Source organism: Squalius cephalus (assembly GCF_949319135.1).
Source record: "Squalius cephalus genome assembly, chromosome: 13".
Classification (NCBI taxonomy): domain Eukaryota; kingdom Metazoa; phylum Chordata; class Actinopteri; order Cypriniformes; family Leuciscidae; genus Squalius; species Squalius cephalus.
This window is the reverse complement of record NC_137134.1, coordinates 8,863,270-8,926,959: the sequence shown is the minus strand read 5'-3', so window position 1 is coordinate 8,926,959 and position 63,690 is coordinate 8,863,270. Positions and strand designations below refer to the sequence as shown.

The following is a 63,690-nucleotide window of genomic DNA, read 5'->3' as shown; positions in this document are numbered from 1 at the left end:
ATGAATAATAAGCTGTCTCCTAATGTATGTGATTTTTACAAAAAAAAAAAAAAAAAAAAATGAAAAGAAAAAAACTGATTAGATTTTCTGTGGTCTAATTTAAAAACAAACAAAAAAAAGTTTTCTCTTACTTTTTATTTGCATTGACCGTTAAGCAAAATGCTGATTAGATCCGTCTTTGTGCATGTGTGGAGTTTTACTGGTTATATTTTACCCATTAGGAAAAAAATGCCATTTTTCAACACATTTTAATTGTAACATTGTGCAAGTTAGTATTCACTGGATGCTAGAACCTTCTTATGAAAACCACTATTCTTCTAATAAATTTTTGTTGTGAAAACGACGTGTGGAGATGTTTTATTGTGCAGTTGCATGCTTCTACTATTGTTGTTTTTTGATAAAACATATACATTTATAATCACATCATTTATAGTTTTATAGTTTAAGAAATCTTTCTTGGGTGACCAGCCCAACCCTCAATTTTAGTTACAAGGGTTTTTCAATGAATGATTCATGAACAAAACATTATTTCAACTCTGTCACAGAAAATAAGTTCATTTAATGTTTAATAGATTATGTGTCTTGTAATCAATCACAAATTTGATCTATAATTACATTACACTTCTCCTTTTGTACCAACCCTGTAGCATTCATTCAATTTTAGGGTTTAAGGTTGCAGAGTTGAAGATCAGAGCATATTGGTCAATATTTTTATAGTATAATCACTGCATTGTTTTCCATAACAGAGTTTAACTATACAGCCTGATGAGGCAAATATAAGCATACGATTATACTGTATACAGTCTTTCATTATGTCTGCCATAATACTGCCTACATAGTTCAACTCTGTTACGGGGAAATAAACGCATTTTTAAGCTCCATAACGGAGTTGAAATATCATCTACTGGAATATCATGGAACAATGCCACATTATTTGCAGTTGTTATTGTAGTACTTTGTGCCAAAAAAAGTACCCCCCCACCCCCCATAACAGAGTTGACCTACAGACATTGTGAATGTTGTCGTTATCTAAATCATTAATCTGAGATACTGTCAGTAAATGATGGAGTGCAGCAGGGATCTGTGTTAGGACCTCTGCTATTTTCAATATATATGCTGACACTTGGTAATATTATAAGAAAACATGATGGAATTAATTTCCACTGTTATGCCGATGATACTCAGTTATATATTTCATCACGACCAGATGAATTCTCTAAATTATAAGTTGACAGAGTGTGTTAAAGATATAAAATACTGGGTGACCTGTAATTTTCTTCTATTAAATTCAGCTAAGACTGAGGTATTACTTATTGGACCAAAAACCTGTACACAGAATCTCTTAGAATACAATTTGCATCTAGAAGAATGTACTGTAACTTCATCCTCTACAGTAAAAGACCTGGGTGTTATACTAGATCGCAACTTGTCTTTCGAAAATCATATTTCATATGTTACCAAAACAGCCTTCTTCCACCTCAGAAACATCTCTAAGCTCCGAAACATGCTATCTGTTTCTAATGCAGAAAAGTTGCATGTGTTCATGACCTCTAGAAAAGATTACTGTAATGCTTGACTAGCTGCTAATAATTGTCCAGCATCTTCAATAAACAAGCTACTTTTAGTCCAAAATGCTGCTGCTAAAGTTTTTACCATGTCAAGAAAATATAATCATATAACACCAATTTTATCATCTCTACACTGGTTATCTATTGAGTTCCTTATCAATTACAAAGTATTGCTACTGAAATATAAGGCCCTAAATGGTTTAGCTCCTGTATTTTTTAACTAATCTTCTATCGCATCTTACAATCCATCTTTAAAGTCTCAAAACTCTGGGCTTCTGATAGTTCCTAGAATATCTAAGTCCACTAAAGGAGGGAGAGCGCTTTCCCATTTGGCTCCTAAACTCTGGAATAGCCTTCCTGATAATGTTCAGGGCTCAGACTCACTCTCCCAGTTTAAATCTAGATTAAAGACGCATCTCTTTAGCCAAGCATTCACATAATGCATCTCATAACCTAATACTCAAGTTATATCAGATCAAATGCACATGATTATCTTTGCTTAATGTTATGAACAGCAGCTACGCTAATTATTTTCTATTTGCTTCTCTGTTTTATCTCGGGATGCCCATCCTGAGGAAACTAGAGAGTTTGTCGGCTCCAGTTTGGATCCAGCCTATTATGAAGAGTTCAGATGCCCAACACCTCAGAAGAGACGGTGCCAACCCTCGTGAAGACTTCAGATGAAGCAAACTCTGAATCAACATGCACCAATGCTACATTTTTCTAAATGTCATAATCATTTAATAACAAACAAGTATTCATTACTTAATGAGCTCATTGTTTCTGCCTTAAATTATTACATTGTTTAAATTTTTAAATGTTTAGCTAACTGTGATTTTGTATAATGTACATTTCTTAAATGCATAACTTAGACAGTTACCTCTGATAACAGATCACTCTAAATTGTAATGTGGACTCATGCATTTTCTGTAAAGCTGCTTTGAAATTATGTGTATTGTGAAAAGCGCTATACAAATAAATGTGAATTGAATTATACTGTCTTAAAGGGGTGGTATAACACCCTTTTCACAAGATGTAAAATAAATCTCTGATGTCCCCAGAGTGTTTATGTGAAGTTTTAGCTCAAAATACCCCACAGATATTTTTATATAGCATGTTAAAGTTGTCAGTTCTTGAGAGTGAGCAAAAACGCCTTGTTTTGTGTCTGTCCCTTTAAATGCAAATGAGCTGCTGCTCCCGGCACAGGGGGCGGAGCTACAACAGCTTGCACTCACACAAACATGCACTGAAAATTAAAAAAACTATTAGCCTTTTATGTTCAAACTGGAGAGACTCAAGAAGAAGTGACAACATGTAGACAACATTTCTGAATGGTTAGTAGGTGAATTTATATATCTTATGTGTACTTATCTTCTAGTCATTGATTAGCATATTCTGTCTTGATAATCTATAAATCGTGTTCAGGGGGCGGGGTTTATGTAAATTTTAGGGTTGGTGATGTCACTAACCCGGGAGGAATGTCGTGTAGTCCCAACCAGCCGTTTGTTGTAGTCCTTAAAAAGCTTTGAACTCTACCCTTGCTTTGAACTTTGAGTGTCGTAACTTTGCAGATGTTGTTTATGCTCAAACAGCAACTTTACACACTAACTAAAGTTAGAAAAGTGAAATCATAATCAACCACCCCTTTAATCTATATTATATATGCTTATACTGGCCACATCAATCTCAATAGGTCAACTGTTGCGGAAACAACTCATCACTGTTATTTTTTCCTGCATTACAGTTGAACTTCTACTGAAATATAATTGCACTTCAACACATTTATTATTGTACATTGTGATAAAAAATGCTGTGACTGTTATCGTTATCGTCTTAATCACTATTATATATGCTGATCCTGGCCATGTCAATCTCAATAGTTCAACTCTGTTATTCTAAATAAATAATAGTTCTTTGCCCATAACAGAGCTGAACTATTGAGCTTGATGAACTATTAAGTGCTCCATTAAACACTGTGGTTTGAACCATCAAAATGGTGATGGTAAAAGACAGGTATGTGAATGTGTTCTCCAAATTATTTGCCCTTATTTTCCAAAATCATGTGCATGTCACTTTATGTCAGAGATCGAGGGTATATGCCTAATAATAACTTTTAATTTTGGCTGCTCTCTTTCCTTTTAGATTTCCAATTATGTTAATGTGCCATTTAGGTAATACCCAGTCAGCAACACCAAGATATATTAAATGGCTACACCATTTGAGATTAATCACGGAGTTGTGTACTGTGCACGGTGACCTTAAACACATTACATCAGTGAAATCATTTCACATCACCCATTTTTGATTGGACCATATTTTAACAATCCTACCACACTACACTTAGCCACTAAGGGTCTGCATTGTTTTAAATTGACACGTGTCAGTGAGTGGAAAGGTCAGGTCCATAATAAAAGAGCCTTTCCTACTGTGCACAGTTGCAAGCGCTCAGCAAGTGTCCCCATTACTGAATAACAACCGCAGAAAATGGATTCAATTAAGAAACTAAGTACAATTCACAAAGAATGTCTTTAGTCATAAAGATCATCACACTCTCACAGGCACGTTCAAGAAATAAATCTATTTCTGTCTTATTTAGTTTATATCCAAAATGGCGTTAAAAAGATTGAATGTAAGATAGATCTTGAAAGGTATTTGTTTTTAAATTTGATATATTAAGATGTATAAATGCATTCCCAAGCACTGTAATAGTCCATGTTTTTGTTAAAGCACGTACATGAATTGTTTAAAAATTGTGAAAAGTTTCTTTTCCAGATGGATGAACTTATATTTTAAGGAAGCATGCACTTATATGTGTTTTTTTTATCAGAATTTAAAATTGGATAAACGTTAGCGCAGACTTGGAAAGTGATTCTAGCATACTAGTCTCTCGCTAACATGTGTAACGCTTAATTCTCTCATCTTTGGAGACAACATTGGAGCTATTTGACTTACATTGTATGGATTAAAAAAAATGACTCTAAAAAATTTCGTCTTTTGTTCCACAGAAGCAAAAAGCTTCAGTCTTTGAATTTCCAACATACAAAGATGTTCGCCTCCCCCAGTTGTATATAAAGTCAAGGTTATTAAACTATGCTCATAGTAACATAAATTAGACCAACAGGTCTGTAATCATTAAGACAGCTTGGATTAGAGGACTGTAGTGCAGAGGTTAGCGTGGCTAATTTGAAGCATTGTGAGTAGTTGAGGCTTGTTAAAAATAGCGGTGTACAGTGTTGGTGTGGAGTTCATATGGTGCACGGACAGGGATTCAAGCTTCTTGTTTTAATTCATTTATTGATGCACAAATAAATGCTTTTATATTGTAGGTTTTTGTTGTTTATACTGTTCGGAAAGTGTGTGTATATAATGGTGAGGCAAACATCAGTATTACTATTATATACTCTTATATAATAGTATAAGTGTATTATATAAGAGTATATGATAAAAGGCTTGTGATTTGAATAAACCCCTAAAAGTATTAAAGTTGGGTGTGAAACCCATACTATTTTTTTGGTTACGTATATTCAAAGAGACCATTACAACTACAGTAGTTGCCAAAAGTGATTAAGAAAATTTATATCTTCACACTTTATTTAAATATTATCACAAATGTGTTTTGTACGCATATTGCATAGTTGCTTGGAGTCAATTGTTTTATTTGTGATAATGCAATAAAACAAGTCAAATTGTGATGACATAATTTTTGGATAGGCTGAATATAGGCAAAATAGGCAAAATATGAAATGTGCTGTGATTGGTCAGCTGATCCAGTGTGCTGCGATTGGTCAGCTGGTCCAGAGTGCTGCGATTGGTCAGCTGGTCCAGTGTGCTGCGATTGGTCAGCTGATCCAGTGTGCTGCGATTGGTCAGCTGGTCCAGAGTGCTTCGATTGGTCAGCTGGTCCAGAGTGCTGCGATTGGTCAGCTGGTCCAGTGTGCTGCGATTGGTCAGCTGGTCCAGTGTGCTGCGATTGGTCAGCTGGTCCAGTGTGCTGCGATTGGTCAGCTGGTCCAGTGTGCTGCGATTGGTCAGCTGGTCCAGTGTGCTGCGATTGGTCAGCTGGTCCAGTGTGCTGCGATTGGCACCACATAGCGCATGTTCGGGAAATGTCCCGAAACAAGTTTCATCTGCTCATGTGTAAATATTAAGGGTGCCGTCAATTTCAAACCAATTCAAGCCTATTTCAGACTTGACAAACAAGAAGATCGTCCAGAACGGATTTCATGCATGGACTTTGCAAGCACAGATTTTACAGGACATTTCAGACTGATTTTTTGTTGTTGTTTGTAATTTTCTCATACATTTTAGATGCGATGTTATACACCATTTAATTGTGATATTTGTCTGAAAACTATGGTAATACAAACAGTAATCGATCACAAAACCAATTACAAATAAGGGGTGGTGAACAGCCTCACAAAAGCTATACAGTAAACACTATATCAATACTAATGTTGGCTAGCAGGCGAGCGGAGGCAAAGCTTTGCTCTTTGTTTACAACATAGCAAAAACATAAAACTTATAATTGGAATTGTTAATAGAAAACGCAACTAGACTTAAAAAAAACATACTTACAATTTGTGATCCACAAACGAGATTGTCCCGACAAAGTGGAAACTGCTCCATTGCAGGAGAAGCTTATGTGCCTAGCCTGCATCGTACTCTGGAAGCAGTTCGAAATGTGGAGCACATATAACCGTTGTGGTTATAATGTTCAGGAACAGTTTAAAATAACTTTTAACCACTCTAAGTTCATCAGCCTTAGGAAGGTCAAACAAATGAGTTTTGGAAACGGGGTGGAAAAAACAGCATCTCTTTGACATAGCAGCAGCTCAACCAGGCCTCACACCGTTTTTGCATATTCCATGGGCGGGGATTATTTAAATGAGTAATATTATGACTTCACAAAGCCCGGAAAAAACATGTTGTAGTCCAAACGAGTCGTTCATTGTAGTTCTTGGAAAGTGAATTCTGTTAAATAAAATATCTCCCTTTGGAGTGTGAGCTTTGTAACCTTGCAGATCTTTTTTGTGCTCAAACAGCAACACTACAGACTAACTAAAGTTGAAAAAGTGAAGAAAAAAACATAATAGGACCCTTTTAAGACATTCTGGTGACATTCATGTGCATTCAACTCATAAATATGATCTCTCCAACATGGCTTGATTGCAACATTCCACATGGCTAGTGTTGCAATAGTCTTTTCTTCCCTATTGCACACAGATAAATCATTAATAATAAATACCACAATATTCCATAAATAAAAAAATAAGAAGAAATGTCCATTTTGATTTCATGGCGACTTTAAATAAATCTTTTTTTTTTTTTTTTTCAGAACTTCACATTAATATTAATTCAAACATTATTGTTAAAACATACCTATAACACAAATCAGTATTCATGACGCAATCCATGCATGGTACAGTTTGTGTGCTGATCCTGTTAAAGAAATTAAACTTCTTTAGAATGTCATAGTTTTCACATTTAAGTGTAATTATTGAACAATTATTGCAAAAAAAAAAAAAAAAATGCGAGTGACACATGAAAGTGTAGATCTCAAATGGTTTTCTCAAGTCTATGAAGCTTGCTTAAAGCTACCTTACTCACCTGTCATTTCATTAATCACCTGTGTGTTCAGGTCCATTAGGGTTTGGTGACAGATTTCCTGTAGTTGTTCAGTAAAGAGTCGCCCTGCTGAGCCTTCTGTCATCTTCTCAGTTTTATTTTTAAATCGCCATATTTCTCTTCTCTGCACTATAGAGTCCACACTTTGTTCCATTCGACCGTAAGTCGCCTTCAAAGTGGACTTCACAGGATACTCCATTTTAAGCGAGATTCCAATCCGAAGGAAGCGAACATTCAGCTCAAAGCGGACTACAAACGACACAGGGAATATAAAAGTGTATATCAATACATATCACTTCACGTGACGTGGAGAGGGAAATTTACACACCGATCGTTAGGCATCGCTACCACAAATAAGTCTGAATAAAATTAACGCGATGAAACCGTGTTGACGCACGTTTTGAATGCGTGTGTTTTGAATGCGATTGTTCGCGGGTAGAAAAGGGCGCGAAATTCGACAGAACACAATGCGAATGGAACTATCATGATTACGTGGGTTATTTTTATATTAAACATCCCAACATGGGATCCAAACATGAGAAATTATTTTCATTAAACCATATTCTATAAATTACCGTTTTATTAGTGTATTAGTTGTGGCCATTTACAGTAGGCTAGTATGCCATCACACCACAACTCAGGTTCTGCCTTTGTGATGATGATGTTGTAGACTAGACATATATAATAGACATATAAACTAGCCAATTATTTAAAACATAACCCAGTGCATTATTCCTAATATTAACATTTTTGAATGAAACACTCTAAATAAAAATTCATGCCTAATATTGAGTGATGAAATCACTTCCAACAGTCCTAAGAAACAAAAAGGCTTGGTTTTACTTGACAGTGTGTTTTAAAGAGGTTCAAAACTCTTTAATGAAATAAATAGAAAAACTTGCACACAAAAACACTGCATTAAATGAAAAGAAAAAGCAGCCTCAACTACGTTATCAAACAATTGTGGGTAGAAAAACAGACTAAAAGGTAAAAAATTGTACATCACCAATGTTGGTGTTCAACATACAAAAATACTATATGGAAATTAAAAACCGTATATATTACAATCAAAATGAATGTTAAACAAATATTTTACAATTATATTAAATACTATAAATCCTGTATAACATGCTGTTTGTTAAACTGTATTCTTAATCCAAGTGTTAGATTTTTACTTTCAATAATTCTGACAGCACAACTCAGAAGAAAATACCCATAATTCATCATTCACATGCAAGAGTTATATTTTCTTAAACAGATGTTATGCTCCATGGTACACAGAGACAAATGAACGCTATTTTTCCCCCCCAACGTCTTCCGTCTGTCTCTAATCTTTAATGATTACACACACTTTCCACAGCTGCATTCGACTGTCTTTTCCACATCCTGTGAGAAGGAACTGCCATCGTCGCACTGGAAGCTGTAGCGTCTGCGTCGTACCCTGGATTCGCTACAGCAGAAGCCCGTATCCGACCCGCACCCGCCGCCACACTCCACCCAGGACAGCGGCTGCGTGCTCCGGCACTGGACCCCGCCGCGCTGAACCCGATGGAAGTCCCGCACGGACTCGCCTTGGCAAGGAGCCACTGGAAGCAAAGGGTATATTCAAATAATGTCATTATCAGTGTTGGGGGTAACTCATCATTACAAGTAACTTGAGTTACGTAATCAGATTACTTTTTCAAGTAACTAGTGAAGTAACGCATTACTTTTAAAATTTACAACAACATTTCTGAGTTACTTTTTCAAATAAGTAACCCGAGTTACTTTGTTTTCCCATTTATTGACTGACAGCTCTCCTGTCCACAAATCGAAGTGCCGAGGCGTTGTGTGTAAACATGATGGGTATTGTAGTTCTAGACTAAATGTGAGCATTTACTCATCTCACTTGCACGAAAAAAAAGATTCAATATTCCTCAAAATGAATAAAATCAGTGAAATGCATAATCAGAATACTATGCAAACCTCTAATAACGATATTATGTTAAATGAAACATACATTTTTATGCATTTAATCTCACTTTATTGACCAATGTACTTGCTTCTAACCTTCGATGATTCAGTAAAACCATAAGCAAAAATGACGCTTTTGATTTTTTGACTTTTTCTTGATTTTTTTTGTTTTTATTGGCAAACTAAATGTTAAACTTTCTTCTCCTGCATCCTATTCTTCTGTTATCCAGAACTGCAGCACTTGAGTTGCGCCCTCTACTGTACACGCGTGAATTTGCATTTCCTTCAGCCTGAAGCTTATTATTGGACTTTTTGTGTGAAAGGGTCTTTACATTTGCATCAAAATATAACTTTTTTGTTATAAAAAAACAAGCCCAGCCCAGGTGAAAAGTAGTAACGCAAAAAATTACTTTTCTAAAAAAGTAACTAAACGCAATTAGTTACTTTTCAAAGTAACTTTCCCCAACACTGATTATGATAATGGTTTGTTGCGTAAATGAGCAGCGTAATTTACCCATGTCACACAACTGGCCGCTGTAACCGCTGTCGCAAACGCACTGCGCCTGTCCCGCCTGTGACACCTCGCAGAAGCCGTGCTGGCATGAGAGCGCGGCACAAGCGTGCTGTTGACTGCACAGCGGGCCGAGGAAACCGTCCACACACTCGCAGCGATACGACTGCAGGTCCACCGGGACACAGGTGCCGTGAACACACCTAACAGGAGGGGAGAGAGGGAGTTAGGTTACACACTGCATACGAGGGAAAGTGGTACTACGGTGATTAATGTCATATTAATGGATTATTTTACCAAAGGTATTTGTTTACATTTCTGTAGCTCAAACAGTTTGAAAACGCATCTTTTTCTCTCCATTTTGGCCGTCCATCCACAGCGCTTTGGTCAATGAAAACTAAGCTTTTTGAAAACGCTCTCCGAAGTGGATAGCTATATAGATATCTATTTGATGCACGTGTTTACATCTGGAAGACGTTTTTTTTTTTAGAGTGTTTGCTCATCTGCAATACGTCTATAGGACGTGTCCTGTCAGATGTCAAATAGACGTTTAGAAAATGTCTTTTAGATGTTTATGATTTAGAATGTATGCAAAACTGACGTCTATCAGATGTTAGTAAACAGCAGATGCTTTCCAGATGAAGTGATCTTCAACAGACATCTTGCAGACGGACGTGTTCTATTTGAAGACGCATTTATCGCGTTGTAGTGTGGACTGAAAATGGAGGCTTTCGAGAGTGTTGCTAAGTCGGTGGTTTTCCCGCAGAATTGGGGTTGATTTGTTGATTTTTACCCCTGTACATATGATTTCAGTGCTCCAACAACCTCAAAACACCCCCCAGACATACAAATTCAATGGAAAAGCATAATATTTAAAATAAAAAATATAGATTTACATATTTTATATAAAATATATAACATTTTTATTTTATCTATAAAATATTTGTACCTAAATTTTCATTAAACATGTTTGATATTATATATTATCACTTTAAATATATTATATTATATTATATTATATTATATTATATTATATTATATTATATTATATTATATTATTATATTTAGTGCTGAGCAACAATTAATCGCATCCAAAATAAAAGTTTCTATATAAAATATTTATATATAATACAAATTATATATGTGTATATATATATATATACATATACATACATATACACACAATATATACGTACATGCATGTGTGTGTATTTATATATACACAATAATTATACACAGTAAAGGCATATATATTATGTAAACACAAACTTTTATTTTGGATGCAATTAATCGTTGCCCAGCACTTTTTATATTATATTATATTAGCATATTTAAAGAATATATTTCTAGGCTAATAATATATAATTTTAATTGAATATATAATATTAGGCGAATATATAATTTAGGCTTTAACCTTGACTGCTAATTTGAAATTATTGTATAACATGATTTCCTCTGTTTAATGAGAATATATTTTATGTTAGGCTTTCACATTAAATTACCTTGACCGCTAATTAAAAATGATTGTATAACATGATTAATGTGAGACGTGCACATGAAGGCACGAGTACTGACTTGTTCTTCTGGCAGGGGTTGGTGGCGGCCGCCAGCAGGGGCTGATCGCAGTGCGGGCCGCCCCATCCCGGCTGACAGTGGCACACGGGCCCGACGCTAGAGTCCGGCTCACACACGCCGTTCCCGCAGCGCAGATCCTGACAGGCCGCGCACCCCGGCACCACTCCGGGCTTCATCTGGGTGTGTGTGAAGTCCTGCAGCTCGTTGTTAATGTACAGGTTACGAATGCAGCCTTGAAAACTGGATCCGTTGAGAGGCGGCCACTGGTTAAAAGACAGCGACTGCGCGTTTTCAGGCATACCTGATGGGAAAAAAACATGCATTTAGAGATGATAGAGGGGAATATGACCAGCATGCATAGGTATGGGTGAAGATCTTACCTCCTACGTATAGTGGGGCATCTCTGGTGAGGGGTTGGACGTGTCCCAAGCTGTCCAGAGTAGTAGGAAGCCCTCCATCAACTGAAAGGTTGACCATCTGGTCATAAGTGACCAATTCAACGGTATGAAACTGTCCGTCATTCACTATTTCAGAGCTGTGGAAACAGGTCAATGAGGCAGTGAGTTACAACAGAGATGTTTTTATACTAAAACATGAGCTTGGTCTTTATTGCACCTGTAAATGGTGCTGCCCGACTGACTTCCAGCATCATAGGTGACTTTGACATGTCCCTCATGTAACTGTACAGCGATGTGATCATTGACGCCGTTGTAGAGAAGAATGCCGTTGTCCTCAGCTGTGGAGACCTGAGAGAGAGAGAGAGTTTTATGAGTGTCGGCGCAATAAACACCAACGTTTGACACCAAATGCACCATTTTTGTTTCAAATATTCTAAGTACACTACTATTTAAAAGCTTACAGTTTCATATGTTTTTAACAGACTGCATTTATTTGAAATGCAGTAAAAACAATAATATTGTGAAATATTATTACAATTAAAATGTCTATGTGAATATTTAGTAAAGTGTAATTTTTTCCTGTGATCAAAGCTGTATTTTCAGCATCATTACTGCAATCTTCAGTGTCACATGATCCTTCAGAAATCATTCTAATATGATTTTCTATTTACATTATTTATTAATTGAATCTATTTGAAATATTTATTTATTTACATGTTGTTTATGTATTTGCAATGTTTATTCATTTACATATTGATTTGCATATTTATTTATTTGCATCTATTTTAAATATTTATTTATTTATTTACATGTTTATTTATTGCATATATTAGCAATATTTATTTATTTACATATTTATTTGCCATATTTATTCATTCGTTTGCATATTTTTGCTATATTTATTTATTTATTTACATATATTATTAAATATACATTTATTTGCATATATTTATATATATATATTTGTTTCTTTATAGACATGTCATGTCATTTACACAGTATGACAACAAGAATTTTTAATTCATGCACAGCCAACAGAGTAGATGCTGCTGTCATGACAACAGCAAAGTTTAAGATGCAGGGCAAGAAAGGTGGTCTGAGATATTAATTTAGTCATTAATTCCTGCCACAAGAATAGCACATTCATTTATTTTCACAATGATCTCTGTTATGTAATGAACGGTTAGCTGTACCTGTAGAGTGATGTTGGTCTGAGGCCAGTTTTTGACGTCGCTGAGCAGAAGGTACGAATCTCTGTCGATGAAGTTAACGCTGAGGAGCTTCTCGCAGCTCGGGCCCCCGAACCCAGAGAGACACTGACACACTGCAGTACCGTCACTCTCCACACAGGGGGCGCCGTTCTCACAGAGCAACAACTCACAGCCGGAGGGGGGAGAGAGAGACGCCTCGCATAACCGACCACTGCAACCAAACACTCAGTGTGACCCCAGAGAACACACAGCACAGAAATCACAGCTCCACTGACATGATGAAGAAAGGGGAAAATCTCTCAAAACAAGAGTTTGCAAGTTCTTAGAAATTCACTTTATGTTCATACTGGTTTCATACAGTTTTGAAAACGTTTATAGCATTTTGAGACCAGGTTTAATTTAAATACTCATATGGTGCAACCGTTGAGTAAAAAACAATAACACATTTTTCTGAATACACGTATTAAAATGTAATCATTTATGTTGGAAAAGTTTTTGTATATATTTTTCAATGTAATGGACCAAATGCATGGGTGTATTTTGCCATTTTTGGAAGATGTTTAGCATGAAAAGCACTATCTTGTTAATATATCATGTTTTTGGTCTTCCCAGTTTTTAATCAGGACAGACTTTGAAGGACTTGTTTTGTAAGATTGACCCAATTTTTATCACAAGTACATTTGAAAAATCTTGTATACAATAGAGTTATATATTCATCATTCTCAGTCTTTTTTCAGTTGAATTTGATCAAATGTTTGTATTTATTGTATTGTTTGTTGAATCAGTCTGTGAAGCTGTTATTGCAATTATACAACATGAATTCAACTTATTTGTCATAAAACGTCAAATTATCAGATATTTAATTTTTATTCCCTGCATGTTCCTGAATGTTGGTCATACTACATGACTTTGATTTTGTAGACAAAAAAATAAATAAAAATTATATATATATATATATTTTAATATTGTTAAAATAATTTGTTAAAATATCGTTAAAATAATTTGTTAAAACAAATTAGAAATAATATTAAAAGATTATAACAAACTATTTAAGGTTTTCTTCAAGAATTTTGTTCTTTATTATGATATCAGGACAGTTACACCACCATGATGTTTTATGCTGCCCTCATATATATATACATACATATATATATATATATATATATATATATATATATATATATATATATATATATATATATATATATATATATATATATATATATATATATATATAAAATCAATATAGAATCCTCCAGTAATGTGGATAAAATTTGTAGTATTATTTTATATTATAACTTTTTTATATTATTTTATAAAACGCCTATTGAATATTTTTATATGAAATAGAAAAATATATATATTATACATAGAAAAAAAATTATATTATAACATAATATTATATTTATATTTACATATTTTATATAAAAATATAAAACATTGTTATCTATTAACGTTTTTATATTATATATTTTGTATTAGTCTTTCATATGACGTAACCAGGGCAATAAAATTAAACTGGTTATATAAGATAATTTCCATCATTACACAGTATATCAGGTGTTGACTCACCTGTAACCTTGTGGGCAGACGCATGTATATCCCGCCACATGATCCACACACCGTGCGCCGTTCTGGCAGTAATGCCCCTCGCATTCATTAAAATCTATACTGCAGTCATCACCCACAAAACCAGGCGGACAAATGCATCTAAACACACAAAACACACACTGTTTTCATTAAAGGTCATAAATGCCATTTATTTCATTATTTGAATGACCTTAAAATGATGCTTTTCAGCTGAAAGGACTATTCACACCAACAGTAAATATTTGCTAAACAGGATTTTGAATAGAAATTACACATTCCTATGGAGCTATTCAAATGGAGGAGGAAAATTAAAATTCATTGGGTGAAAGAAAGGTTTTTTTTTTTTTTCATATTCAGGCTTTTTTTTTCCATCAAAATAATTTTCTCCTCACTTTAAAAAGTTGATAAAAAGCTATTTAGTTTGCTCTCCTAAATACTTGATTATATGATTGTATTCATACACTACCATTCAAAAGCTTGGGGTCAGTAAGTTGTTTTTTTTTTATAAAAAAACTAATATTTTTATTCATCAAGGATGCATTAAATTTATCAAAACTAACAGTAAAAACATTAATCATGTTACAAAAGATTTCCATTTCAAATAAATGTTGTTCTTTTAACCCTTAAATGCATAACTCAGGGCTTTAGTGACCCAGGACGTCATTCACTACCCTCCTCCTCAAGTTAGACATCAACCTTCTTAGTATTCCTCAATCAATTCATTATAAACAATTTAACAAGAAAAAAATATTAAAGAATGCTGGTTTTCCAATTAATTTTTGTAAAAAAAAAATCGTACAGGGTCACTGACGACCCGAGGCGTGTAACAGTGCAAGTATATTTTTTCTGCACAACAATAATTTAATCTTTGATGACTAAATTCATCTTTATTCCATAAGGTGGCAATGCGTGATACACAATGATGAATGTCTAGGTTACTAATGTAACCCGTTCCCTGAAGGAGTGAACAGAGACGATCTAAACTGATGAATAGGGATCTCACATTAGAGCCCAATCACCTTTGAGTGTAACAAAACAAGCTAATGGACATTGGCAAGCGAGATTTGCATTGCGAACCCCGCCCAGCGAAGGGAAGCGCAGTGCGCTCGCTCAGTTAAGTTTTGCGCTGAGGAGCCGAGATGGTGTGTCTCGGCCATTCAGCGGTGGCACATAAATTGTGGCGATGGGAAGTAACGTCCTTCAGGGAATGGGGGTTACATTAGTAACATAGATGTTTCCTATCAGTCAGTCACGTTAGACGTTACGTCAGACGTGAACTGACGAATTTAGATTCCTAACGAAACGCCACAATTGCTGTCCCTTCCAGTGTCCTGCTTAAGCTTCCTAATCTCCCCGCACCTGTTGGGGCAGAGAAAGGATAGGGCTTTAACGCAGAGAGATATCAATCACTGCCGTTCCTTCAATGAGACCATTTGGATAACACTGGGAAAGCGTGCCTACTCCAAATGGAAAGATTCGCTACGGAGACCACACCCTGCCCGTAAGGAGGTAACATGTGGGAATTACAAAAATGTTCTGACCATTAGGGCAGTGCTATATATGGAAGTTATCTGTGGTAGATCTAGCCTAGCTAGGGTGAAGTCAATACCGGCAGAGACGGCAGGGCGGGCTCTGCCGAGGGAAAGACATGGACTCGCCAATAGGGAAGCCGTACCGTGGAAGAATACACATGTGGGATTGCCCGTAGGGGAGGAACTCCAAGCAGGGTTCGCCAGGTGGGAAACTCACCTGTGGAGCAGATAGCATGCCTATCCAATCCTAAGAGGGAAGTTGCGCTGCAAGTGTACTTGTAGCAGGTACACGAGAGGACATAGGCTCTACATAGAGATTGTAAAACCTTGCAAACTTGTTAGGTGTCGCCCAGGGAGGTGCCAAAGCCATAGCCCAGGAGGAGGCAACGCTCCAAATGGAGTGAGCTCTCACCCCAATGGGGGCATGGGTGGTCCTGATTCGCCAAGACTATGGCATCCACTAACCAGTGGGTTAACCTCTGCTTGGAGACAGCCTTTCCCTTCTGCTGGTCTGCGTAACAGACAAAGAGCTGGTCTGAGGTACTGAAGCTCTGCGTGAGGTCCACATACAAGCTCACAGCGAGGATGGGACAGAGCAGAGCCAGGGCTGCACTTGCAGGCTCACCACCTGATCCCTGAAAGGGCTGGTGGGAACCTTGAGCACATATCCGGGCAGGGATCTCAGGATCACGTGAGAGTTAGCTGGCCTGAATTCCAAGCACGATTTGTCGACTGAAAATACCTGCAAATCCACTTCCCTCTTTGACAGAAGAAAGCACAGTCAGAAGCGCTGTCTTGAGAGACATGATCTGAAGCTCTAATGACTGCAGCGACTCGAATGGCGCTCCGCACAAGGATAACAAGGTCAAGGAGAGGTCACAAGAGGGTACAAGGTGGGGACGGGGAGGATTCAGCCTCCTCGCACCCCTCAGGAACCTGCTGATCAGGTCGTGCTTTCCCACAGACTTGCACAACATACACTTTGAGGGTGGAGGGAGAGAGTCTTCGCTCCAACCCTTCTTGCAGGAAGGAAAGCACTGATCTGATTGGGCACTTCTGGGGTCTTCTCGGTGAGAATACCACCACTCAATGAACAGGTTCCACTTCAGAGCGTAAGAGCACCTTGTAGAGGGTGCTCTCGTTGAAGTGATAGTGTCTACCACCGCTGGGGGTAGGTCACCTAAATTCTCCGCGTCCCATCCAGAGACCACACGTGGAAGATCCAGAGGTCAGGTGCCAGGTGCCATAAGGTGTCCCATCTCTGAGAAAGGAGGTCCTTCCTCAGAGGAATTCACCAGGGAGGGCTGTCTTGAGGAGCATCAGTTCTAGGAACCAGGTACGGTTGGGCCAGTAGGGCGCAACTAACTGTGCGTTCACACCGGACGCGAATAGAGCGTCTATTTATACACTTGACCACTTTGTGTGCATTTGCGCGTCAAGAGCGAAATTGACGCGCGTAAAATCAAAAGTTTGAAGCGAAATTTACACACGTCAGAGGAGAAAGTTTCGAAACCTGTTGGCGGCCATCTTTTTTTTAGATGTTTATCGAGCATTAGCATTAGCATTAATCGAGAGAATCACCGCTCGTATATGCTCTGGAGAGCAGAAACAGCAGCGTAGGGGACATCGTGGCTGTACCCTCCGGAGGGTTTCAGGAGTTTCACAATTTGCTCCCGGAGGTAGGTTTGGTGGACCTAACGGTGAGGACGCTGACGAGGACAGCGTAGGCCGTATAAGCCTCGGCCTCGAGTGGTCGCTGCCTGACGAGCCCGCGCTGTACAGCCCGGCGCGAGGTTCACCCTCGCCCGCACCTAATCTGTGATTTATTTTTGTTTTGATAATAAATGGAGCCAGCCTTCAAAAGTGAAACCTGTCCTGTGATTTTTGTTTTGTTTTTATACACTAAATTGTGTTTGTTGTCTTTACATTAGATTAATAATGTTTCATATAAACTAGAATAGATATGGAATAAATAGCATTCAATACAAAATGAGTATCTCATATATTGAAATCGAGTTTTATGTTTTTATTTGCTTTATTGTGCATTTTAGTCATATTACAAAATAATGTATTGAGGCCAAACATAAAATAACATTATAAACTCTCACTTCACCACGTGACAGCAGCATGCAAGCAGGCTCCTGATTGGTTAACGCGGCGCAAATTGACGCAGAAGTTCAGATTTTTTACCTCGGGCGGCAGACGCGAATTCGCGTCAAACGCGTGAATGCACAAAGAGCACTAATGAAATAATTCGCGCGTAACGCGCTTAACGCGCCAGACGCTCAATTCGCGTCATTCGCGTGAACTTGACGCGCGAATGAGGCGAATTCGCGTCTACCGCACCGCGCTAAACGCCTCATTCGCGCCGCAGGAATTTTTTACGCGCATAACGCGTCTTTGCATTGACTTAACATTGAAATCACTCGCGCCTGACGCGCTATTCGCGTCCGGTGTGAACGCACCATAAAAAGGCCTGCTACTTGCCCTCCCTAACCTTGCACAGAGTCTGTGCAAGAAGGCTTACTGGGGGGCCAACTGTGTGCCAGTGCATTCGTGCCAAGGGTCCCCTCAGTCAGGGAGTAGAACAACTGACAGTGAGACGTGTCCGGAGAGGCAAACAGGTCTCCCAAATCAGCTGGACCATCTGGGGGTGGAGGGAGTGTGGGAGTTGTGAAAGCTCCATTCTCCTGGGAGTGTGGGCTGTTGTGAAAGCTCGTCGGCTGCACGATTGAGCTCGTCCGGGATATGAATGACTGTGGCTTTCAGTAAAAAAGCTTTCCTGCCTCTGAACGAATTCAGGCAGTTCAGCACCAACTGAGCACATTCGTTTGTGCGACGTGCAGTCATGTTGACTGAATCCAACTCCACACCGAGAAAAAATATCCTCTGCAAGGGGGAGAGTTTGCTCTTTTCCCAGTTGACCCGAAGCCCAAGATGGCTGAGGTGCCTTAGCACCAAGTTCCTGTGTTCACACAGCTGCTCCCAAAAGTGGGCCAGGATGAATGGCCCAGGATGAACTGCTGGACAAAGTTCTTGACTACGTCGCTGAAGAGGCCGGTCTAGGAGATAGGGGAGTAGAGAAAACGATATTTGTCGGTCTGCCAGGTTCAGCCAGAGATGGTGTTCCTGGACCAGAAGAGTGGACATCGTCTGCCCAAGGGACCGCGCAGTGACTTTCATCCCACATAGGGTGAGGTCCATGGCTGTGCGCAGTTCTTGCATCAAGCCAGGGTCAGAACTGCCCTCGTGCAGCTCTTTGAGTGCCTTGGCCCAATAGACTTACAGGAGGGCAATGGTGTGCAAGGCAGAGGCAGCCTGTCGAGCAGCTCTGTAAGCCTTGCCCGTAAGCAGAGACGCAAACTTACAGGCCTTGGATGGGAGACATGGATTACCCTGCCAGGCGGCAGCACTTTGTGGACACCTGATGCGCCGTCACACCAACACTCTCTGGAGAGCTTCTTCCGGGTTTATAGATCACTCGTACCAATGATTGCAGAGCAGAAACGACGAAACACTTGGCTCCGAAGCGAAAGCTCAACTGAGCGAGTGTACCGCGCTTCACGATGCAAATCTCTCTCCAGTGTCTATTGGCTCGTTTTGTTAAACTCCAAGGTGACTGGGTTCTCAGGCAAGATCCCAATTCGTCAGTTCATGTCTGACGTAACATTGAACGTGACTGATTGATAGGGAAGCGACATTTCACTCATAGTTACTGCAGGCAGAAAACAAAAGAAAAAGAAGTATCACCAGCAAAACTTAAAATGGCTCAGCGATTTACTGCAGAGCAAGTCCTGAACGCAATAAAAAATTTGTGTCACTGTCACTTGATGGTGAATCAAAATACTGATTTTGAAGATGTTGAAAATGATAGTTTTGAGAATATGTTTGAGATCGTGAATATGAGCCAGATGCTGAATGTACTGGGGAAATGAGCTCTGACGAGGACAGTGATGCTGGTATAAAACATCTGCTCAAACTGAACCCTTCCAAGCTCCAATTGTTCCTCTAATTTCAGGAGAGTTTTATATTATCGCGACAGGTAGAGATCCATCCTTGTAAGATATAGACCCGGGTCGCTAAAGACCTGAATATGTAATAATGATTGGTAAAACATCCATGCATTTAAGGGTTAAACATTCTATTCATCAAAGAATCCTGAAAAAAATAAAGAAATCACAGTTTCCACAAAAATGTGTAGCAGCACAACTGTTTTCAACATTGATAATAATCAGCAAATCAGCGTATCAGAATGATTTCTGAATAATCATGTGACACTGAAGAATGGAGTGATGATGCTGAAAACTCAGCTTTACCATCACAGGAATAAATGACATTTCACAATATATTCACAACAGAAACAGTTATTTTAAATTGTACAATTATTTCGCAATGTTACTATTTTTATGCAGCCTTGGTGAGCAAAAAATAATACAGACCCAGAAGTGCATGGTTTTTTTATTATATATACTATTAATTTATATATGGTTTTTATAATTATTTTTATAATATGCATTTTTATTATTTGTTTTTCCCAGCTGTCTGCAACCACATCAGAATTGGGTCGCAACCCAGAATTGGGATGCAACCATTTTTGGGTTGCAACCCAAGGTGATAACATGTAATATTGCACACAACAATAAGCTAATAATAACAATAAGCTAAACGCAGCAGCACAACTAGCACTTACTTCGGTCCTGTGACGGTCGGTATACAAGTAGAGCCGTGATGACAAGGATTCTGGCCAGGATAACACAGATCTTCCTCATACTCTTCACACTTTGGCCCTGTAATGCACATTCACACTTTCTTTACCAATCCAATCACATTCTATCTACAAGGACAATCTGTCCATATGAATCACTGGGTCAGTATAAATCAATATCAGTATGTACCTGAGAAGGGGTGCGGACAGACGCAGGTGTAGTTTCCCACTCCGTCCACACAGATGGTGCCATTTTCACACTTGTTATCCACACAATCGTCAACATCCACCTCACAGAATTGACCGTCGTATCCCAGAGGACACATGCAACTAGACAGACGTGCAAAAGTCAACTTCATGTTTCTTGTTTTAATCATCAACAGAATAACAAGGTGTGTGTTCTCACCTGAAGCCTTTTCTAGCCTCTTCGCTATAACAGGTGCCTCCATTTACACATGGATTGCATTCACAAGCGCTGACAGAGACCTCACAGTTTTTACCCTATAAATACCAACATGCAGCAGACAGACTTTTCAAGGAATGTTCTTTTTAATACTCTTTATCATCCAGTGCAATAAAACACATATAAAATCTGTGGCATGTTGTAAGTTACTGCAGAAAATAATTCCTACTTGCAATAATATACTTTCAATGGAAGTCTATAGGGCACAACATTCATATGGGGCATTTTTGGTGCTTATATTCTATAGAAATGTGTGCTGTTTTAGATATTTAATTGATTTGAGAAGTCTATGGCGGATGAACTTCTGGATATGTGTTTCAGTATTCCTGTGAGTGGGTTAACCGGATTTAAGGGCCCTACACACCGGGACGAATATCGGCACGCGTTATTCGCCAGCGTTTTTCAGCGCGTTTTTTGTGTTCACACCCAAGTGATTTTCGCTGACGATGAGCCGAGTGTACATGCAAATTCATTCCCTGACATTAGATGGCGCTTAATGTAAAACAGAAACCACTCCATAACAGTTCTCTTTTATCAAGATTTGTGTAGTCGCTGTCGCGTTTGTCATATAGTTCTTTATGTTCCGACACCAACGAGACCAGCAGCTCTACACTCATCTTGCCTTGCATCTTCCTCGTCTTATTTCTTCCCGGCAGTGTTGACGCTACTTGGCGTATATCTTCTTCGCCGTTACGTATATGTGCTCGGCAAGACCGTTTTGTGTTTGAGCGCCCCCAAGTTGTGTTTTACTGTAACTTCAGAAGCTCCAGACACGTGAGCAAAAGCGCCAATCTCATTGGTCGGATAGTTTTTGACGCGGCGCGTCAAACCAAAAAAACGAACCCGAGGCGTTTTTTAAAAAATTACGCTTTTACGCGTGCTGTTTTTCGCGCCGGTGTGCACACTCACATTGGCGCCCTTTGTTTAGTCACGAGGCGTTAAACGTCGGCGAATATCGCGCGCGAAATTCGTCCCGGTGTGAACAGGCCTTTATGTGGTCAAAATTGGATGTGTGTAGTTATTGTTAACTAAAAGTGTTAAAAAAAATGTTATTCATTGAAATAAGGCTGAAATAAAATATAAATACTAGTTTACTACTAACTTTTTGGAATTTTTTTCCCCCATAAATTTAAATAAAACTGAAATAAAATAAATATAACTAAATGTTAGAATTTAGAAGGTTTGATTGTATATCAGGTATATTGTCAATGCTTTGAACCTGGAATATTTTAGCAGCACTTCTCAGTAATGTATGATCAGGACCTTGTAACCCTGCGGACAGCTGCACTTGTACTGATGCACGGGGTCGTCGTGGCACCGGCCTTGATTCTGGCAGGGGTTTGAAGAACACGGGCTGCATTTCCCAGACACAGACGGATCCACGGGACCTGAGGAAGATCAGACCTCTCAAGCGTCATCCTGAAGGGAAATGTTCTTTCTTTCTCTGATGTTTTTCACCCACCTGTGCATTGGAAGGTATTGCCTGGTGTTGTGAGCAGTAGTTTTCCCTCCATACCCCGCGGCCCGGAACAACGGGCGATGCCGGGTTCCTTGTACCCGCTTTTCACCCAATCAGAAAGCCAACGCAGCCGACAGTCACAGTACAGCGGGTTTGCGCCAATGGCCCTTGAGAAATTTAATGGCAGAAAACACATATGGATGTAAACTGCAAAACAAATGAAGTGTATAACTTTTCCTTACTTTTCCTTATTATTAATTTAAAAATTATTTACATTTTTATTTAAATTTGTATTTTTTATTAAAACAATTGTCCATTTTAAATTATGTCTAAAATGTCTTAAAATTGTATTTTTATACATTTTCTTTTTTTTTTTTTCCTTTTTTTTTTTTGATTTATTAAATTTAGGTAAACACTTAAAATTTCAAAATAAGATAATTACTTATGGAAAGATTAAAAATTAAATAATAAAAATAAAAATATTAGATAAAAAAACATTGGCAACTAACTGAAAAGAATTACTAAAAATTACTAAAACTGAAATAAAAATTTATTTGAGCTATATAAAAAGAAGAAAAAAAATGTCTATTTTTATTTTAGTTTTTACTTTATTACATTTATGTAAAGCACTTAGAATTTCCAAATAAAATTGAAATAATTACTTGTGGGAAACATAAAAAAAATTACATTATTTTTGGGTAACTGAAATAAAGCTAAAATAAATCAAATAAAAACGTCAACGTAAAAGGAAAAAAAGCATTGGCAACAAACTGAAATAAATTACTAAAAATTACAAGAAAAACTTAAATAAAAATTAATTTAAGCCTTTTGAACGAATCGAATTAATGAAAGACTCAATGACTTACTCATTAACACATTTACCGCCACCAACTGGCAGTTTCAGTTTATTTTTTAGAGTGTCATTTCATTTCAAATTAATTTCAGCTGCAATAAACGGTCTGTTAATATATCTAAATACCAACTCAGATGCAGCTTCTGAAAAAGAATGTGTAATAAATTCTATTTTGAATCAAATAAAATATCTCTTTCTAAAGCTACGTTTTGTAAAGTCTACTTGACGCTTTTCTCATTTAACACAATAATGATTTTAAATGATCTTTTGGGGGTAATTTATCAGCCAAATTTGCGATTAATTAATTAAACAAATTAATCGGCATATCATGTAATTAATTAGATACAAAATTTGAATCACTTGACAGCCGTAATATGTTGGATGAAAATATAAACTTTTCAACAAAAATGATAAGTAGTGCCTTGGCAACTAACTGAAATAAATGACTAAAGATTACTAAAACTAAAACTGAAAATTATATAAAAATTAATAGAAATGCACATAATAAATGATTAAACTTTGCCATATACCTTTAAGTGTGGACGAGAAGCGCTCGTCTTTGCATGTGCATGTGTGGAAGTATCTGTACAGAGACAAAACAGGTGTGACTCACAGGTGTGATAGAGATGCAGCATCTCTGAAGATTTCTTGGTGTAATTCAGATATATTGTTGCCATGGAGAGATCTGCAAAAAAAATTGACAACAGCGAGGAGAAAACGTGTGGGTTGAGGGGAGGTCAAACGATTATATCTATATGTCTGTTAAAGCACACTGCTTTCACAATCATAAAAACATGAATTTCTGTAAGACAATAGAAGTGTTTCCAGAGGAACTCACAGCAGTCGAAGAGAGGACAGTCCTTTAAACACAAGAGGAGGGATACAGCGCAGGGCGTTATAACTCAAGATGCTGTAAATCACCACAACACAAGCCAGATGATTATAGAAACAGTGGAAAAGTCAGTGGAAAAGTGTGTGTGTGTGTGTGTGTGTGTGTTTCAGGCTCACAGTGTGGTCAGCTGACTCATGTTGGAGAAAGACGAGTTCGACAAGGAACTGATTTTATTGTTGCTCAGGTCACTGAAATAAAGCACAAAGATATTTTACATGTACTGTCATTAAGTGAAACATTATAAAAAAATAATTTCCAGTGTTATTTATTGTTCTTATTATTAATGTTTAATTATTTATTCAGTCCTTTTCTTATATTCGTATCAAGTGAAAAATTACACAATAATAACTACAATAGAATATTATTATTAATATTTATGTATATAATATAACATAATATTGCAATTACTATTATTAAAGTGTGCAATCATATTTTTATATTCTATTATTATTTATACAACAATATACTATTTTCTCACTATTATTTTATTATTATTATTTTAATTAGAATTAATTTTATAATTTGTCATTATTTGTACTATCATCAAGTGAAACACAATAATACAATTATTATTTTAGTTGTTGTTGCTGTTATTGTTATTAATGTATATATATTGTAAAATTATATTATTAATGTATACAATATTATATATATATATTATTATATAATATTATATAATTTTATATATCACAACGATAACAATAATTATTGTTAGTAGTAGTAATAAATCAATGTATATAATATTATATAATACAGTAAGAGTATATGATAAATTATATAATAATAATAGTCCTATTATAGAATGAATATATCTCAACAAATGTATTATACAATAATAATAATATTGTTATTATCACTCATGATGTATATATTATTATATAATATAATGTTTAAAACTAATAGTTTTATAACAATATTAAATTTACATATATGCACTTGCACACACAATACATGTGTGTGCATATATATATATATATATATATATATATATATATATATATATATGCACCATTATTTTATTTAAATTACATAACTTTATCATTTGCTTAAATACTAACTGCACAATAGCATTGAAGCTGAATCTGATCTTGATCTTGAATATGAACATAAACACAGTCTGCCCCCAGTGGCTGAGCATGGCAGTGCAGGAGTGAACCGAGGTCAACACTCACACCAGCTGCAGGTGTTTGAACGCTGAGAGCTCTTTAGGAACCGCAGCAAACAGATTCCCATCCAGGTATCTATGGAGACAGAGAGAGTTCATGAGGCGTCCAAACACAGCCAGACAGGAATCCCGACAGCGTTTGCATAAGCCCTTGCGCCCACCCGAACATGACTCACAGTTCAGTGACATTGTGTGGGACGCCACGGGGTAAACCGAGCAAGTGTTTGTTGCTGCAGCGCACCACCGACTCCAGACAAGTGCACTCCTCCGGGCACTGTGGCTTAGGGACGCAGCTCCTGTCGTCTTCAGTCCTCGCTGGAGGAGTGTGTGGAACAGATATATTCAGAAATACAGTCATAAATAAAACGATAGCATGGTATATTAAATTGAATACTTTCAAATGAAAAAAAACAAACATTCAACCTGCCAAATGATGAAGAGACAATGATAAACTCAAATATAAAAGACACAAAGGGTCCTATCATACACCCGGCGTAAGTGTTTTTTGCTAGTTTCAGCCCGACACAGTTATCATTTTCACGTCCTGCGCCACGTTGTTTAAATAGCAAATGCATTTGCGCCCATGGGCGTGCTGGTCTGAAAACGAGGTGTGTTCTGGCACATTGTTGGCGTGTTGCTATTTTGAGGCAACAGAAATAGACTGATCCATTGACCAACTGAAACCTGGTCTAAAGTCAATGCCGCAATATTTTTATTGTTATTTAAAGAGCGCATTAGTAATATGAGTCTATAGGCGAGTCCACAACACGCGTACACTTTGCTTATTACACACACAGGGACACAGCAGCACACAAACTAGCCAAATATTAAAAATAAAAGGATTACAATGTAAAAGACTATTATCGTCTACATAAAGATATGATGGAATCCGGCTTGTCCCGTAGATGGTCTGCTTGCGCTTTAACCTCGCGCACGAGCAGACCCGTTTCCTCGCTAGAGAAGCGTTCAGTCTTTCCATTTGCAAATTCCACCATGTAAATAGCGAATCCGCAACTGGCATTTAAAGGGAATGGGAGATGAGATTCTGATTGCTGTTTTGCACGTTACGCCCAAAACACACCCATTACTCATTAAGAGAATAGGGACAACCCTTTTAGACCATGCGCCGGGACCACCGACCATTTTTCCAGTAGTTAAACTAGCAAAAGTGGATTCAGACACACGCTAAGTGCGATTGTGCCGTGCGCTTTAGACCATGCTCTTAGATCCTTAAAATCTTAGATCCAATTTACCCTTGTCACAGAGGAAGTCTGGCTTTGCCACATCCTGCAGTGGGATCTCTCTAAGAAAGGCTGGGTTCTGGCAGCGAGGGTTTCCCGTCACGATCTGACGAGATCGTAGCCACTCTCCCAACCAGGACAGACGACAGTCGCAATTAAAAGGGTTCGCCAGCAGGTTTCTGGAAAAAGATCATGGAGATTAACATAAAGCACATATCAAGCTCAGATATACATTCATAAAAAGCAGCGTCTTTTACAGGGTGGAGAGGTTTGGCAGCGTGTCAAAGGCTCCAGGCATGATCGTGGCGAGCTGGTTGTCGTAGAGTGAGAGCAGACGTACGTTCTGCAGGCCTGAGAAGCTGCTGTTGTGGATGCAACGAATGCGATTATTCCTGAGCATCCTAACAGAGACAGAAAGAAAAGAAGGATTCAGAGAGTAGCCTCAGGGTGACTGTGAGGAACAATGAAAGTAAATCCAGAACTAAGAACTGTGTGTAAATAATACTTTTAAATAAATGAAGAGCTTAAATACAAACATATCAACATCCTATTACAGCTGAGGTATTCAATTAATTCTCAGTTATGAACGATAAAGAGGACTCATTTGGTTTTCTGTGATATATCTACATTGTTGTTGCTGATTCTGCTGATTTGACATGATATCTAGCTGTGGTTAGCATAGCTGGAACATTGAGGTTTTGTTGAAAGTGCAAAAAATTCAATAGTCTTGAAAGTATCAGCAAGAATGTGTTAAAAACTACAAACTCTTGAAAAAACTCTTGAAACTGCACACTTTAGAACCATTTTAAACACTACATCGAGACCCATCTGCGTCATCTTCTCAGTTCGCGGGCACGCGTCCTGGCGCTCTCATGAACTCACTCAGAGGCCCACGCAGAAGAAAATGACTAGTTGAATAAACTCTTTTTTTGGGGGGTTTTTGCACACAAAAAGTATTCTTGTCGCTTGACAAACTTAAGGTTGAGCCACTGTAGTCACTTGGACTATTTTAACAATGTCTTTACTAACTTTTCTAGGCTGGCAGATGCAATTACCTAGCAGCCTCTGAAGGAGTGAGCCAGCTCTCAGATTTCATCAAAAATATCTTAATTTGTGTTCTGAAGATGAACGCAAGTCTTACGGGGTTGGAACAGCATAAGGGTGAGTAATTACTGACAGAATTTTCACTAACCCTTTAAGGAGAAAATACTCAGCAATGGTGTTGACTTATGATTTTGCACATGGTTTGTCTTAAAGCATATTAAAAACACCACATAGACATATAAACAACATTAAAAGCTTGATTTTGACTTTGATGATTAATTGTGCAGCTCTACAATCTATGAATCAACCAACCAATCAATTACTCACACTACCAATTGATCAGTCAACCAACCAATCTATTAATCAAACAATCAACCAGTCACCCAATCAACCAGTCACCCAATCAATCAATCAATCAATCAATCAATCAATCAATCAATCAATCAATCAATCAATCAATCAATCAATCAATCAATCAATCACTCACACTACCAATCGATCAGTCAACCAACCAATCTATTAATCAAACAATCAACCAGTCACCCAATCAATCAATCAATCAATCAATCAATCAATCAATCAATCAATCAATCAATCAATCAATCAATTACTCACACTACCAATCGTTCAGTCAACCAACCAATCTATTAATCAAACAATCAACCAGTCACCCAATCAACCAGTCACCCAATCAATCAATCAATCAATCAATCAATTACTCACACTACCAATCGATCAGTCAACCAACCAATCTATTAATCAAACAATCAACCAGTCACCCAATCAATCAATCAATCAATCAATCAATCAATCAATCAATTACTCACACTACCAATCGTTCAGTCAACCAACCAATCTATTAATCAAACAATCAACCAGTCACCCAATCAATCAATCAATCAATCAATTACTCACACTACCAATCGATCAGTCAACCAACCAATCTATTAATCAAACAATCAACCAGTCACCCAATCAACCAGTCACCCAATCAATCAATCAATCAATCAATCAATCAATCAATCAATCAATCAATCAATCAATCAATCAATCACTCACACTACCAATCGATCAGTCAACCAACCAATCTATTAATCAAACAATCAACCAGTCACCCAATCAACCAGTCACCCAATCAATCAATCAATCAATCAATCAATCAATCAATCAATCAATTACTCACACTACCAATCGTTCAGTCAACCAACCAATCTATTAATCAAACAATCAACCAGTCACCCAATCAACCAGTCACCCAATCAATCAATCAATCAATCAATCAATCAATCAATCAATCACTCACACTACCAATCGATCAGTCAACCAACCAATCTATTAATCAAACAATCAACCAGTCACCCAATCAACCAGTCACCCAATCAATCAATCAATCAATCAATCAATCAATCAATCAATCAATCAATTACTCACACTACCAATCGTTCAGTCAACCAACCAATCTATTAATCAAACAATCAACCAGTCACCCAATCAATCAATCAATCAATCAATCAATCAATCAATCAATCAATCAATCAACCAATCAACCAATCAACCAATCAACCCCTCAACAAATAAATCAGTCAATCAACCAATCATTCAATCAATTCAATAAATTAGGGTTAGGGTTCTTCTCAGAGTGCTAGAAATGCTTTGGCAGAAATGATAGTGAAAAGGACACTTGCAGCATGCGTAATCCCTCCATTCCCCGGAGCATCCCTCCTCGTATGGACACCAGGTGGTTGGCGGTCAGGTGAAGTTCAACCACAGAAGACGCACCGTCAAAAGCTCCATCCTCAATCTCAGTGATTTTATTGTTGCTAAGGTTTCTGTGAGAGAAATGCACAGAAATCTAGTTTACTGTCCAGTTCAGTTAAGTAATACAGAGTATTTTGGCGTTGCTTCATCATATTATGTAGTACACAAATGTCAATCTCACATTTTCTTGAGATGTGTGAGGGGCCGAAAGAGTCCTGTTGCCTCCAGGATAGAGAGGTCATTGTTATTGAGACGTCTGACAGAAAGAAAATGAAATAAACGTAGAGTTGGCATGTTGCTAAGCTAACAATGCGATACTATAATGCTACAGCCAGACCTCTATTTTTTATAATTTTTTTTTGATACTTTAAGAATTATATTTAAAATCAACATTTCTATTACTTCATCCACAATCTTGGATGGATTTTCTTTTTTCACTGAGCTTGTCACAATGCATTCTGGGATCAACATTTTCACACAGGACAAATGGAGTTATCACAAAGAGTACAGTTATACACAGTCTACCTTAAACAGTCTTCGTAACAGGAGCAAGTCAAAAATTGTAATTGTTGTTTATTTGTTCAGTGTTTCTCTTACAGTTCAGTTGTAGAAAGTGGAAGGTGTTCTGGGAACTTGGTTAGGCGTAAATTTGAGCAGTCCACCACAGTAGCTTCACATCGGCATTTGGGTGGACAGACAGGCTTGCTGTTGCAGTCCTTATTCAAACGTGTGTCCTCTGAGCCTGAGACAAATATAAAGATGCTTTCAGAGAAACACCATTCATCACAGGAGAGTATAAATGGGCCATTATTCGGTTTGCTCCACATTTATTACTTTTAGTCACATTCAAAAACAGGGTTTTTTTTTTTTTGGTCTAAAGGAGATACAGAAACAACTTACCTGGGATGTGGTACTGCTCCTTGGCTGCTATGGCAACACATGCAAGAAAACAGAAAATACAGCTGTTATAAAAACACAGAAAAACATGCAGACAGCACAGATCTAGATTTGAGACCTAAAGCTGGACAATTAAAGGGATAGTTCACCCAAAAATGAAAATTAGCCCATGATTTACTCACCCCCAAGTCATTCTAGGTTTATATGACATTCTTCTTTTAGACGAATACGATCGGAGTTATATAAAAAAAAATGTCCTGGCTCTTCCAAGCTGTATAATGGCAGTGAATTGCTGTTGCGCTTAGACTTAAGTTGAATCCGTATATTCGTTTGGCTGGAAGCTAGTTATTTTAATTTATAATATTTTAAATATGAATATTTTTCTTACACAAACTAATCGCTTCGCTTCAGAAGGCCTTTATTAACCCCCCGGAGCCGTGTGGAGCACTTTTATGATGGATAGATGCACTTTTATGATGGAGAGATGCACTTTTATGATGGAGAGATGCACTTTTATGATGGAGAGATGCACTTTTATGATGGAGAGATGCACTTTTATGATGGATATATACACTTTTATGATGGATAGATGCACTTTTATGATGATAGATGCACTTTTATGATGATAGATGCACTTTTATGATGGAGAGATGCACTTTTATGATGGATATATACACTTTTATGATGGAGAGATGCACTTTTATGATGGATAGATGCACTTTTATGATGGATAGATGCACTTTTATGATGGAGAGATGCATTTTTATGATGGATAGATGCACTTTTATGATGGATAGATGCACTTTTATGATGATAGATGCACTTTTATGATGGATAGATGCACTTTTATGGACTTCAAAACAGAAACAGCAATTCACTGCCATTATAAAGCTTGGAAGCATCAGGGTGTTTATTAAAATAACTCTGATTGTATTTGTCTGAAAGAAGAAAGTCATATACACCTAGGATGACTTGAGGGTGAGTAAATCATGGGCTAATTTTCATTTTTGGGTGAACTATCCCTTTAAAGATTGAAACCAAAGATCTTCTCTAATATACTGGCATTTACACTTAAGTCTGTTTGGTTGTGTGAGGTTCAGTCACTCTTACTGCAGTTACATCTTTACAACAGTAGGTGGCAACAAGTGAATGACTATGACTGAGTCAATGAATCATTTATTCAACTGATTCATTCAAAAACATTCATTCAGGAACAAGCGACTGTCTTTATGAGAAAATCATTGAATCATTCACTCGACCAATTTGTTCGACGAAAGAGTGACTGTCTATATGTCTAAGTTATTGAATCTCTCATTCAACTGATTTGTTCTTACGCACAAATTCAGGAATGAAATAAGTGACTGACTATATGTGTGATTCATTGAATGATTCATTTAAATTGTTTAAAAACATTGGAAACACTTTACAATAAGGTTTCATTAGTTAACATCAGTTAACTACTTTAGTTAACATGAACTAAGAATGAACAATACTTCTACAGCCTTTATTAATCTCAGTTAATGTTAATTCCAGCATTTACAAATAGATTATTCAAATTAAAAGTTGTATTTGTTAACATTAGTGCAGTGTGAACTAACATGAACAAACAATGAATGACTGTATTATTAACTAACTTTAACTAACATTAATACATTCTGTAACAAATATATTGCCCATAGTTAGTTAATGTTAGCTAATAATGTTAACAAATGAAACCTTATTGTAAAGTGTTACCAAAACACTGATTCATTCAGAAACAAAACCAGTGACCATCTATAAGAATGTGACATTGAATTATTCATTCAACTGATTTGTTAATAAAACATATTCATTCAGGAATGAAACAAGTGTCTGTCTTTATTAGCGCATTATTAAATCATTCACTTAACTAATCTGTTCAACAATGCTGATTCATTCAAGAACTAATCTGTGGCTGGCTATGACTCAGTCAATGAATCATTCATTCAACTGATTCATTCAAAAACATTTATTCAGGAACAAAACAAGTGCCTGTCATTCAAAATCATTGAATTATTTACTTATATTTACTTATTTACAAACCAAATTTGTTCAAAAACACTGATTCATTCAGGAATGAAACCAGTGACTGTTTATATGAGTGAGTCAATGCATCATTCATTTAACTGACTTGTTCAAAAACACTGATTAATTCAGAAACAATTAAGTGACTGTGTCTATGATTGAGTCAGTGAATTATTTATTCAACTGATTCATTCAAAAACACTGATTCATTCAGGAACTAAACAAGTGAATGCCTTTATGAGCAAATAATTAAATCATTCACTCAACAGTGACTAGTTCAGAAATGAAACAACTGACTGTATATATGAGTTATGTAAATCTTCAACACTCACTCTTAAAGAAATCCAACTTTACTGATTAAAATATAGCCATTGTCATGGCCTTCATCGGACGACCACCTTTTTCAAATTTACATGAATTTTAGATTTTTGGTTGGTAAAGCATGTCTTTTTTAAAAGAAATTTAAAAATTCACTCAACCTATTTGTGTGTTGTTCGGAGACACAAGTACTACACAATTACCCGAAAAATGACCCATAAATTGTTATAAATGAATGTAAACGTACAAAATAATTTATAAATAATTGCACAGTGTGTTTGTGTATTCTACCCGAACAGCGAAACTTCTTGCTCTTGATCTGACTGATGCGTTTGTTGGCGAGCCGTCGAGGACTGGAGCATCGCGCGCCGCTCGTCTCAATCGGATTGGACCGCAAAAAGTCCGCCAGCCATTTTAAACCACAGTCACAGACGAACGGGTTCTGAGCTAAGTGACTGAAAAGAAAGTGAACAACAAAACCTCTTAACTATACAGTATGTGCCTTTTTCAATGTTCATTATATAATGTCTCTTACAGAGTCTGGATGGCTTTCAGAGGAGTAAATGTGCCTTTGGCTAGAGTCTGGATCTTATTGTCGTACAGGGACAATAGAGATAAGTTCTCAAGGTCCTGGAAAACGTTGACACGAACACAGTGGATTTTATTGGCATTTAACAGTCTGAAAGAAAGAAAGAAAGAAAGAAAGACACCTAAAACATTACAATGACTGTCTGGATGAAGGTGTTTCAGTGTGCTGCCTTATTCACGGCCCATTAAGCAGCGCCGTTATGACATTTTTCATGTGGGTGGTAATTTTGCATTGACATAAGCATCAGAGGTGATCTACATCACACGTTTCAGTACTTACAGTAACTCTAATGCACTCAATCCGTCAAAAACTCCCCGAGGCAGATCTGTAATCTTATTTCCATAAAGAACCCTGAGAAACAAAACATGAACATGAGATACAATAGTGCTGATAGTGTTTCATTTGAAAACAGATGCAAGGTTACACATACATTTAAATACTGCCACAAACACAAAAGCTCTGCACAAAGCCCTATTAGGTTGAACAAGATATTTGCATTTTCTGATTTTTATGCCTGTGTGAAATTTGATGATATTCTGGTATATGACTTCCTCCTTCAATATAAGTAACTTCAGATCCATGACTGAATCATTCTGATGTATTGAATCTAGGGCTGTCAAAAGATTAATCGCGATTAATCGCATCCAAAATAAAAGTTTGTGTTTACATAATACATGTGTGTGTATGGAGTATAATTATTTTCTATACATAAATACACACACATGCATGTATATATTTAAGAAATATTTGCATGTATATACTGTGTATATATATTTATATTATATATCATTTATATTATATATAAATATTTTATATATAAATAACACATTTTTCTTAAATATATATGCATGTGTGTGTATTTATATATAGAAAATAATTATACTCCATACACACACATATATTATGTAAACACAAACTTTTATTTTGGATGCGATTAATCGCGATTAATCGTTTGACAGCCCTAATTGAATCTTTTTAATGATCAGCTGAACTGGTTCACAAAACCAGTCAGAGCGATCCAATTCGCAAATTAGACTGAATCAGTGGTTCTCAAGTCATAAATATGAATGACAACATGTATGGTGTATGACATCAAAGTACTCGACACACCTAAAGTCGAACACACCTAATGACTTCCAAAATCCAATCTTTTGGACAGGTATGACTTGTAATGTTATGGATTAACAACTCACTGAGCCCTTGGACCAAGAACCGATTTGTGAATGAATCGTTCAGACCATTTCTTGTAAACCAGTTCAACTGATTCACTGAAGATACATCTCAAAAGAAAGATTATATCATGAGTTGGACATTGCTGAATGAATGAATCAATGAATAACTTAAATGTTAACCATCTCTTTGTTTCATTTTAGATATGACTTCTTCCAATATAAGTAATGCCTGATTCATGAATTAATCAAATCTTTCTAATGAATCAGTTGAACTGATTCACAAAACCAGTCAGAGTGATTAATTTGCAAATTAGACTGAATCGGTCCAAGCGGTTCTCAAGTCAACGACTCCCAGAACCAAATCTTTTGGACAGACTCATTAAGAGTTGGATTAACAACACACTAATTCCTTGAACCAAGAACCGATTAGTGAATGAGTCGTTCAGACTGAGTTTGTAAGCCGGGTCAACTGATTCACTGAAAAGATATGACTCAATAGAACAGTTCATTCATGAATTGTACATGAATTGTACATGAATGAATGAATGAATGAATGAATGAATGAATGAATGAATGAATGAATGAATGAATGAATGAATGAATGAATGAATGAATGAATGAATGAATGAATGAATGAATGAACGAACGAACGAACGAACGAACGAACGAACGAACGAACGAACGAACGAACGAACGAACGAACGAACGAACGAACGAACGAACGAACGAACAAAACCAATCTGAATGATTAATTCACAAAGAAAAACAAACAAACAAATCGTTTAGACATCATAATGAGTCAGATTAACAACTCACCAATTCTTTGAACCGAAACGGTTCAATCAGACCTAGTTGGGAACCAGTTCAAATGACTAATTGAAAAGGTCTGACTCAATAGAACGATACATTCATGAGTTGGACATTAAATACTTAAATATGTAAACAAATAAATGTTAATAATCTGTGCCTAATTTTAAATTTGACTTCCTCCAATATAAATAATATTCATGAATGAATCATTCCAATGTATCAAATCTTTTTACTGAATGAACTGCTAAATCATTTTTTTAACCGTTCACTGAAATGAACTGTTCGGAAGAGCCGATTAGAAGAAACGAATCAGACTAACTGGATCTAAATGACTAAACGTAAGTCTACGAGATTTTATTGCCCAATTTATTAAAGTTAGTTAAAGTTAAAGTTAAGTTGATTGCTTAGAAAAGTCACACAGAACATGTACCGTACATTAAGAATCTGTCTCCAAATGAGCTGAATCGCATGCATCCTCATCACTCAGTCGAATCATGTAAGGCATATATATATGCTGGAGGCTAAACATTCATTTATTTACAAAAACCACACGCTCTCTACCTCAGACCCCTGGTGAGATGTTCCCATAACACGCTTACATACGGCTCTTCGCGCAACATGATGCATAATTCAACAGAACTAATAAGCTCGCACACATTAACATGTTGGAAATATACATAGCAGTCATATGCAGATTAAATGATTATATACATGAGTGCTTGTATAATGTACACCCCACGAAGGCTGTTTTTTACAGATTTGAATAAATGGATATGTAATTCTCAAAACAATCATGTGAACACAGCTGGGCCAATTAATTTAGCAAATAAAAATGAAAATTAGCATTTGGGATTATAAATAAATTTTTCATGTGTGAAGTGTAGCGTATCTTACAGTCAGGATAATGAACTATATTACTTTGCAGAGCATTTGTTTATTGTAATTTTAATTATTAATGCATTAAATTATTTAATTCATATTGGTGTCGCTGCCGGTTTATGAAGGCTTTCCACTCTTTAAAAAATAATGGTTGAAAAATTTTTTTCCTGTTTTGGAAATACTTGCACCAAATGCTGTTGCCTCTTCAGTGTAAATCTCTTCTTGTAGGTCAGTGTTGTGAAATCACACATTACCAGTAATGTTCACATCGACATTTTTGTTGCAGAATTTTATTGTACAGTATGATGTCTATGGGCTTTATGAGCCTCTGCAGAAGTGGGTTTATGGGTTTACGATCAGAGCTTAGACTTGGTCCTCAATTTTCTGATTCGTTCTGTTAAAAGCACACCAATTTTCGAGTTTTTGGGTCATTTTCTTGCTATGTCTATTTCTAGCTCTGCTTCTGCTTTGTGACATACAGCTTGTTTGAATAACATGTGGATTTAAATATAGTGAAATGCCTGGACTGCTAAAACTATTCATTATATTATATTATATTATATTATATTATATTATATTATATTTAGGGCTGTCAAACGATTAATCGCGATTAATCGCATCCAAAATAAAAGTTTGTTTTTACATAATATGTGTGTACGGTGTATAATTATTTTCTATATATAAATACACACACATGCATGTATATATTTAAGAAATATTTGCATGTATATACTGTGTATATATATTTATATTATATATAATTTATATTATATATAAATATTTTATATATAAATAACACATTTTCTTAAATATATATATGCATGTGTGTGTATTTATATATAGAAAATAATTATACTCCGTACACACACATATATTATGTAAACACAAACTTTTATTTTGGATGCGATTAATCGCGATTAATCGTTTGACAGCCCTAATTATATTATATTATATTATATTATATTATATTATATTATTGCATATTATTGCATATTATTGCATATTATTGCAACCTTACTGCACCATTTTGTACCCTCTTAAGACCGACTCGGGTACAAAGCATTGCAGTAATCAAGACGTGAAGAAATAAAAGCATGAATTACTTACTCCAGGTCACTGAAAGATAAGACAGATTTAAGTTTAGCGAGTCTTTCAAACTTTAACTCTGTGTCAAAAATAAAACCCAGATTCTTGACATGACTATGCAGAATAGATCACAGAGGTCCTCCTAGGCTCATTGCTATATTATTTACACGGCTATAATTTCTGTCTTTTTCTGATTTAACTGGAGAAAGTTATAATTCATCCAGTATTTTAGGTCTTTTAGACATTCAAAAGTGATTTAACAGATATATCATCACCAGACTTTAGAGGCAAATACATCTGGGTATCATCAGCACAAACAAAAACAAAAAAAGATACGAAATACTATATTTAAAAAAATAAAAATAAAAAAAAAAAAACAAGAGGAAGAACATATAATGAAAATTACACTTGCCCCAAAACAGAGCCTTGAGGGACCCCACAGATAATAGAAGCTAATGATGACGAGAGGATTATATTTTTATAAAGAAAAGGTTATATTTTACAGACAAATCAATGTAGAGCAGTTTTCTCTGCAGTTTATACACTAACAACGCTTGGTTCAATAGTATCCATGAGCTTGACAAACACTTTGATGGGGAAGCAGTGGAAGTGTAAACATATTTACATTTAAAATCATTCAAGTCAGAATAAGTGTTTATCAAAATATTAAAATATTAAATATTTTACATATTTGTATTTGTTTTCATGACATGCTCTATGATGTGTAATTGTTTTTTTAACTGAATTGTTTTAACAGGATTATCATCCCTCTATTGTCAGGCATGTAAACACATAAAACAGACACAATAAAAAAGTGAGGGAATTATAAATGTACACTTACAGTGAGTTGAGTGAGCGCAGGCCTTGAAACGCATCGGGGGCTATTTCAGATATTTGGTTATTACTCAAATCACTGTGGAGTAAAAGACAGAATTATGAAATATACGAAATGTAATGGCTGCTATTACTGGGGGAAACAAACCTCTGTTTCATAAAATCCTAAAGGAATTTATTCCATTATTCAGTTACATGTGGTGAAAAAAACTGCACGCACAGTGATTCTTGTAAATGTCTTAGCTTGAAGCTTGTTTGTGTTAAAGCTCACACTGTGGTTAGTACTTTCTATGGCTGATCACTCACATTCTGCGCAGTCTCTTGTATGAGGCAAACGCTCCTGGAGGAACGGACTTTATACCGTTCTGCTCTAATCGTCTGAAAGAGAGAAAAGCAGAGACCTGGTGAAGTGGATGCAGAGGCTAGATGGTCAGCTTTGCAGTTTAGCACGGTTACAACTAGTGTCCCCATGGTTTCCTTATTACCATGGATACTGTTCTGTGAAGGGCACGACCTTTAGCACGGGTCAATGTCAAAGACACACACCAAATGATCGATCGCACCCATGTGGGTCAAGAAAGGTTAAATCCCACCAGATGTGAAGCTAAAGAGTCCATATATATTGACATATTGCATAGTGAAAATGTATGTATGAGTTTGTACTAGCATATATCATCACATACTTTGATTTAAAATATCATTTTATAAAACAAATTGTTCTGGCTCTAAAATCTGATAGTGTGTAGCCTACAACGCATTACAAGTAACATGCATTACGTAAGCAAATTACTTTTTTTGTGTAAAGTAACAGTTACTTTATAAATGTACACATTAGTATTTAAGGCGAGACACTACAGGTGAATAGGGTAATTTTTTTAACTAGCAGATATCACCATGAAACTTTCCCAGTTGATTACCAACATTAAGATGAGAAAAAAAAATGTATTACAAGTTTTCTGTAATTTAATGTTTAAATATGCAAATTAGGCTATATCTAATTAAATATGGACTAATTTGCATATATTTTAAAAAACGAAATCTGAGTATTGGATAAAGCCAGGTTAAAAATTATTTTTTCATTGTGTTCACATATTATTAGATGGGGGAAAAAATTACAGAGGATATCTACTTTTGTTATCCTGTAAATTGGAATATATTGTCAATAGCCTTAAAAATTTGATTTTCGCCATGTGTTTTGGAATAAAATGTTATATAAATCAGGATAGAAATAAAACATTTACAAATCCTTCTGTAAATGTCTTCATAATATAACTAGGTACAAGACTGGAGAGTTTGGTGTATAAAGGTGCTACTGAAGTGGAGATTTCGGACTTGGAGTATGAGAGAAAAGTCATTTTGAGAAAACGGGCTTTAAAGATTTATCATCAGCCAATGAGATTGTGCATTCAGCCCTTTTACTTTCACGATTGGTTGCTGATAAAAAGGAAATGACCATATTTGGATCCGACAGCATTGTACAGGACAACGCCAACTTTTGTTGAATTTATGAGAAATCTACAGACGCAAACAGACAAAGTGTAGTAAAATAAAGACCTAAATGTGTTTTTCTGACTTTTTTCACCACAGGTCTGAAAGAAGACACGTTATTGAAGACAAATATCCCAAAATCTCAAAATTGACCAGTAAAAAAAAAAAACAATGTTTTTGCCTGCCGTGTCTCGCCTTAAGTAATGCAAATTACTTTTCAGTTTAATTAGTTTGCTTAAACATTTTTTAAAGTACTGAATTCTCTCGTTTCTCCATAATGTAAATAATGCAATTAGTTACTTATATAGGGAGTAACGCAATAGTGTATACGTGACTTTCCCCAAAACTGGTAGCTTACCCTTTCATTTGCGCGTCCTAATTTCTTATTCACGCAAATTATTTCCTATTCCTATGGCAATTAGTTACTTTTTAGGGAGTAACGTAATATTGCATCGCATTACTTTTAAAAGTAATTATTCCCAAAACTGATAATTTGCGTGTCGTCAGTAGATCACGCGCTGAACTTGCCCTGTTTAGTAAATCTGGCCCGTAGTGATTGCGCTATTCTTGAGAGCGTCAAAGGTTTCTATTTACAACGTACAGTATTTTGCAGTGTTGAGCAATGTAGCCAATCACAAACATATCTGTTGAGTGCTTAAATGCAATGGCCAATCAGACATGTTTAAGTTTGAATCCACTCAAGACGTTTCTGTCCAGTGTTGAGTTCTGCACGCACGTGTTATAAAACTCTTTGCACGCTTTTTAGGCGATATATAATATAGAAAACTTGTGTTTTGCTGCATTAGAAAAGGCAATGGTTATTTATTATTCGAACTGGCTGCCGTGCCAAATCACGCATACAGTATGCTTGATTTTCTGTGCAAATGATAGCGGTTTGTGAACGCTGCCACTTTATTAACAAATCATTTATCAAGAGTGTTTATGCTGGGATGTGCAGGTTGTTGATAGGCGACACATTTCATGATATTCGAATTAAATGTGTTTTTAAGAAAGAAGCGCATCTATCCTTACCCTGGATTTGGTACACCGTCCGCCTATGTTCTTAGCACACTTAAGTACACTTTTAAAAAGTGAACTTTGTGATAATGTCAAATGTTTACTTTAAATTTGAATAATCTTTTGTCGTTCTTTAAAGAAGTACACTTATTTTGAAGTATTGACTTACATACTAAAGTACATGTAAAGTACTTGATTAGTAATTTAGTAACTTTATAGCACACTATATTTAAAACCAAGTACTTATTTCATATTACATTTAAAGTTTATACATTTTAAATACCAAATTATATACTAAACTTCATCATTACAGATATGTATTTAAATGCATGACATACAAGTATCAATAGAAATTGCATATTTTAGTTTACCATAAATGACTGTCAGTACATTTTAACCATAATTCAAAGGCAATATAATTCAAAGGCAATCTAATAAGTGCTCTTTTTAAAAGTATGCTGGATTTTTTTGTAATTATGTAATTATTTAGTGAGCATTGCTTAATAAAAGTAATAAGCCATTTGAAGCGTAATGGATTTTACCATTAATTAAGTACAATTTTCTGCACTTCTCTTCACACCTGCCCTTTAACCTTTGGGAAAACTGGCACAACCCTCTCGTGGCTCATAAGTTTATCGCATCTCAATCAATGCATCCTACACATTTGTATCTGCCCCTGACAGAAAAATCATTTAAACCCAACAGGCTTCATCTCTATCCTTCAGAAACGTCTCAAATATTCTTAGTAAATAAATCACTCACATCTCAGTCATACTTTCAGGCATGTTGGCTGGAATCGCCGTGAGACCTTTTCCTCTACAATCCACAATATTGTTACTGCAAGTGCACATTGGGGGACAGGAGCCAGACGCAAGGCCACAGGGCTGAGGACTGGAATCAAAAATACCTCAGGAAAAGAAGGAAACATCATATATATTAGTCTTAAACACACAATATTGATCGGTTTAATGTTTGCTTGAGTTTCTTCAATTTGGGGCACAACTTTTGGTATTTTTTTAGAGATAAAACTTCCCTTTTCCTCACATTTTTTTATTTACCATCATGTTTCTAAACCAAAAAGTGGGTAACACTACAATAAGCGTCCATCAGTTAGTATAATGCATTAACTAACATTAACTAACAATCAATGTGCATTATTAATCTTTGTTAACATTAGTTAATACAAATACACATTTTCATTCATGTTAGCTCAGATACAACTTTTATTTTAAATTATGTACTAGTAAATGATGAAATGAACATTAACTAAGACTAATAAATGCTTAAGAAGTATTTTTCATTGTTATTTAACAAACTAATACTAACGTTAACAAATGAAACCTCACTGTAAAGTGTTACCAATTGAGAGTCATTTCCATGGAAATGCAAGTTATAAAAGCATGTTTTGTAATAAAATGGCTGAATTATTCATCTCGCTAAGACTAAGTCATCAACCATTTTGTTAGTATAAAATTGTTAGCATTTTATTTATAAAAAAAGAAAAAATTACATAATTTTGGTAATTTCTTGTACACAATTAAAATAATTAAAAAGTAACACTTGAAAAGAATTTACTGGAGCAAAATTGATGGTTGTTGTGGAAATTACGCCACAAAATTACATATTTACATTTCATTTCTTATATAAAATAACAGCTTGATCAGAAATAATGCTCAATAAAAATATCCGAGAGTAAACAAGTAACACTAACGCTTGAAAAAAATTGCTAAATTGATGGTTGTTGTGGAAATGATGCCACAAATTAGGGACAGTCATAATTTGAGTAAAACAAAACAGTTGTCACATAATAAATATTGAAATGGTTTATGATTGTTTCGCACTTTGTTGAGAATATAGTAGTAAAAATTGAAAGTCTGAGATTGGAACAACAATTCTTAAAAGTTATTCAGAAAGTAGCACAAAAAAAAACACAGTTATGATAAAAAGTCTCCAATACTGTAAAAAAAAAGTTGCTGCCTTATATTTTTTAAGAACAATGAACTTGGATGTTTAAGTAATTTCAACTTAAATTGCAATAAACTAACTTAAAAAAAAAAAATAGTTGAATCTTGTAAAGCATAAACAATGTTGAAAATTTCTTAACTTATTTTAATGAGTTAAAGCAATGTAAAAATATATGTTGTCATAACTTATTGATCATATGCTTTTTTACAGTGAAGACACTATTAATGTGACCATAATACTATATAGTCAAAATCAAAAAGTCATTTTTATTCAATAAAGTTTTTAATTAAATGTATTAAAATAAAAATATATTTGATAAAAATAAAAATGAATTTTTTTTATAGAAATTTAACTCCTGGAAGGTAAATGTTGCATGAACAGCTGAAAAGAGGAGGCGGTCAGATTTACCAGAGCATGTGAAGTCCTTCTTCTGCAGTTCGGCCAGGTTGAGTCCGTGCAGGTTGGGTGGTGAACTGCACTGAGTGTAAAGTCCCAGCGCTGGTCTCTGTCTGAGCCACTGAGACAACCACGACAGGTGACAGTCACACCGCAGACTGTTCGAGTGCAGGCGGCTGAGGAAACAACAGGGGAAGCGCTTGATATTAGTCCTCATTAACCGAATTATGCAAGCATCACTATTATAACTACCAATACTTTGGGTAATTGATTTAAACTTCTACTGTATGTGAGAAAATAAAATGTCAAAAAAAGGTCTGGACTCACAAGGTGCGTAACTTGGGCATGTGGTTGAAGCTGGAAATGGGGATGGTGCTGATATTGTTGTTGTTCAGTGTGCTATGGAGGAGAACCAAAGAAAAACCAGGTTATATATAACAGGCTTGTGCAAAATTCAGAATTTCAGAATTGGCCTCCATTCAATTCATGAATTGGAATTTGAATTGAATTTACTCCGCCCCACAGGACGTTGAATTGAATTTGAATTGGAATTACAGGAAGTGGAATTAAATTCATGGCAATTCAAAGAAATTCCACAGAGTCACACAACAGAAAGAATGTGTTGAGTCTCGCATGCATTCAGTGTTAGGAAGGTTACTTTGGAAATGTTATTGCTTACTGTTATTAGTTACCCATTATAAATGTGGTTTGGATTACTTTATTTGGATAACTTTATCAATGCAAAGCAATTTCGTTTTAAGTTGATTAGTAACTAATTGAATTAAACATTTTACCTCAGTAATACAACTAAATACAATTACATTAATTTTGTAATTTAATAACAGAAATTTTATTTCACGTAGCTATTTACTCCTCAACCCTGCATACATTTTGTTCTAAAATAGATATTGATCAAATTCTTGAAATAAATTACCCCCTCAGTGTTGTTTAATTAGTTTTGTTCCAATGTAATTTTCATTTCAAAGTAATCACACAAACACAAAGTTGTTGTAAATGCAGTTATCATTTATTCCAATGCAAAAAATTACTGAGCAACACTGATGCATCTAATTCTCAATAGCTCCTCAAATGTTTTTTCATTGAGTCTGCACCGTTCTGGTCTGAATATCTTTCCTGCAACACTAAAGATTCTCTCAACAGGTGCAGAGTGAATTTGTAAGGGACTTCTGAAACTTAAAAAGTCCAGTGTTGCCCATCAAATTGTGCTTTCAAACAAATGTCCACCTCAAATTGTTTAGCAACCATTTTAAATACTTGGTTAAAGTAAAGCATTCTGGGAAATGGAGTCATGTTCCATCATGTTCCACAAAATTACAATTACAATAAATCAAACTTAATTATTTGTTCTGTGACTAGAGCTTTTAACATTCATTGCTGGGGGAAAACATATCCTTTTAATGTAATCTGTACAAGTAGAAACTAATATAATTTATAATATAAATTATATTAGTTTATTATATAATTTATTATATAATATAATAAATTATAATAATTTCAAAGTAATATAATTTATAATGCAATCATATCTGACATATACTGTAAAGCTTCATTGTTAAACACTTCACTTAAAATATGTAGCCTATATGAATTTCTTTGAATTTTTATTGAATTGCAATTCTGCTTCCTTTAATTCAAATTCGAATTGTAATTCTAGATCCTGTTTTTGACATCAATTCAAATTCAAGAATTGAATTGGAATTAAGGAGTCATTCTCAATTCAATTCTGAATTGTGCTCAAGCCTGATATATAATCCATAAACACTGTATGCATACTTTACAAACAATAAACTGCATTAACTCATTTACTTTCTCTACAACACAAAGGTCAGTACATACAGGACCTCCAGGACTCTCATGGCACGAAACGCTCCATCCTCGATGCAGCTGATGTGGTTCTTATCCAGCTGTCTGAGAGCAACACAGAGGCACACAAAACATTTTGATGAGTGAAAGGTTCAAATGAAATAATGTTATTGGGAAAATGAAAAGAAGCAGGTGTAGATTATTAAAGTTGTGTGCATTTTAACTCACAAGTTCTTGATGTCGGTGGCTCCTCTAAATGCTCTTCTTGGTATCATCTGGATGACATTCTCACTCAAGTCCCTAATTAAAAGAGTTTGTGAAATTAAATTAAACCAATATTTATTCATGCAAAATACAACTGAATTGCAAGTTTATGTTAGAGAACATCACTAAAAACCACAACAACAACAAAAAAACATCATAACCAATCACAGACTTGCGACAAAAAGTTTTAGCACTGTTGTACCCTATAGTTTATCCACAAATAAAAATGATCATTGTTTAACACTGCCTTCACATGTTATCGAAATTATCATAAATACAAGTTCCTTTATTTTCATTAACTATTCCTTGATAGCATATATCAGATAAATCTGGGCAAATCTGAGCACAGTTTGAGACATTTTTGAGATTTAATAGCTGTTTCGTTGACTTTTAACTATACAAAATAAAGCCTCTCTAGCTGAGAAATAAAGTGAGCATGGCACAATCCCACTGCTGTGGATTTGAAATGGTTTTGAAAATTATATAAATTTCATATCTAGTCATGCTCAGTGCTGCTCTGCAGACTGTCTAAGGAAATTGGCATTTAATAAAAGAACATCTGGATTCCTAAATGTCATTTCATCTGTTTTCTCTCCATGTGAAAGCCATCAGTGACCTTTTCCTAATGCATGTGATTTTTGCAGCAATTGCAAACTGTTGTTAAGTTCCCCGCAATTGGTTCAAGCTACAGTCATCATTTGATGAAAGCCTTTCATGGTCCTTCAGGACGAACAAAGCGTTCTGCACATTAAAGCTCATTTTCTTAGTTTAAAGAGTAAAAAGCAGTAAAAAGCTAAAAGCTAACAGAAGACGCTGAGCATTAGCTGTATTATTAGCGCTGTTTGGTAAAGCACTATTTCCAGTAGAGGTCAGGCCACTTAACAACAACGAACCAGACAGACGATCAGAAATCTGTAATGGAGTGTGAAATTCAGTGTGAAGGAACGAGAAATTGCGTATATAAGAGCATATATATTTACTTTTTTCCCATGTTTTCACTGTTTTACGATGAGGGGCGCAATTACACAACTTATGAAAGAGTACAGAATCAAAACACTCAAAGCATTAAGCATTGCTTATGCACGTTGGGGGAAAAGTATTTGGGAAAAAAAGTGATTTTCTCAGAATTTTGTTTAAAAATGTTGCTTTTTAAAAAAAAACTTACCCACATTCAAGTGTTGATTAAAAAAAAAAAAATTATGCATGAAAGTTTTTTGTGAAAATGATCAAAAATGCTAGCGGTGGCTAGTCAACTTTTAAAAAAAACACTGTCGGGGAAAGAGTTAAACTTTAGGGAGATTCTAATCAATATAGCAGAAATTTTTAACTTGAATATCATGCAAATAGTACTAAAGAGTCAGGTTTTTCTCGTAGTAAAGTATAAAAATAAACACAAAACCTTCAGCTGTCTAACTCTGAAATGAATGTGGATCTAGAAAGGCATGTGTCCAATTTCTTGTATTTTTCAGTGCAAATATGGTCAAAGAGGTATTTTTCACCTGACATTACAGAAATCGCTCATTTAAGCTGTCTTTGATCATTTTTCTCATCATGTAGTTAGTATTTTTCATTTTAAAAGGCAGTTAGTACCATTAATCCTGGAATGTATATATGGGTCAAAATTATTATTATTTAATGCATTACACTTCATTGCACTGGTAATTATTTTTTTTCCATTTTCCATCAATATAATATACTGTGTGTAATAATGTGATGTAAATATCATGATTGTGTTAATATAATATAAATACTATACTATAAATTATTTTACACTTTAAAAATGTGTTGTTTACTATCAAATAAATAAAGGTTTATTTTTTTAAAATGCACCAAATTAAATTTGGTCATATTTGACCCACATGTGCACTTTCTGGTACATCGGTTGTATATGCGTTCCAGAGTTAATTAAACTCATTTGTCATTGTCACTCATGTTAATGTAAGCGATGTTTTCTGCTCCAGAGAGCAACCAATTTCATTGACCTGTGAAGGCTGTCCACTGGTTACAGGTCCACTCAGAGAACTATCTGAGAAAAAGACCCCAGTAATCTCATGTGTCAAAACACCAAAGCAAGAGATATCGGTATAAACTCACACTTCCTCAGGAGATTCAGGGATGAAGCTGCTCCACATTCTTACTGTATGTCTCAATTGAAACCTTTGCGCTTTCAAACCTTCCCCTGAGTTAGATTATTGTTCAGTTGAGTTCAACTGTTTGGGTAAAATGCTAATGTTTTCTGAGGGCCCTATCATACACCCGGAGCAATGCAGCGCCAAGCGCGACGCAAGTGTTTTTTGCTAGTTTCAGCCCGACGCAGTTATCATTTTCAAGTCCTGCGTCACGTTGTTTAAATAGAAAATGCATTTGTGTCCATCTGTGCGCCCATGGGCGTGCTGGTCTGAAAACGAGGTGTGTTCTGGCACATTGTTGGCACGTTTCTATTTTGAGGCAACAGAAATAGACTGCGCCATTGACTTTAGACCAGGTTTCAGTTGGTCAATGGCGCAGTCTATTTCTTTTGTTTTTTGTTTTTTTTTCAATATTTTTTTTGTTATTTAAAGAGCGCGTTAGTAATGTGCGCCTATAGGCGGGTCCACAATGCGCGTACACTCTGCTTATTACACACACAGGGACACAGCAGCACACAAACATGCCAAATATTTAAAATAAAAGGATTATAATGTAAAAGATTATTATTGTGTGCATAAAGATATGGTGGAATCCGGCTTGTCCCGTAGATGGTCTGCTTGCGCACTTTTACCTCGCGCACGAGCAGATCCGTTTACGCTCTGGAGACGGCTTCGGTCTTTCCAATATCAAATTCCGTCATGTAAATAGCGAATCTGCCATGGCACGAGCGCAACTGGCATTTAAAGGGAATGGGAAATGAGACTCTGATTGGTTTATTGCACATAAAGCCCAAAATACACCCAATTACTCATTAAGAGAATAGGGACAACCCTTTTAGACCATGCACCGGGACCGCCGACCATTTTACTCATCGTTAAACAAGCAAAAGTGGATTTGGTCACACACTAAGTGAACTTGTGCCCTGCACTTTAGACCATGCGCTTAGATCATTAAAATAGGGCCCTAAATGTTGTTTCTATAGTTTCAAGGAACTCATCTGACTTAAAAAAAAAATAATGCTAAATGAGCTAATCTTAATCGAAATTATGTGGTATAATGTTGATTACCATAGAAATGTTGATTTCCACTACTTTTCCTTTTAAAAGCTAGAATCTGACACTTAGAATGGGAATGAATGACGCCAATCTGTTAACATAAAAAACTCACTGTTTTAATGAGTAGCACAAATACCAGTATAAAGACTAGAGAAAATCTAATTTTAAATTAATTTAAATACTCTCCTCCCATAAATGTTGCGCCTGAAAGGGAAACTCCTACAAATGCATATGCAATAAGGTCAGCCGCAAAAATAACTGTGCCTTTTCAGCACTAATTTTTCAATGCGTGTCTTTAATAAATCCTGACAGCAGTTTTTTAATGCCAAAAGAGGGTTTGCGCTGGAGAAAGCTGTTCGTAGTTGTTGTCGTTTGCGCTTAACTTGCATTGAACCCTGAATATACACAGAACCCAAACGCAAGAAGGCAGCAAAAGTATCATGATAATGCAATGCAGCTTTCCATTATTTACATGTAACACGGCCAATTCTGTATCACGTCAGTGATTCAAACATATTCTGACTTTGCACTCATATCCATCCTTGAAAAATGAAGAAAAACCAGCAGAAACCTCTGGGAAGAATAACCTCTCAGTGGGGGCGCAGGGTTTCCTGGTAACCGCCTTTAATCAACGCTGTTTGCCAAGGATGTTCAGTTTGCGGTTTAAACCTGGCTAACATCCAGAGGTGAAGGCAAACATTACGGATAGTAAGACTGCTCAACCTCTGCAAATATTACACTCCAGATCTTATATTTGAAAGCCCTTGAAAGAGGGTAAGACGACGAGGACAATAGAGGCCTGAGAGGGGAAGATGAGCAACAAATTGTGGGATCTAAGAGACTGCGACTAGCCACACTGGTTTTCTTTTGTTAGTCCTCGTCTTTCTTGCATTTGTCTTTCTGTGTCTGACGCACTGTTTACTGAGGGATATTAAATGTTAGCAAAGGCAAAAACTCATTCATCAGAGCTCAAAGACGGCGAAGAAACAGTAAACAGAGAGAAAATGTCTTAGCATGAGAATGAATTTGTACCCATCATTGCATCTTTTAAATTGTTACATATTTTTCATTTTTTTTGTTAACTTGTGTTTCGTAATAGCACACCGTTAAGTGATTTTCAACATACAAGAGCATTTTAGGAACATCGAACTGAACCCTGCTTCACATTACAACCTTGGGTGTGCATTAATTTTCAATAATTCAATAGACCGTCATAAATAATTCCTCACGTCACCATTGCGCTACAACTAGGCAAACGTCTAACTTAAGCACATCTGGGGTGACCGGCCAGTGAACTGCAAGAAGTCATTCATTGAGCCATTATTGCTTAATTTTTAATGCATTTTTCTGTGAAATGGCCCCGTTTATTGACCATTATGTAACAATGTAGAAAAATCATTCAACGTAATGACTCCAAGACCAACAAAACTGATAGCAAGCAACACAGATCATTGTCTCCTGTGACGCGCAAAACGCCTCTTTGATAATGTCACGCTGATATAACATTCACTGCTAGCACTACATCCATCACTTAGAGCAGGGGTTTTCAAACTGTGGGTCGCATATTGGGAAGAGGTGGGTCGCGCAGTCACTATTGGCTGCAGCTAAATTTACGTTTCATGAATGACACAGACACACACAAACATTTTGCACGATGTACCAACGTTAAATAGAAATCGCTGTGAGATCGCATTACACAGGAGAATTCAAATGTCACGACAGGCGCTGCGTTTCCCAAAAGCATCGTATGCCTAAGTAGATCGTAAAACCGTTGCCACTTATGGTCTCTACGATCAGCTTAGCTCCCGATGCTTTTGGGAAACGCAGCGGAGACCTGAATCAGCCTTTCGTGACATTTTAATTATCCGGTGTAATGCGATCTCATGCAGAATGCAGAGCAGTGATTGGAGTAAACGAGTTTCTTCTTGTTAATAATGCGCACAGAACCGCTTAATGAACCGCGCCGCTCTGAGACGTTGAAGTTGTTGACACAACATGTCGCAAGCGCGCGCTTCATGAAACAAATCGCATTGATTTCTCTGTCGTCTGTTCAACACAGCACTGTTGTCTTTCAGAGATATGGTCGTAGTAAGAGGGCGTTGTTTGCGTTCCCTTGCATGCATTTTGCTACAACGCATAAAATATAGGCTAGCCTAAAAGTATTTCACATGTACACACACGAGCACGAAAGCGTTTTCTACGCTGAACAACACTCGCAGCATAAATATTAGTATTGAAATTCTAGGTCCTGGGCCTACTGTCAAATAAAATTATTAGTCTATTATATTTTTTTATATTCTGATTTTTGTCATATCAAACCTTTGGTTATGATTAAGCTTACTTTTAAAATCTTTTTTCATTTCTTTAAATATGTTCTGCCATGTCTGGTAAATCAGTTGAGGCAGCAGACAAAAACTACTCAGTATTCTTCACATTATTTCAACAGCCATTAGGCTGTTAGGCTCTCAATTTTTGATAATGTGCCAAAAGTTTGTATTGCAATTAAACTTGTCATTCATAGGCTACTATAACAAGGAAAAAAAACTGCTCCAAAGAGAACTAACGCCTCCCACCCCACATTCATGCTTTAAAATTATTTTATATTTTGGTGGGTCTTGAGATAGATTATTCTTGTCTAGGTGGGTCCTTGAATAGAAAAGTTTGGGAACCCCTGACTTAGAGAAACACTATATGAATTTAAATATCACCTAACGAGCTGCTCGCAGATTGTCATTAGCATGTTGCTAAGCTAACAATGAGATACTCTAATAAACAGCATCATAAACACACAAATCTCAAACTCATTTACAAACGATGTGATGCTGATTTTGGCTAAAACAAAATATAAATTCTCTCAATTTCCAAAGAAGTGCACTTAATTGTATTGAATGTGCACCTGTACTTTACTACAAATCTTAAAAAATACATAAAAAAAAAAAAAAAACGATAATATAATATGAATAAAATAAAAGGCCACTTAAGTGTGCTTAAAGAGAGTCCACTTTGGTGACACATTGTTGAAGTGTACTTTTTATGCTTTAAACTTATAAAAATAAAAGCTATATGTATGTGAACAAAACAAAGATTATTGGAGTATGTTTTCTACTACAGAATTTCTACTTCAAAATTTCACATTTAATGCATTTACTTGCCATTTCTCTGTAATCGTTTGTGAAATTTACTTGCAATTTGTGAGCGAAAATTGTTTCTACACCAAATGATTTTCAGTGCACTTCTTGTGCCTTGAAATGTGTCTTAAAAAGTGCTCTTGATAGGCAGCTCACTAGGTTTTGAAACGCACACTTCACGCCACGGTGTCCTGTCAAATTAAGACAATCCCCGAGGTGGAAGAGACAGGAATGACATGAAGAATAATTAGTATTTTCTTTTCATCGCCATTGGTACGTAACATAAACACTCTTAGATAAGTTCACACCCGGTTAGCACAAATTAAAAAAATATTGCTACCCACAGTGACAGGATTGAGGAAATATCTACATATTAATTTGAAACTAATCATAATTAGCAATCACCCCTGTTATTTCCTCTCTTAAGTAACTGTGGTAATTAATTGTGCATGGAGAATGCCAGCATGGTGCCAATTAGTAATGAATCTTTGAGTATTAGGAGAATACTACTTGTTTTAATGAACTAGATCTTGCTTTGTTTTAGTGCACTCCACGAAATGTCCAAACATGGAATGAGAAATGATTTCTATCATGACCCATATTATCATAAACCAATATTCCCGAGGTTTACCATACAGAGTGTCTCCGAAGGAAAAAGACGTTGTGAATTTGATTTATAATAGTAGACATCTTTCCCTAAAGGCATGTGTGGGTGGGTGGGGGTGTTCGCAGGCAGATTGACTGAACGCGCCACATCCATATGGCAACTCTCTAATGAGGCAACGTGTGAAATGGCATGAACAAACAACCAAATAACAAGCAAACACAGCTGTCTCTGACTATTTGTTCACACCCATTATGCCTCTTTCTGGACTCCCACACATTCCTACATATTTCCCTTTTTGACCCACAGGCCCTGACTTTTCCAACTGTATCTGTATTCAACAACGAAAACTCTTCACCCAACCACAGCTAACTAACCTAAGCTCTTATCGAGAGGTGAAGTCACTAAACAAAGAGGTTTTTTTTAACATCTCAAAGGTGTCTTGGTGCAAATTCATTGGTAGAAGCTAGCCGAATTAACCAGATTATTGCCATATTTCAAATACAATAGAATTAAGAAATTACATACAGAGATACATATAAGTGTACAAAAGTGTTTGAACACATCACATTGAAGAGTATTCTTTTAAAGTATATTATTTCTGTAACAAGTACTCTTTTTAAAAGGACTAAAGTGTAGTTTTTTCACAAGGGTTGATTCCAATTGAGTTTGGCATTAGCATGTTAGCTAAGCTAACAATGGGATACTCTAATAAATATAGCATAATAAATACATAGCACATAAAAACATTGGGTAAACCGTCTTTTTGACCCACTGCCCCTGAGAGTGAAGACTTTACCAACTGTATCTGTATTAAAATATAAAAACTCTTCGCCTAAGCACAGCTAACTAACCTAAGCTCTTATTAAGACGTGATTGTCCAGGAACATGTGCTTTGTTTAACATGTAAAAGGTGTTTAGGCACACGTTGTTTTGGTAGAAGCTAGTCAAATTAGCCATTCCATGCTTGTTCCATCTCAAGCATTTCCTGATGGATTCCTAATAAGGAAATAGTCACTTACAGTCTGGAGAGAGAGGGATTTTTCAGGAACAGGAGCTCTGGGAGTTGCTGGAGACGGTTTCGGTTGAGACGCCTGAGGGAAGCACAAAGACATACGGCTCACAATTCAGGAAACACAGTTTGAAGATTACTTACTAATTGCCCCAACATGATGTAGCTTTCCAAGGAAAGTTTTTTAGCCAGTTTCTAATTAGTTACACAAATTGTAGTGTTGACTGAATTTGTCAACCCTGTTACCAAAGATATTGTAAAATTATTATTATTTTTTTTTTTTTAAATGTATGGTAAACTAAATTATCCAAACCCAGCTTAGTTTATATATTTTATATATTAGTTAAGGCTGTACAATATATCGGAATTATTGAAATATCGCAAATGTATATATCGCGATATGCATATCGCAACGGCTTGCAATAACTGGGTTCATGAACAAAAGACAAAGAGAAAATCCCTCACTGCTCTTGGCTGAATAACTTTTGTAGCTTTAATAAGAATCAGTATATATATATATATATATATATATATATATATATATATATATATATATATATATATATATATATATATATATATATATATATATATATATATATAATATTTATTTATTAACCTGGTTACACTCTCTTCTCTCATCTCTCTCTCTCTCTCTCTCTCTCTCTCTCTCTCTCTCTATATATATATATATATATATATATATATATAAAATGAAGGTTAATTTTAAAAAATGACTATGATTAATTTGACACATACACCACTGGGGTTTCTGGGAGCCCAAATATTAGCCAATTTCAACATAACCTGAGGGTTAAACGCTATAATTAGTATAATATCAAAGCCTTTGAAACAGAATAGTACAGAGAGAATGAAAATTTGTGACTTTAAACTCACAGTCTGTCCAATTCCTTCAGATCACTGAAGGCTCCTCTATCAATAGAGACAATCTGGTTGTCCATGAGGTGCCTGTATAGATGGATAAAGTAATGCATAGTGAAAGTTAAAAAGATAAATAATATTCAGGTCATAGTGGAGGATGGGGGATAGTAAAGAAAGGCCACAGATTCCACCCACTAACAGCATACAAACTGTAATTAAAATACAATAAAACTGTTTGCTTGTTAATTGTTGTTTACATGTTAAATGTGCTCCTGTCTGCATTTGTCTGCTTCTTCTTCCTCTTTGTGGCATTTATAAATGTCTATTTAAACGTTTGAAACTCTATAAATTAGAAAATGCATTAGAAATAAGATTGTAAAAAGTAAAGCTCACAAAATCCGGAGGTGCTTGAGGCCAGCGAAGTCATCCTTGCCGATTTGTGTGAGGTTGTTTGTGTTCAAGTCCCTTTAAAAGCAAAAAGAAAGAGAAATTGTTAAATCACAAACGAAATATTAATTGTAACTTGTCTATCGTTTTAAATACCTACGTCAATGAGTTAATGAACCAACTGCAGAAATCTCTTTACAGTGTGCTTACAACACTCATAGGGAATGGAAACTTCGTGCACCCTTCATATACAGAACAATTTATTATAAGACAGTAATAGTATTATAAAAATTATATGATTATCCAGATAACACGTTTATGATCTAAAAAAGTTTTGTTAATGTTACTTAACATTATTTTTGAAAGTTGTCTAAATGTTCAAAATGTCCAGGTTTTATTATTTTTTTTCTCTTCGTTATATAAGCGTTTATAAATGCATTTTTAAAATGTTAGTTGAATAACGGTCTTGACCTTTTTCACAGTTTTTCGTACAACGAATACATTCCTTAAAATCACTAATCACCCCAATGAGCTGTAGTTTAAAAAAATAAAAATTGTTAAAGGAAATAATTAGTTTAGTGTTGACTGCATTTGTCAACCCTGTTACCAAATTTATTGCAAAGTTATTTAAGAAAAATACCAAACTAATATTTTCTTAACTCATGGTAAACTACAAGCCAACATTTGGCCCCAAATTAGCTTAGTTTAGATGTTTTCAACCCTGTTACACACTGTGATTATATATAATATGCAACCCAATATATATTAATAAATGTATTAATACTCAATGAGGGTTGAACGGAAAAGAAATATGATATGGTATAGAGGGAAAAAATCATAAATGGCAATGAACAGAGGTGGACAATAACTGTAGATTTTTTATAATTCAGTTTGCGCATTTCAAAAGGAGATCTTATTAATGCCTCAATAGTTTGTCCCTGACAGCCATGAGATTAATGTAGCTCTACTCTGTCTGGACACCAGCGCACAGGCCTGAATAAATATAAACCTTAAGAAATAGAAATAAAAATCCATAAAAGGCTATAATTTGTGCATGCAAAGGAGGGTTACGCTCATTGTTAAGAGGTGAACGCTGACAGACTGCCCCTTTTGTAGTGGAAATATACATTTGCACACATGTACACTGATGTCACCTGGGACACGGGCTGTAATGGCACTATTGTGGAAAAGAGCCCAGGTGTGACCAATCAGGGCAGTGAATAAGGTGACTCCTTTAATCCTTTAATTAGTCCAGCATCTGCGGCCAACACTGGGACCATTAATGTGGAAAATTGGACACAAAAGCAGCTTGATCTCTTAATCTGCTATTCATCTCCACACTATCTTTGAGTGCTTGAAAAAGAAGCTAATAGCTTGTCACAGATGTATACATAACCAGTAGATGTTAATTTCCACCAGCACAGATCTGTGGTAATAAAGTGTCTACATGTAAGTCATGCATCTACAGTGGTTCATTATGAAGCTTAAGCAATCTTGAGAAAATGTATTAGGAAAATAAGCATTAGTTTGACCAAAAAAAAAAACTTTTATTTTTAGAATTTAATTAACAAGTAACCTTTGAGATGGATTTGACTTTTTTTCTCAGGGAAACAGATCTGAAATATTACTGTAAACCATTAGAACAATTAACAGTTTTACAAGTTTAAAGGCTTAGAAGATTTACTTTTATCCACCAGGGTTAATGACTACAATTGGGGTCTTCAAAGTCTAATTTGTTGGTGTGTTAAACAAAAACAGTTTTGATTATTAAAATCCTTCTTAGTAACTTTTATGGTCATTTGTTGCAAATCTTTTTTTTTTCTTTTTCTTTTTTTTAATTGACAATAGCAGAAAATCTGGTCAGTCTGAATCCTGGTGGAGAACAAAGACATTTAACTATTTAGTAGAAAAATGGAAATTTCTACATCGTGGCAAGAAGACAAGTACATGAACTCATTGCATTTTCTCAATTTTTACACAAATTGTAGTGTTGACTGCATCAAGTTCAAGTTTTCAGACCAATGAATGATGAAAAATAAACAAATATTTTATTGGACTTTGTTTTTGAAGACAACAAAATCCAGCAACAAACTAGTTAAGATCATCGAAACTATATTAATTAAGGCTAAATCTTCAACCCTGTTACTTGAAAGCCTGTTACCCACCCTGTTACGCGCCTTCAGAGTTTGGTCCCTTACAATCAGCCATACTTCAGATTCAACCTCTTATATAGTTTAATTTATTGGACTTCATTTTAACTCAGATCTACTAAGTGACAGTTTAATTTAGGTTACATTTTCAACCCTGTTACCCATTATAGCATATGTAACAAGCTTCAGAGTTTCGCCCCTAAAAATTTGCCATATTTCGGATTCAACATCTTATGAACAGCCAAGTTTACACATACAATGTATTTAATTTATTGGACTTTATTTCTCTAGAAACCAACATTGGTCCCAAACTAGCAGAGATCCATTTAGTAAAAGATTTATTTAGGTTACATTTTCAACCCTGTTACTCATTACGGCATATGTAACTACGCAACCTTCAGAGTTCAGCCCCTAACAATCAGCCATACTTCAGATTCAACCTCTTATTTTATATAAGTACATTTATTTATTTAAGTTGACTTTATTTTAACTCAGATCTACTAAGTGACAGTTCAATTTAGGTTACATTTTCAACCCTGTTACCCATTACGGCATATGTAACTACGCAACCTTCAGTTCGGCCCCTAACAATCACTTCTGATTCGATCTGCCATGAACAGCTAGGCTTACACTGATCTCTTTTAGATAACATCTGAGATATACGATCCCATTACCTAGATGATCTAATCAGTCAGTTTACATTTACTTTCAATTCATTTAATTTAAAAGGCAAAAACAGCTTGAACACAGATATCCTGTCCATTCTGAACTCTATTATTGGCCAGTGATATCATGTTGAGCGCTGCTACCCCTCAGCTAGCTTTTGCCCTCCTTCACGACCCCCCACTCCCTCCAGTCAACTCAAATAACAGCGCCATTCTTTACCACTGCAGGGGCAAAGCTCAGGGGACCATGGGGGATATTATTTGGCTAGTGCAGTCTCCTTGATAAATGACTCTCTTTGCTACACATCGCCTAGGGAATGTCCTCCTCACTATAGAGCTGCTGGCTTTTATCAATATTGCTTTCACTGCTAATTGTTCAACAGGATTGAACACATTGAACCTTATCTAAATGCCTTTTCATTGTTCATTGCGGGATGTTTCTGAATTGTTTGTTGGTCTTGAAACATCATTCCAGTTGAGGAAACAGTGCTAGTGTTCAGGTGCAGTCACATTTACTGTGTTTAGCAAATTTTCACGGGTAAAACCCAGTCAAATCCAGTGATCTGGAATTTCCCATGAGGGCGAAAGATTCCCCCATGTGGATTTCACAACGGGTTCAAGTTGCCCGCGCGGATTAGCCCTGTTGACCAACAGAAACCTGCTTGGTTTGCAAGTGACTTCTGTGTGAGCTGTGATTCATACATCATATATCATTTTTTGCCTGCAAAATATTTATGAAATTTAGCAAATGTGACCTCACCTTTATGCTTAGAAGTAGCAATGTCCAATGTATGAATTGTTCTACTGATTCTTAATGAATCAGATTCTAATTCACAAAACCAGTCAGGGGTGCGTTTCCCGAAAGCATCGTTAGCCAACTATGTTCGCAATTCCGTCGCTACCAGCATAGTTCAGTGAGTCGGCGTTTCCCAAAACCATTGTTCTAACGAACATTCGCAAACAGCATCGCAAAGTTGTGTGTTTGGAACGACAGCTCTCGAGCTGTGGTGAGAAGCAGAGTTTCTTGTTTGCATGACATGTGGACTCAATAAATCCTTATCTTGAGCAAAATAAGCAATCTGACATTCAGTACAATCTCTATATTTTATTTAGAATACATACAAATGTCATTTACATCTTTTAGTTTGTCAAGAGATTTAAAGCGCCATTTTTGAAGAGTGCGCATGTGCGAATGAGCTCTAGTACGTAAGAACAAGCCTATGATTGAATCTGGAACAAAAAAACTGAGAAAAATGAGAAATAATCCTCAGATGTCATGTCTGTAATTTATAGCAAAACATCTAGCATTAATTCGATCTCAAACAGATTCATTAAGAGTAGTTATTACTCCAACACCTGCATGACATCATTAACTATCGTAGTTGAACGACCACTTTGCGACAATACGGTTTCAGGAAACAATCAGTCACTTGATTTCTTTAACGATGCATCATGCTATTGTAGTTAAGCGGCGAGTTACGTCTTGTTCGGGAAACACACCCCAGAATGATTCTTTCGTGAAGAGGATTTGGTTTCTTGGGTTCACCTTAGAGACCAAATGTCCAAATGCGGCATTCAACAAAGTTATTTTATGATTTTAGAAGACTTACACAAGTCATATGCTACTTTTATGATACTTTAAATGAATAGTTCACCCACAAAAAATAATTCTGTCATAATTTTCTGAAAGTCAGATGATTGTCAATACCGGTTTGATTTTCTTTTTTTTCTGTGGAATGTTTGTTATTTTTGTCTGTGCTATAAATTGGGACCCAAAATTTTGAAGCTCCATAAAGGACATAAAGGAAGTGTAAAAGTAACCCTGCATGTCACGTGACTTAATGCCATTACCCAAGTACCAATGGGGTTTACTAACATGCTGCCATATTTGATTTGGGGCTCTGAATATGTGAGTTAATCAAAATTTGTGAATTAATAACTACTTATGTTTGCTGTATTCATCATACAAAGTGAATCAGAACTTTTACGCTACCTTTTTGGAGCGTGACATTTTTGGACCCCATTGACTTCCATTGTATCCACAGAAACAGCTGAGAGATTCTTCAAATATCTTCTTTTATTTTTGCGCAGAAGAAAGAAAGTCAAACTGGTTTGGAATGACATGAGAGAATCTTTTTTGCTTTTAAGTGTAAGACTTGCAATATGAAGCACTGCTACATAACACAACAATCTCAGCAAGTAAACATTTGATACATCTCAATATGATCCGAAAGCACGATTGAGGAAGACGATAACCGGAACTACATCCTCTAAATCAATGGACATTATGTCCTGTGGTATCAGTTACATTTGACATGTTTTGATCCACACAGGGTTTGATGGACACACTCTGTCACGAGATACTCTAACCTCTGAGAGACACAAACATGCTCATATACAGAGCCGGTGCATAATTTAAGGGCTGATACTGTAAACAAATCCAGAACACAACAACTGTGCTCATTTGTCTGTTGTTACTGACATAATTCCTGTAAATGGATTTTTCTCTATGTAAACAGTGCATTTCTGCACTTCCTAAGCACATCATGCAAATCTTACTGAGTTTACGTTTATTACATGGTCATGACAGGAGATTGGATTTAATTTTGCACAGACAAGGTTAGCAGTGATTTTTATCATTTAACATTTAACACATTTAACATGTATAATCTTCAAGTCTACAACTACATTCATTGGTATTGTTATATTAGCTCAGTTTCAGTTTTTGTTTTCTTTTTAATGCTTACATTTTATGTGCTTTTGTCATTTAAAAAAAAAATTCAATTTAACTTTAATTAATTTTTTATTCCGTTTTAGTTTTTGTAAATTTAGTACTTCAACTTATTTTATTTAAAACTTTCCTTGAGTTGTCAGATGTAACTTTTGGAGTATCGTAGACCTAAAATAACACTAGATGTGCTTTGCTGATTCAAGTTATAAGTATCAGCACATGAAATATATCATGTTTAAGCCCCCCCAAAAAAGATGATCAATGCCAACCTACACTATTCATGAATTCATAAACATGCACATGCATTAGTGACGTACAATGACACAGGCACAACCCGCACACTGCCACGATACTCACAGTCTTTCTGTGCTCTTTGGTATATTTCGTGGCACGTTTCTGAATGCGAGTCCATGGCAGTCCACAGTGGTGCCCGTGCAGGAACAGTGAGGAGGACACGCTCCCGAATGACCGGCGAGAAGAAGGGCGCTCAACAAACCCCAAACACACAAACCACAGCCAGGAACCATCAGTTCAGCGCTCAGACTGCCAGTCCTGACCGGCATCTCCAAACCACAGCCTAAAGACGCAGGTCTGAACCTCTACTGGAGCTGTAAATGCCCAAACATAAACTACAGGACAAGCATCAGCTCTTAAAACACTCACGAGGAAAGAAACATAAGTGGAGATAACAGACCGCAGATCCCTTAGGAACAAGATTACTTGTTATTTTCTTCTCTCCGGGCTGTTTTCTGTCTGGTCTTTGTGCTGCGGTTGTCTTTCTTCAGTGGTTCCCCCTCTCTCTCTTTCTTTCTTTCCTCCAGGGTAGAGCTCTGGAAAAAAAGACAGACTCATACAATCTCCCACACGCGTTCTCCCTCATTCACATACAGGATTCATCCATCAAAGGACCTACAAATCACAGCTTCTGACTCCTCCCCGTCAATATTACACCCTCCAACGGTTTCTAACGGTCACACACACACTCACTCAGGCGCACATACACTCACTCAGGCGCATGCACACACACACACACACACACATATATATATATACACACACACACACACAAAGAGAGAGAGAAACACACACAGTCCCAGTAACGGGAGTCCTGCAATCCAGAGAGGTGATGATCCTCTGGGTAATTACACTCTGTTGGTCTGGATGAGGAAGAGGAGGAAGAACTGCAGAAACACAAGAACAAAAAGACTTTGCAGAATTACATCTTAAGGACAAAAATATTGCCTACTATGGCTCATGAACATTATATAATATATATATATATATATGTATATATATATATATATATATATATATATATATGTATATATATATATATATATATATATATATATATGCATCTAAAGTTTGGAGTAATTGCGATTTTTCAATGTTTTGAGTTTTTTATACACTATTAATAGTAATTGAGCATCAAATCATCATATTAGAATGATTTCAGAAGGATCATGTGACACTGAAAACGAGTAATGATGCTGATCACAGGAATAAATTACATTTAACAATAAATTGATTGAATTAAATTTTAAAATGTAATAATATTTCACAATATTACTGTTTTTCCTGTATTATATTAATTGTTTTATTTGTAATTAACACAATTAAATCGATCGTATATGACCGGTTACATATATAGGCCATTCCACCAAATGAGTGCCATTTGCATGTAACTCTTCAAAATTAAACTTTATTATTTATCTTTTTGTTTTCAACACTGAATCTAGTACTACACATATTTAACTATACAAAATGTGTACTGATCAATCTCAGATGACTTTATTTAAGTTTAAGCAGAAGATGGATTCTCAGTCCTGTTACCAAAACTCATGTGCCGTTTAAAAACGTCAATTAATTCCTTTGTTTTCCCCTTAAGAAAGTGCTTATTTTAAAGAAATGGTTGGTTAAATTTTGAAATAATTTTTATTTGTGACTAAAAAAAATCACTATATATGAAGGCAAGTTGTATTTCTTTATATGAACACTGGGTAATCAGAAATGAACACCGTGTAATCAGGAATGAACACTGGGCAACAGGAATGAACACTGGGCAAAAGGAATGAACACTGGGCAACAGGAATGAACACTGTGTAATCAGGAATGAACACTGGGCAACAGGAATGAACACTGTGTAATCAGGAATGAACACTGGGCAACAGGAATGAACACTGTGTAATCAGGAATGAACACTGTGTAATCAGGAATGAACACTGGGTAACAGGAATGAACAGTGTAATCAGGAATGAACACTGGGTGACAGGAATGAACACTCGGTGACAGGAATGAACACAGTGTAATCAGGAATTAACACCGGATAACAGGAATGAACACAGTGTAATCAGGAATGAACACTGGGTGACAGGAATGAACACAGTGTAATCAGGAATTAACACAGGGTGACAGGAATGAACACGGTGTAATCAGGAATGAACACGGTGTAATCAGGAATGAACACTGGGTGACAGGAATGAACACTCGGTGACAGGAATGAACACAGTGTAATCAGGAATTAACACCGGATAACAGGAATGAACACAGTGTAATCAGGAATGAACACCGGGTAACAGGAATGAACACAGTGTAATCAGGAATGAACACCGGGTGACAGGAATGAACACCGGGTGACAGGAATGAACACAGTGTAATCAGGAATGAAAACAATGTAATCAGGAATGAACAATGTGTGACAAAAATGGACACAGTGTAATCAGGAATGAACACCGGGTAACAGGAATGAACAGTGTAATCAGGAATGAACACCAGGTAACAGGAATGAACACAGTGTAATCAGGAATGAACACAGTGTAATCAGGAATGAACACCGGGTAACAGGAATGAACACAGTGTAATCAGGAATGAACACAGTGTAATCAGGAATGAGCACTGGGTAACAGGAATGAACACAGTGTAATCAGGAATGAACACCAGGTAACAGGAATGAACATAGTGTAATCAGGAATGAACACCGGGTAACAGGAATGAACACAGTGTAATCAGGAATGAACACCGGGTAACAGGAATGAACACAGTGTAATCAGGAATGAACACCGGGTAACAGGAATGAACACAGTGTAATCAGGAATGAACACAGTGTAATCAGGAATGAACACCGGGTAACAGGAATGAACACAGTGTAATCAGGAATGAACACAGTGTAATCAGGAATGAACACAGTGTAATCAGGAATGAACACAGTGTAATCAGGAATGAACACAGTGTAATCAGGAATGAACACCGGGTAACAGGAATGAACACAGTGTAATCAGGAATGAACACCAGGTAACAGGAATGAACACAGTGTAATCAGGAATGAACACAGTGTAATCAGGAATGAACACCGGGTAACAGGAATGAACACAGTGTAATCAGGAATGAACACAGTGTAATCAGGAATGAACACCGGGTAACAGGAATGAACACAGTGTAATCAGGAATGAACACCGGGTAACAGGAATGAACACAGTGTAATCAGGAATGAACACCGGGTAACAGGAATGAACACAGTGTAATCAGGAATGAACACAGTGTAATCAGGAATGAACACCGGGTAACAGGAATGAACACCGGGTAACAGGAATGAACACAGTGTAATCAGGAATGAACACCGGGTAACAGGAATGAACACAGTGTAATCAGGAATGAACACTGGGTAACAGGAATGAACACAGTGTAATCAGGAATGAACACCAGGTAACAGGAATGAACACAGTGTAATCAGGAATGAACACAGTGTAATCAGGAATGAACACCGGGTAACAGGAATGAACACAGTGTAATCAGGAATGAACACCGGGTAACAGGAATGAACA

The 63,690-nt window shown here is 36.1% G+C and overlaps 1 protein-coding gene across 2 annotated transcripts; it reads right to left on the bottom strand.

Moving 5' to 3' along the window:
- Positions 1-8,034: 8,034 nt before the first annotated feature.
- On the bottom strand, positions 8,035-60,515 carry slit1b (slit homolog 1b). Of its 2 annotated transcripts, none has more exons than XM_079889814.1 (37): positions 60,227-60,515; positions 54,330-54,401; positions 53,952-54,023; positions 53,065-53,136; positions 45,090-45,161; positions 44,895-44,966; positions 43,365-43,436; positions 43,050-43,213; positions 41,439-41,583; positions 38,478-38,549; positions 38,179-38,250; positions 33,670-33,741; positions 33,337-33,480; positions 33,093-33,256; positions 30,444-30,470; positions 30,141-30,285; positions 29,725-29,799; positions 29,471-29,614; positions 26,999-27,142; positions 26,754-26,920; positions 25,677-25,815; positions 25,508-25,576; positions 24,452-24,523; positions 24,282-24,353; positions 24,057-24,128; positions 22,594-22,757; positions 22,395-22,519; positions 21,075-21,169; positions 20,859-20,998; positions 20,654-20,750; positions 14,414-14,551; positions 12,824-13,052; positions 11,848-11,978; positions 11,613-11,767; positions 11,233-11,533; positions 9,661-9,860; positions 8,035-8,779 (listed from the first exon to the last, which is right to left on the bottom strand). In XM_079889814.1, the coding sequence occupies exons 1-37, from the start codon at positions 60,430-60,432 to the stop codon at positions 8,535-8,537; spliced, it is 4,617 nt and encodes a 1,538-aa protein (XP_079745940.1). In that variant the 5' UTR covers positions 60,433-60,515; the 3' UTR covers positions 8,035-8,534. The 2 variants fall into 2 exon arrangements, with proteins under 2 accessions (XP_079745940.1, XP_079745941.1); XM_079889815.1 differs by having other exon boundaries at positions 8,411-8,779; positions 30,444-30,467.
- Positions 60,516-63,690: the final 3,175 nt, after the last annotated feature.

Excerpts from the sequence above, each read along its gene's own strand:
- slit1b (XM_079889814.1), bottom strand. The coding sequence starts at position 60,432 with ATGCCGGTCAGGACTGGCAGTCTGAGCGCTGAACTGATGGTTCCTGGC. Across the intron at positions 38,251-38,477 it reads TACAAGAGACTGCGCAGAAT|TGATTTGAGTAATAACCAAA; the intron begins GTGAGTGATCAG and ends TTTACTCCACAG. Across the intron at positions 14,552-20,653 it reads CCGACCGTCACAGGACCGAA|ATGCATTTGTCCGCCTGGTT; the intron begins GTAAGTGCTAGT and ends TTGTGTGTTTAG.